Source organism: Cavia porcellus, unplaced genomic scaffold, assembly GCF_034190915.1.
Source record: "Cavia porcellus strain 051 isolate PalLab524CR breed Dunkin Hartley unplaced genomic scaffold, mCavPor4.1 scaffold_33, whole genome shotgun sequence".
Taxonomy (NCBI): Eukaryota; Metazoa; Chordata; class Mammalia; order Rodentia; family Caviidae; genus Cavia; species Cavia porcellus.
This window is the reverse complement of record NW_026947516.1, coordinates 15,229,333-15,301,421: the sequence shown is the minus strand read 5'-3', so window position 1 is coordinate 15,301,421 and position 72,089 is coordinate 15,229,333. Positions and strand designations below refer to the sequence as shown.

At 38.6% G+C, this 72,089-nt stretch overlaps 1 protein-coding gene across 1 annotated transcript; it reads left to right on the top strand.

Moving 5' to 3' along the window:
- The first annotated feature begins 43,115 nt into the window (after positions 1–43,115).
- On the top strand, positions 43,116–63,479 carry Gemin8 (gem nuclear organelle associated protein 8). The gene is made up of 4 exons (XM_003463024.5): positions 43,116–43,270; positions 50,929–50,973; positions 52,391–52,838; positions 63,138–63,479. The coding sequence occupies exons 1-4, from the start codon at positions 43,211–43,213 to the stop codon at positions 63,392–63,394; spliced, it is 810 nt and encodes a 269-aa protein (XP_003463072.1). The 5' UTR covers positions 43,116–43,210; the 3' UTR covers positions 63,395–63,479.
- The last annotated feature ends 8,610 nt before the right edge of the window (positions 63,480–72,089 follow it).

Here is a 72,089-nt window from a genome sequence, read left to right as displayed (position 1 = left end):
AACCTCAACAGAAACATAGAATATCTCTCCTCCACCTAAACTTACACATAGACAAAACCTGCCTTCGGAATCTCTCTAGGTAGTGTTCCCTCACTCCACTCTGGCACATGAGTACATAGGTAAAGGCAACCACTTCTTACCAGTTGGCGAAAAGCAGCTTAAAAGACCTTGTTCTAGATCAGATTGCCTTGGATAGTACCATTCATGGTTTTTTGTCAGTAAATTTGTAATAGTATCCATTTTACTCTTAAAGGTATCCTGGTTTCAAGGACTGGGATTGGGGAGACACTGGCCAAGGGGTGAAAAGTTTTGGGAAAAAAATTCTAAATATCTACTGATCTATATTATAGTATGGTGACTACAAATGATAATGCACTATATACTTGAAAATCATCAAAAAGATTCAAAATGTTCCCACCACAAAAATAAATAAGTAAGAATGTGAGATGATGGGTATGTAATTTAATTATTCCACAACATAGGTATTTATCAAAAAACCTACATTACACCCCAGATGTAAACACAATTTCAGAAAGTGGCTGAAATTTTTATGAAAAATTACTTGTTCCTATTGTACTTACATTAAAAGATGCTAACAGATATCTTCACTCTCCTCTGATATGATGTAATAAAGAGTTCTGAGTCACACTTATCATTCCTGAACATCTCCCAATTTACATTGGAAGTACTTCTCAGATGCATGGTAGACTTGTGAAATAGATCAGAGGAGAAAATGATGGATTTGGAAATAAGAGAAAGGGATAAAAGAAAAGAAAAAGAGTGGGAATCCTAATCATGAACTCATATATGATGCAATTCTTTAACCTTCTATTTTCAAACACTTGGTCTTCAAAAGAATTTTAGATAAATTATAGGAGTTTCTTGACAAGATACTTCCCTCTTTGCTTAAAATTTGAATGACAGTCTACTAGATAGAAGAAGGCACAGATGGATACAATGGTTTTATTCTAAAGACAAAGTATCATTTTAAAGCTGAGGCATCTTATGCTTAATATTTTTTAATGATAATAGGATGTTCTTCTTAAAGGCAATAGAGTTCATACAAGCAAACAACACTTTGGTTTCATCACAAATAATAAAACATTTACACTTTAAAAAATATCAGTGATAGATTAATAGGATCAAGTGACCTGCAAACATTCTAAAAGTCAATAACCTTAGCTTGTCTCAAATGTAATGGTATTTTATCTAGAGTTTACATACCTCAGGAAGATCCTTTTTATTATTAGTGCATGTTAATAATACAGAGTGGTGCAGCTCATTTTGGTGAACTGGTACATGCATTAACATATCTTGATCTTTTTCTATCCCACTACCTACTCCCATTCCTAACCCCTCCGTCTAATCCCCTTGCCCATGTCCAAAAGTCAGCCCTCAAAGGGATCTCTAAGTAATCATACATCAATACAAGAAAGTTTTGAAAGACTGACTAAAATAAGCAGCGGAGAATCAAGCCTTAGAGACACACTAGAAAATCATAAATTATCACCCCTCTTGAGTGTTATGGATATGCATCTTCTAGGCCTGCTGATTTTTCAAGTTACTTTGCATCTATACAAACTCTATAATTTGTTACAACTTTAAAATACCCTGTAGGCAATATACTAATGCACAGTAGAGTAGTAAGTACATCTGGGGGAAATGTGACCTTGTGCAGACATAAATTTGTAAATGGACAAATTATTTAAAAAGAGAAGTAGTTCAACAGTTCAAACAATGAGACAATTCATTTATTAAAAATAAATTTTAGTTACTCAAGAAATACATGTTCATTAGGGGAAAGACAAATATCTCAAATAAAAAAGCATTTAATTCCAACATGGTTAACACTTTCACTTGTGTTTTGGTGTATAATTGGATGAATTGTGATGTATGTAGACACCCATGTAAACTCAACCTGAATCCAAGAAGTATAAGATTTCCATCAACCCCAAATGGTTCCCTTTTGGCTTCTTTCAGTCAATCCCCAGCCTCATATAGATAACCACTATTCTTATTTTCTATCACTGTTGATCATTTTGCCTGTTTTTGAACTCCATAAAAGTTGATTTGCATAACATGATGTCATTTTTTATTATTTTACAGAGAATAAAAAAACAATAAAAATGATACAGAATTTCAAAACAAGATGATAGGGAATTAACAATAGTTATTATATTGCTTATTGTTGTCTTCAAATAGTTGCTCAGATTACCAGATATAGGCATGCAAAATTGATCAAACAATATAAGCATTAACTGTTCCCTTCAATGAACTAATAGAATGAGTAGTACCATTATATTAGCTAACTTGTGTGTGTGTGTGCGTGTGTATATATATACTTTTCCCCTTCCTTCTTTTCTCCTTTCTCCCATCCCAGTTGTTCTTTCCTTTGAGGAGTTTCTTTTCCTTCCACAATATCTATTTTACCTTTTGGATATTATTTTCTCAGCAGCTAAGGACAGCCTAGGCTTCCCTTACTCCACACCTGAAAGAACTCAGCAGCTGATGGGATAATCAGCCACCCTTCCCAAGCACCCAAACAACCTCAGCAGTGGAGAGGAGCCTTGGCTGCCCTTCCTCCATTCCTAAAAGACCTTACCAGCTGATGAGATCATCAACCACCCTTCCCCACCCCCAAAAAACCTCAGCAGCCCAGGGACTGTCAGCAACTACTTCCACACCTACAGTACCTTGGTGGGCTGGTGGGAATCTTGACAACATCTCCCCACACACAGAGGACTTCACCAGGCTGGCAACAGTGTGGTTAGTTCCCCCATCAAGTAAAGGACCTCAGTAGGTCAACGGGAGCCTCAGCAAACCCTCCTCATACCTGGAGCCTTGGAAAATGAGCAAGAGTGTGAGTGAATCTTTCTTCCATACAGAAGAACCCTGTGTTGGTTGGTGAGAGCACCTGCAAGGCCTCCACCAACTTGGAGGAACCTGAAATGGCCTACGAAACCCCCAGGGTCATAGTAAGGTCCCAGCTGGGGCACACACTCTACTCAGATGGGTATGGCATCTTGGAACAGCCTGAATCCTCAGTAACAACACAAACTAAGGATTGTCGTACATAAATACTCCTAGGCTAGTCAGCCTAGAAAAAATATAGGACTCATCCAACAAGCCCCACAGGAGTAACTGAGGTAAATGTTCCCTGCCCTACTTTGTTGGACCTACCAACTGGGCAAATGTCACCCACACAGAAGAATCCTAAGACACACACAACAGACAGTGGAGACCATCAGGATTAAAAATACCAAAATATTAAATCACAGAAATAAATAAATTGATAGAATCCTAAAGCAACATCACACTCAATGAAAAATCTGAGGAATCTGCTCCCTTCAAGATCAGGAGTAAAACAAGCGTTTTTTCTACTATAGCTATTTTTAACACTAATATAAAAGGTTGAAGATAAGGAGGAGGAAATCACAGCTATCAATATTTTGCTGATAAGAGAGGAAAAGAAAGTGCTCTAAAGGATATAACTGCTTGTATGTTTAAGTGTGTAGGATCAATAACCATATTACTAAATTTTTGCTAGATCCTTGAGCAGAACTGTTTGCAGTCGCACTGTTTGAATGTCCACTTTGTATGCTTTAATTTTATAACTTGAACAATTATTCTAAGATGACAGTAAGAAATTTAGCAACTGGTGATTTCTTAGTGGTTTTTTTTGAAATTCTGTATTATTTCTACCATTTTTGTTTTGCTTTTTTTCTCTTTAAATAAAAATTTTTAAAAATCAGAGGTGAAAATGACATAATGAAAAATCAAAATGCAATCTCAAATGCCCAGTCCATCAGGAACAACTACAGAAGGCATCAAAATAGAGGACATTGGAAGTCTTATACCTGAAATTTCTGAAAAGATAGCAAATGAAATAAACAAGTACATGAGGCTATCAAGGAAATCAAATTATAAATAATCTCTCAGGTAAACAAATAAATGACACCCTTAATTAGAGGGATGCTGAGTATAGTTAGAGAAGACATAGATGAAAAAAGTAAAAGAGCATGGCAAAATGATGGAAACCTTCAATGAACAATGTAGGAAAACAAAGAGTCTATGAAACAAATTTAAAGAGATATACAAGACATTTAAAATTCCATTGAAAGCTAGAAAAACTGAAGATAGACTTTCAGAACTTCAAGACAGGATCACACCTAGTAATCACAAAATAACTCTTAAAAATAACAAGGGATCGACTTCCAGGAGAACATGGCGGACAGATAACAGCAGCTACAGAGGTTCTCTGAGATTGCCTGCTTGGAATCTAGGAATGGTGTGGTGTGAGGAGTCCTAAGCAAGGGGAGATGTACCCTGCCGACCCAAGAATGAACTAAGCTGAGAGAAACCAACTGGAAATGCAATCTTGGTGCTATAACAGGAACAGATAAAATCTCAGCATGGAAGCTGGAAGCCGCGCCACTGGAAGTCGTGATTTGAATTTCCTGCCGCCGCTGCTGGGTCTGAATTGGCACAGCAAGGAGAGAGATGCGCAAAAGCTCTGAGATCGGGAAATTGGTGAACGGAGTTGAGAGCGTGACTGGTGGGGAGCCCTACATCAACCTGTGGTGAGGGAGAGGAACGGGGACCCATCCATAGAATAGGAGGCTCCAACGTAGGACATTCTGGGACCAGGCAGACTAGCCGGAACAGAATGCTGCAGTGACCTTTAGTTGCATATTCCTTTCTCAAGTGAGATTGGTGGGGATCGCTTGGCCTGGGTGACACCGTGGACTAAGATCAAGTAGGCTAGCCCAAACCAGGTGCCTGTGCCTGGCGGTGCACCCTAGCAGTGAAGCCTTCAGTAGGTTGATTGACCTGGAGGGGCAGGCCCAGCAGAGGCTGCCCAGGTCTGTGTCTCCCTAGCACACTGCAGTGGGTGGGAACACCTAGCCAGCGCAATTCAAGCAAAATGTAACCAACAAAGAAAAAAACTGGGCCTCCTATATATGCTTGTATGGAAGGAACAAAAAGTATGGGAAGAGGAAGCAACAAGAAAGGGTCCTCAGTTCCCAATCCTGAGAACACTGATCCAGGAAAGGTAAATGCAAAGGAGAATGAGGATAGAAAACATGCAATATCAGACATGGCAACAATAGACATAAAGGTATATCTCCAGAGCCTCATAGACGAGTTCAAAAGTGAACCACTTAATGAATTAAAGCAAGATATAAGTAGAATAGTTAGAGAAATGCTAAGCACCACCCAACAAAAAACAGATGGTGGAATGGAAGAACAGAAAAAAAAGGGGGAGAATTGTTTGATGGAGAAAATAGAGAAAACATAGAATACATCAAGCAGGTTCAAAGAGATTACCAGGAAACAAAAAAACTCTATTGAAAGCTGGCATAACAGCTTGGAAGAAACTAAGGATTAGATTATCTGAACTGGAGGACATATTTGGAAGGTGGGAGCATGAAATGAAAAACTTGTTAAAAATAACAACGAAACAAACAGCAATAATACAAAGGCTAGAGGATGATAAGAGGATCTATAACTTAAGAATTAAGAACATAAAAGAAGAAGTAGGGACACAAACAAATGAACTAAAAAAGCCATTCACAGAAATAATCCAGAAGAATTTCCCTAAAATAGCAAAAGGTAAAGATACTCAGATGTATGAGGCACACAGGACCCCAGCCACCTACAACCCAAACAGAACTATACCCAGACATATAATAGTCAAAATTCCAGAAGTCCAATATAAAAACAGAATTTTTTTATTTAAAGAGAGAAGAAAAAAAAAAGAAAGGACATAAAAAAAAACAATGCAGTAAAAGGGTACAAATAATACAGTATTTCTAGAAAAAAAATATACAGTATGAAATCACCAGTTAACAGGCTACACATTATCTTCCCAGAAACAGTTGTCCATATCACTAAATTAAAGCATATAAAGTGAACATTCATACAGTGGAATTGGAGACAATTCCGTTCAATGATCCAACAAGAGCTCAGTTATATGGTTTTCCATCCTACACTCTCGAACATACCTGCAGTTATATCCCTTAGTCCACCTTACTTTCCTCTCTTTTTTACAGTAACAATTAGACTTTTAGGGTTTTACTACTCTCATGGTGCTTATTACTTTTTTGAAGAGAATAAAAACAAATGTGACTAAGCAAAACAGTCGGAACAGAAGGGTGGGCATAGCATGTGATACAAAAATAGAATAGCAGGTGATCAAAAGTGGTTACCATTGTGCCTCTTGCTATTTTCAAATTGAGTTGTCTATATCATCAGGTATAATAGAATTGATCAAAACAATACGGAACAAAAGCAATAAAATCTACCCTTAGGACCTTACAGGACTTCAAGAAAAAAAAAAGGATGATATTCAATCCATATTGGGCATCATAGTATATCTTATTGCCTTCAAAGTGATTGCCTATACCCTCAAACTTGATACTATCAAACAAAATAGAATATATAATAATCAGACAGAACAAGATGGGGAGAGAAATATTGGGGCTCAAGTCAGGTTAATAGGACAACAAAAAAGTTACTATAATATGTCCCGTTAATTATAATTTAGATTTCCCTTAATTAAAAAAATGAGAGAAAATAGATTAATTCAAAAAAGGGGGGGAGATTGACATAAGAGAAGACATTGTAATACAACAACGCAGGGCAGAACCGTGCAATTCAAGCATCATTGTGTTTCACCGCCAGATAATCTAACATAATAGTAGTCACCATAGTGCCTCTTACCTTAAATTATTTGAGTGTAACTAAGCATGCTATAATATCAAGCATATCTAGACAGTGTGAAGCCTTTCAAGAGAATTCAAAAATTAAAGGGTATTTAGAACCTGCTAATAGAAAACAAACAATGGTTTCTATATAACTCTTTGCCTATAAAGAATTTTGTTTATACTATAGCATATAGTGAAATATAGTAAGATACAACATGTTAAAACCAGTGGAAACAGATGTACTACAGCTTGTTGGGCCTTCAAACAAGATGATATTAAATCTGGACAAGCTTCTATGTTGTGTTGCTTTCTTCAAAATAACTATTCGTGCTATATAGATACTAAAATCAAACAATCCAGGTTAAAACCATTGCGGATAATGAGTGAAAACATTACATGGCTTCAAACCAGTATGATTGGGAATCATGATTACCATATACTTCTATGTATTCTTATCATTTCTTACACTAGGGATACTATTCGGTATTTATACATGTGAGTTTGATTTATTTCACTTATGAGTATGGTCTCAAGCTGCATCCATTTATTTATAAATGTCTCAATGCGGTCATTTTTTATAGCTGAGTAGTACTCCATTGCATAAAAATGCCACAACTTTTTTATCCATTCTTCAGTCTATGGACACTTAGGTTGTTTCCAAGATCTATTACAAATTGTGCTGCTATAAACATGGGTGCACATATATCACTGTGGTATGATGTTTTCAGTTCTTCTGGGAATAGGCCTAGAAATGGTATAGCTGGGTCATATGGGGCTTCCAGTCCTAGTTTTCTGAGAAATCTCCAGACTGTCCTCCACAATGGTTGCACTAGACTACACTCCCACCAGCAGTGCAGGAGAGTTCCTTTTTCCCCAAAGCCTCTCCAGCATTTGTTGTTGTTGGTTTTCTTGATCTTGGCCATTCTTTCAGGAGCAAGATGAAATCTCAGGGTGGGTTTGATTTGCATTTCTCTAATGACCAATGATGATGAACATTTTTTCATGTATTTATTTGCCATCTGTATTTCTTCACTGAGAATTGTTTATTCATCTCAGATGCCCATTTTTGGATTGGGTCTTTGAATTTTGGTGGTCTGATTTTTTTTTAATTCTTTGTATGTTTTAGATAGAAATCCTTTATCTGAGGGGCAGTTCATTAAGATTTTTTTCCCAGTTTGTGGGTTTTCTTCTCACCACACTGGATACTTCTTTTGACGTGCAGAAACTTTTTAATAAGAGGTGATCCCAGTTATTGATTCTGGCAAGTATTTCCCATGCGGTTTGAGTCCTGTCCATGAATTCTCTACCTACTCCTATATCTTCAAGGTTTTTACCCAATTTGTCTTCCAATAGATTTAGTGTTTCTGTTTTAATATTTAGATCTTTGATCCATTTAGATTTTATTTTAGTACATGGTGATAGGCATGGTTCTAATTTTAGTTTTTGACATATGGAGAGCCAGTTTTTCCAGCACCACTTATTAAAGAGACTGTCCTCCCAATGAATATGTTTGGGCCCTTTATAGAAAACAAGGTGGTTGAGTGTGTTTGCAGTTGTGGTTGTATCTTCTAATCTATTCCACTGATCTTCAGCTCTGTTTTGGTTCCAGTACCATGTTGATTTTACTACGATTGCTTTGTAGTATAATTTCAAGTCAAGGATTGTGATACCTCCTGCCTTGCCTTTGCTGCTTAGAACTTTGCTATTCTAGGTCTCTTCTCACTCCAGATGAATTTTAGGAGTGATTTCTCGAGTTCTATGAGGTATGTTGATGGTATTTTAATCGGGATTGCATTGAATCTGTATAACAGTTTTGGGAGAATGGCCATTTTCACAATATTTATTCTTCCTATCCATGAGCAAGGGATGTTTTTAAATATTCTGAGATCATCTTCAATTTCATTTTTCAGTGTAATATAATTTTCCCTGTACAGGTCTTTCACTTCTTTCATGAGAGTAATTCTTATATATTTCATTTTTTTGGTTGCTAGTGTGAAGGGTGTGGTTTCTCTTATTTCTCTTTCTGTGACTTTGTTGTTAGTGTATAGGAATGCTATTGATTTTTGAGTATTGATTTTATATCCAGCTACATTACTAATTTATTTATTATATCTAGCAGTCATTCAATGGAGTTTTGGGGATCTTCTATATAGAGTATCATGTCATCTGCAAATAATGATAGCTTAACTTCTTCTTTTCCTATCTTTACGCCTTTAATTTCTCTCCCTTGTCTAATTGCTCTGGCTAGCATTTCCAGTATTATATTAAATAGGAGTGGTGAAAAAGGACATCCTTGTCTTGTGCCTGATTTTAAAGTAAAGGCCTTCAATTTTTGGCCATTTAGTATGACACTGGCTGTTGGTTTGTCATAGATGGCCTTTATTATATTGAGGTAAAGACCATCTATTCCAATTTTCTGCAGGGTTCTTATCATGAATGAATGTTGGACCTTATCAAAAGCTTTTTCTGCATCGATAGAAATGATCATGTGGTTCTTACTTTTGGCTCTATTGATATAGTGTATTACATTTATTGATTTACATATATTGAACCATCCCTGCATGCCTGGGATGAATCCCACTTGGTCATGATGTATGATCTTCTTGATGATTTGCTGCATCCTATTTGCCAATATTCTATTAAGGATTTTTGCATCTGTGTTCATTAGGGAGATTGGTCTGTAGTTCTCTTTTTTGGGTCTTTCTCAGGTTTTGGTACTAGAGTAATATTTCCTTCCAGGAATGACTTAGAAAGGATTGCTTCCCTTTCAATTTCATTGAAGAGTTTGAGGACTGTCGGCATTAGGTCTTCCTTGTATTTCCTGTAGAATTCTGCAGTGAATCCGTCTGGGCCTGGACTCTTCTTTGTAGGTAAGGATTTAATTACATTTTCGATTTCATTAATAAAATTGGGTTATTCAGTAGTTTTACATCTTCATGACCTAGCTTTGGTACTTTGTATGCTTCTAGGAATCTGTCCATTTCCTCTGTGTTATCAAACCTTTGACAGTAGAGGTTTTTGAAATAGGTGTTGATGATTTTCTGTATTTCTATAGGGTCTGTAGTGATTTCTCCTCTTTCATTCCTTATTACATGAATTTGAGCTTTTTCTTCCCTTTTTTTAATAAGGTTGACTAGGGGCTTATCAATTTTATTTATTCTTTCAAAGAACCAACTCTTTAATTCATTAATTTTTTGGATTTTTTTGTCTCTATTGTATTGATTTCTGCTCTGATCTTTATAATTTCTTCTCTTCTTTTGGCTTTGGGCTTGACTTGCTCTTCTTTTTCTAGATGTTTGAGGTGTAACATAAGGTTATTTATTTGTATTCGTTCTGTTTTCCTGACGTGTGCACTCGGTGCTATAAATTTTCCTCTGAGGGCATCTTTCATTGCATCCCACAGGTTACGGTAAGTTGTATTTGTTTTTTCATTTTCTTGTAGGTAGTGTTTAATTTCTTCTTTGATTTCCTCTGTGACCCACTGATTACTCAAGAGTGTGTTATTCAGTTTCCATGTCTCTGTTGGAATTTTGTAGTATCATTTATCATTAATTTCTAATTTCATAGCGCTATGGTCCGATAGCATGCAAGGGATGATTTCAACCCTTTTGCATTTATTTAGATGTGTTTTGTGAATTAATATATGGTCTATTTTAGAAAATGACCCATGCACTGCTGAGAATATTGTGTATTCTGTTGTTGTTGCGTGGAATACTCTGTATATGTCTATTAAGTCCATTTATTCACAAGTGCAATTCAGTTCTTTTATTTCTTTGCTGATTTTCTGTCTGGCTGATCTGTCCATTGGTGTCAATGGTGTGTTAAGATCCCCTGTTAGAATTGTGTTACTGCTGGTTTGGTTTTTCATTTCTGTTAGTACTTGTTTTATATAACTGGGTGCTCTGGAATTTGGTGCATATATATTGAAGATAGTTATCTCTTCCTCTTGGAGTTTTCCCCTAACCAGTATGTAGTGACCTTCTTTATCCCTTCTGATCATTATTGGCTTGAAGTTCACATTGTCTGCAAATGGAATAGCCACCCCTGCTTTTTTGGGGGGGGTTCCTGTTGCATGAAGTATTGTTTTCCATCCTTTGACTTTCAACCTGTGGGTATACTTTTGGGTTAGATGGGTTTCTTGTAGACAGCATATGGTTGGATTTTGTTTCTTGATCCATTCTGCCAGTCTGTTTCTTTTAATTGGTGCATTGAGACCATTTACATTAATGGTTATAACTGTTATACATTAGTTTATTGTTGACATGTTTCTGCTGTTGCATCTTTGTCTTTTGGTTCTGTTTAATTGTCTGCTTTGTTTAGTGTTTTTTTCCTAGATGCATCTAGACAGTCTTTCAGTATTCTTTGCAGGGTTGGCTTGGTGATCATGTAGTTTTTCAACTGTTCTTTGTCATGGAAGTATCTTATTTCTCCATCCATTTTGAAGGACAGTTTTGCAGGATACATCAGCCTAGGTTGGGAATCATTTTCCTTTAGGATCTGAAATACTTCACTCCATGCTCTTTTTGACTTTATTATTTGTCCTGAGAAGTCTGCTGTGATTTTGATAGGTTTTCCTTTATAGGTGATCTGTCTTTTCTCTCTTACAGCTTTTAATATTCTATTATCTTGTTTGATTTCTGGGATGACCATTACTATGTGTCTGGGTGTAGTTTTATTTTGGTTATGGCTATTTGGAGTTCTGTATGCTTCGCTGATCTTAATATCGGTTTCCAGTCTCATGTTTGGGAAATTTTTGGCTATTACTTCTCTAAATATCCTCTTGATATCCTTTATATTGTTCTCTTCTTTTTCATTTATCCCTATTATCCTTATGTTGTTCCTTTTTGTGTCATCTTGCAAGTGTTGAATTGTTATTTCCTGATTTCTTGTTATTTTTAAACGTCTTTCCTTTCCTCTTCACTGGCTGCAATCTTGTCTTCAAGGTCTGTAATTCTATCTTCACAGTCATTGAGGCGGGTTTTACTACTTTCGATGGAGTTTTTGATTTCCTGTATATCTCTTTGCATCTGCTTTATATATTCTGTTTATTTCTTATATTGGTCACCCAGGGATTCTATCTTTTTGTCTATCTCCTCAAGTTTTTTAACTGTGTCTTCTTTGGATATGTTCAGCATCTCCTTCATTTCTTTTATCATTTCTTCTTTTACCTGAGAGATTATTTCTAGTCTGATTTCCTTTAAGGCTTCCCAGAGTTGCTTCTTTATTTAGTTACTATTATTTCAGGTAATTTGGGTATGTGGCATATATTTTCTTCTATGCACATGGCTCCTAGGCTTTTTTGGGATGGGCTGGATGTTTGATACTGCATTTTGGTCTTTCATTTTGTCATTTTCCTATATTTTTGTGCTTCAAGTTTTGTTCCAAGTGAGGTAGAGAGGTCCGCCAGGCTGAGACAGAGGTTCCTGCTTCCTCCTTACTCACTGGTTTTGACAGGAAGCCAAATCCTGGGCCCCAGGCAAAGAAAACAGTTCAAAGGCCTTCGGTGGGATTCCCTTCCTCCACTGGTCTTGCAGGACCAATAGGGAGCCGGAGGAGGCCTGCCTGCAGGCGAGGAGGAGAGTTCCACACCTCTGCTGGACTTATGCAACCCACAGGCTAAAAACAGAATATTAAAACCCATCAGAGACAAGAAACATCACTTACAAGGGAACACCCATCAGAATTACCGCACACTTCTCCGCACAAACCATCAAATCACAAAGAGCATGGGGGGAAATAATTCAAGCTTTGAAAGATAATAACTTCCACCCAAGATTGATATATCCTGCAAAACTGCCCCTAGAAATTGATGGAAAAACCAGGTGCTTCCAGGATAAAGAGGAACTAGGGGAATTTACAACCACCAATTCAACTCTACAGAGAATACTGCAGGATATTCTAAAAAAGAAAAATACCAAGATTCCAGAAACAGTGGCAGAGAGGCCACAATGAATGGAGCAGAAAGTGAAATGAGGGAGAAAAACTGACAACTAATGACAGAAAAAGAGCTCAACAGAAATGAGGCAGAGAAGGTTGGATGGTAGGAACAGCTATTTTGGAGAAAACAAGACATCATAATAGCTAGTACTGATTTAATATTATCTTGTTTTGCAGTTCCATAAAGCTTTTGTTCTTCTGTCTCCATCAGTCTTAACATGTTGTATCTTATTGGTTTTATTATATGTGATAATATAAACAAAAACTTTTATAGACAAGGAGATTATACAGAAACCATTGTTTATTTTCTGTTAGTTGGTTCTAAATACCCTGTAATACTGTCATTCCCTTGAACAGTTTTACATTGTCTTGATATGTTTGATGCTACAGTATATGAAGTTATACTCAAAGACTTCAAGGAAAGAGACACCATGGTAACTACTTTTATGTCAGGATTATCTTGTGGTGAAACACTATTTTGCTTAAATGGTTATGTTTTGACCTGCGATGTTTTGTTGTTATGCCCTCATTTATCTCAATCTCCTTTTACATTATTTGTTTATTTATTTATTTTATCTTTTTAATTAAGGGAAAAATAAATAAAAAGTAGCAGGATATATTATAGTAACCCACTTTGATTTCCTATTAACTTGATTTGAAACCCTGTATTGCTCTCACCATCTTGTTTTGACTAATTTTCCTCTATTCTGTTTTGCTTGATAGTACCAAGTTCGAAAGTATAGGCAACAACTGTGAAGAGAATAAGATTCATTATGACACCCATTCTGGTTGACTATTATCTTCTTTTGAAGTCGTGTAATGTCTCCAGTGTTTTGGTTTTATTGGTTTTGTTCTTTACTGTTTTGTTCAATTTTATTATAACTGATGATATAGGCAATTCTTTTTAAGATAGCAAGAGGCATTATGGTAACCATTGTTGATCACCTTCTATTTTGTTTTTACATCATCTATTATGTCCATCCTTTTGATTTGACTGACGCTGTTCTGTTATGTCACATTTGGTTTTACTCTCTTAAAAAAAAGTAATAAGAACTATGGGAGTAATAAAACCCAAAATGTGTAATTGTCATTGTACAAAAGAGAGAAAAAGAAAGTGCTCTAAAGGACATAACTGCATGTATATTTAAGTGTAAAAGATAGATAACCATATTACTGAGTTTTGTTGGATCATTGAACAGAACTTTTTGCAGTCTCACTGTTTGAATGTCCACTTTATATGCTTTAATTTTGTAATGAACAACTATTTCTAAGATGACAATATGTAATCTGTTAACTAGTGATTTCCTACTGTTTATTTTTTCTGAAATTCTGTATAACTTGTACCCTTTTTGTTTTTTTTTTTCTTTTTCTCCTTAAATAGAATTTTTTAAAAAAGGGATCATGAAAAAACAATTCAACAGCTTCAAGATGATGCAGAGAAAAATAATATAAGTTTCTAGGTGACAATGAAAATTCAGGAATCAATGCAAATGACGTTAAAAACTATTCACAGTAGTAACAGCAGAAAATTCCCCAAGAACGAGAAAAGAATCTGATTCACAGATAAGGGGGGCATACATAACTCTAAACACTCATAACCAAAATCAGTCTACACCTAAATATATAGTAATCAAGATCCCAGAAATTCAGTGTAAAAACTGAGTGTGAAAAACTGTTAAAGACATGACTCATCTATTGAGGAAAGCCAATTAGAATCATGGCTGATTTCTCAACATAAACCCTCGCGTCAAGATGAGCTTGGAATGAAGTATTTCAAAACCTAAAAAACAACAACAAAAAAAAAAAAACAACTTTCAACCCAGATGAATGAACCCTGCAAAACTTTCTCTGAAAATTAATGGAGAAATAAAATACTTCCAAGACAAAGAACAACTAAAGTAATTCATGTCAACCAAACTGTTTGAAAGAGGAGTCAGAAACATACTGGATAGAGAGAAAAATGAACACAATTTCCAGAACCACAGAGCGAAACCATCAGGCAGGGCAAACAATTAAATGAAGAGCAAATGTAGGGAACCAACAAAAGGAAAATAACATGTCAAAGTAAATTCAGTACATATCAATTATGACCATCAATGTAAATGTCCTCAATTCACCAATTAAAAGAAAGAGGCTGACAGAATTGATCAAGAAAGAGGATTCAACAATGTGATGTATACAACAAACATCTAACTTGAAAGGAAACTCATAGAACAAAAGTTAAAGGATGGAAAACAATTTTCCTTCCAAGAGGAAAGAAAAAAAAAGCAATGGTACCTATTTTGTTTGTGCACAATAAAGAATATCACTACATACTTGGTAGAGGAGAAATTCAAGAGGAAAAGACAACCATCATAAATGTATATGCACCAAATACAGAAGCACTGAACTATATAACACACATACTAACAGACATGAAAAAATCAAATATGAATAACACAGTTGTAACAAGGGACCTTAATATCCTACTGTCACAAAGAGATGGATCAACTAGACAAAAAGTCAGCAAAGAAATAACAACTGAATCAAACCTGTGAACAAATGGACTCACTAAATGTTCACAGAGTGTTCTACCCAACGACATCAGAATACACATTTTTTTCAACTGGTAATGGAACATTCTCTAAAATAGACTATATATTATCTCATAGAACGTGTATAAGTAAATACAAAGGGATTGAAATTATCGTATGCATATTATCAGACCATCGTTCACTGAAATTGGAAATTAATTGCAAAAGAAACCTCAAAAACTACAAAAACAAATGGAAATTAAATAACACTCTCCTGAACAACCAATGTGTTATAGATGAAATCAAAGACAATTTTTTAAAAATCTACAACTCAATGAAAATGTACATACAACATACCAAAACCTGTGGGACACAATGAAAGCAGTCCTAAGATGGAAATATATAGGAATGAATTGCCACATTAGGAAAACAGAATGAGCACAAATAAACAACATAATACTATCCCTCGAGCTTGATTGGGAGTGTAGACTGGTGCAATCACTGTGGAAATCACAATGGAGATTCCTTAAAAACTAGTATTAGAGTTCTTATTTGACCTGGCTACTCCCCTTCTGGATATTTTTGCAGAATTAAAAACATCATACCACAGCAATATATGTGTACCCATGTTTATAGCAGCACAGTTTTTTATTTTAAAAGCAAAAACAATGACAAGAACAAAAACAAAAACAAAGGATAGAACTAGATTTAGTGTTTGTGCTTCAATATTTAGATCTTTGATCCATATTGACTTTAGTTTAGTGCACGGTGATAGACCTGGGTCTTTGGCCACTGTAAGGCCAGTGAATATGTTTGATACCTTTGTCAAAGATGAGGTGGTTGAATGTCTTTGTATTTGTGTCTGCATCTTCTATTCATCTGTTCTGTTCCATTGATCATCAGATCTGTTTTTTTTTTTTGTCTGTATCATGCTGATTTTATCACTGCAGCTTTGTAGCATAATTTTTACTATGTTGGTTCTTCCTATCTATGAACAAGGGATATCTTTCCATTTGCTGAGATCCTCTTTGATTTCCTTTTTCACAGTACTGTAGTTTTCAATGTATGGATCTTTCACTTTCTCAGTTAGTTTTTCCTAAGTATTTCAATTTTTGTACATTATTGTGAAGTGTGTGGTTTCCCAAATTTCTCTCTCAGTAAGTTTGCTGTTTGTGTATAGAAATACTATTGATTTTTGAGTGCTGAATTTGTATCCAGGTATGCTGCTGAATTTCACAATTAAATCAAGAAGTCTTTTATTGGAGTTTTGGGGTCTTCTATGTAGATTATCTTATCATCTGTGAACAATTTTTACTTCTTCCTTTCCTATCCTTATTCTTTTTATTTCTTTCTTTTGTCTAATTGCTCTAATATTTCCACAACTATACTGAATAAGAATGGTGATAGTAAACATCCTTGTCTTGCTCCTGATTTTAGGTAAAAAGCTTTCAGGTTTTGTCCATTAGTATGATGTTAGCTGTTGGTTTGTCATACATAGCTTTTATCAGATTGAGATAAAGATAATCTATTCCAATTTTCTGTGGTTTTTTTATCATGAATGAGTGTTGTACTTTATCAAAAAAATTTCTGTATCTATTGAAATAATCATGTACTTTTTATCTTTCACTCTGTTAATATGTCGTGTTACATTTATTGATTTGCATATGTTCAAACATCCCTGCATTATTGGGATGAATCACACTTGATCATGGTGTATTATCTTCATGATTTGCTGTATTCTGTTTTCTAGTATTTTACGGGGAATTTTTTCTTTAGACAGATTTATTTGTACAAATCCTGTTTGGTGGCTCTTTCTCTAGTTTTGATATCAGGTTAATACTTGCCTCTAGGTATGAGTTAAGTATTGCTTACCTTTCAACTTTACTAGAGTTTTAAGAGTATTAGCATTAAATCTTCTCTAAATTTCTTGTTGAATTCATCCATGAATACTTCAGCAGCTGGACTTTTCTTTGTTGGTAAGTTTTTAATTGTTTTCTTTAACTCATACTGGTTTATGCAAAATTTTTATGTCTTCTTTACTCACTTTTGGCAGTTTACACATTTCCAGGAATTTCTGCATTTCTTCCGTGTTTTTTATCCTATGAAAATTGTCTTCATTATTTTTCTCTCATTAGTAGGACAAAATACCAAACATCCAAAATGAAGGAAAAAAGGTTTACTAGCTCACTGTTTGTGGAAGTTTTAATCCATAATCAGCTGGCTCCAAGGTAGGGTGGCACATGGCACATGGACAATATTTCAAGACAGCAGTCAGCAAAAGCAGCCAGAACAAAAGAGGGGAAGACAAAGCCTCTTCTCCTCCCTTATGTAAGCAGGTTATCCCCCACCACAGGTGATCCTGGCCCCCTGCTGAGTCTTTTCGTTAAATTTCTAAACTTCTCAAAGTGACACAATGTATCAAACAGACCTGAAGATCAATGGAATAGAAGATACCCCACAACTACAAACACATTCAGTCACCTTATCTTTGAAAAGTGTTCAAACATGTTCCCTGTAAAAAATAGCCTCTTTAATAAGTGGTGCTGGAAAAACTGGTTTTCCACAAGCCAAAAACTAAAACTATACCCGTGCCTATCACCATGCACTAAAGTCAAAATGGATCAAAGATATAAATATTAAAGCAGAAACACTCAATCTGCTAGAAGACAAAGTAGGTAGAAATCTTGAAGACATAGGGGTAAGCAGACCATTCAGGAAAAAAAAATCAAACTGCATGGAAATATTTCCCAGAATCAATAACTGGGCATTTTATTTATTTAAAGTTTTTTGCATGTCAAAAGAAATCTCCAACATAATGAAAAGAAATCCCACAAATTGGGAAAAAAATCTTAGTCAATTGTCCTTCAGACAAAGGACTGCTATCTAGAACATGCAAAAAATTCTAAAAAATCAAACCCCTGAAATTCAAAGACCCAATCCAAAAGTGGGCATCTGAGATGAGTACACACTTCTCAGATGAAGAAATACAAATGGCAAATAAATACATGAAAAAATGTTCGGCATCATTGGTGAATATAGAAATGCATCTGGATGTTCCTCAAAAATCTGAGATTGGAAGTCCCATTTGACCCAGCTATTCCACTTCTGGGTATATTCCCAGAAGAATTGAAAACATCATATCACAGTGATATATGTGCACCCATATTTATAGCAGCACAATTTGTAATAACCAGATCTTGGAAACAACCTAAGTGTCCATCAACTGAGGAATGGATAAAAAAGTTGTGGTATTTTTATACAATGGAGTACTACTCAGCTAAAAAGAAGGATCACATTGAGACTTCTATAGGTAAGTGGATGTAACTTGTGACCATACTCTTAAGTGAAGTAAATGAAATTCACACATGTAAATACCATATTGTCTCCCTAGTGTAAGAAACTGAAAAAGTAAATAAGATGCAAAATCATCCATAAATACTTGAAAGGGTAACAAAGGGAAAAAATAACTCAGGGAAAAGGAAAAAGAAGGAAGAGAAAAAAGATATAAATTTGTATATGCACACTTCAGATAGTTAAGATGATTGTGCTACTAATTCTATTAGTTCTTGGAACAAAACCATTAACATTCATAGGATTAGATAATTTTGCATGTTTATATCTGGTAATCTGAGCAACCCTTTTGAAAATAACTATTCAAAACAACAACCTCAGTTATGTCCTTACCACCTTGTTTTGAAAACCTGTATTGTTATTGTTTTGGGCTGTTTATTGTTGTTATTTATTTGTCTCTTTTCTTTCTTATTTTTCTTGTAATTTGTTTTGTTTTGTATTGTTTTTCCCTCTAATACTGAAAGGATAGATACATGTACAAGCTTATACATGCCTAGAACTTCTCCTAAAGAGTTTATAAGTAGTGATTTTATTAGATGTGATGGAATGAATAGCTACTTTGAAGAAAACAAGACTTTATGGTAGCCATTGCTGATTTCTTATCATCGTGTTGTGAAGTCCACTATTGGTTTTATTCTTTGTTTTGATTGGTGTTAGTCTGTTTTCTATTATTTAAATTTCAATATGTGTGAAGGTATGGACAGCTATTTTGAAGAGAACAAGAGACATTATGGTAGCCATTGTTGATTTTCCAGTTGTCTGGGTTTAAAGACCTATAATGCTTTCATTCTTTTGTTTTGATCAGTTTTATACTAGTTTGTCTTGTTTGAATTCTTTGTGTGTAAAGATATGGACAACTATTTGGAAGAAAACAAGAGACATTATGGTAGCCACTATTGATTTTCTTTTGTCTTGTTTTGAAATCCTGTGTTGTTTGCATTGTTTTGTTCTGATCTGATCTGCTTTGCTCTGTTTTGTTTTGTCTTGTTTTGTTATTTTCCCTTTAAAAAATTTTCAAAAATAAAGCAGCATAGCAAATCATGGAAACTTTGAACACTACAGAATGCATGAAACAGATTCAGAGATATACAGGAAATTAAAATCCATTGAAAGCTGGCAAAACTAGTAGGTTGAATGAAACTGAAGATTAGAAAAGAGACTAAAGATATGTTTCCAGATCTTGAAGACAAGATTGTAGCTAGTGATAACAAAAGGAATGATTTCTTTAAAATAACAAGGGAACTAGGAGACAAAAAATCAACAGCTGCAAGATCATGCAAAGAAAAACAATATAAGATTGATAAATGTCATTGAAAAAGCAGGAATCAACACAAATAACATCAAAAGACTATTTGCAGAATAGCAGAAAATTTCCAAGTATGGGGAAGGATCTCGCATACAGATAAATGAAGCATACATAACTCCAATTAGTCATAACCAAAATAAATCTACACCCAGACCTGTAATAATCAAGATCCTAGAAACTCATCACAAGAACAGAATAGTAAAAGCTATTAGAGAAAGAAACAGATCACCTATTTAAATAAACATCAGAATCATGGCAGAGATCTTGGCACAAACAATCAAGTCAACATGAGGTTCTTGAAATCTGCTTGTGTTGTTGCATATCATTCATTTTTATTACCAAATCATTTTCCACCATATGACTACAGTAGTATGTGGCTATACCACACTTTTTGGCTCCATCTCCTATGTATAACCAAGATTGATTAGTATCTAGAGTGGGTAGTAGAGGAGGAAGCTGGTATCAGTTGTAGCCACAAGAACAGCTGCAAAGTTTAGTGCTGCAGTATTCGCTCACATTTATTTTAAAAGTTTTTGCAGGAGGGTTGGGAATTTGTCTCAGTGGCATAAGCACCTGTCTGGCAAGTGTGTGGTCGTCAGTTCAATTCCCAGTACAAAAAAAAGAGGTGTTGCAGGAAAAACTTTCTGCAGATTCTAGAATTGTTCTCAGAATTTAGAACACAGGGATATTTAAGTGGTAGAAAGGGTAGATGGATAGTGAATGCACTGGGGCCCTAACCAGATCCCATTTAAGGACTAAAGAAGTAATTTCTCCAACCGCTGAACATGCTGATGACTGATAGCTCTCATTTTTAAAATGTTGGCTTACACGAGGTCCTAGAAACTTCCTGGAGGAAGCTATCAATTAATGAGTGATTTTATTTAAGGTATAAAATCCAGGACTACTGTGCTAACCTCAATGAAGGGCAACTCTGAAGGGCTATATTGATTGTAGTAGTGCCTGAGCAATGAACTGGAGCATGTATGTATGTCCTTCACATCCAGTTACTCCCTCACATAATCATGCACCTTTACCCCTCACAAGTGTTGGTCCTGAGAGCAGTCTCTAGTCAAGCTGTTGCCATAGTCCCAGAGACTTTTCCTCATGGAATTTGTTTAGTTTGGGGGTTTGGGGGGTAAGAGTTGTTTATTTATTTATTTATGGTCTGTTTTTACTAGGTTGTTTGCAGTACTAAAAATCAAACCTTGTACCTCATGCATGCTGGACAAGTTCTGTACCATTGAGCAACATCCCTAGCCCTTTTAAAATGTTTTTCGGAAACAGTCTTGCTAAATTGTCCAGGCTGGCCTTGGACTTGCCATCTTCTAGCCACGGTCTCCTTAGTTGTTGACATTATAGGTATGGACCCACACACCCAGTAACCTTTTTGCTGTTTCACCATGGTTTTGATACTTCTAGAACTTTTACATTAACATGTACATTTCAAAATCAGCTTGTCCATTTAGATCAAGAACCTGGTTGAGTTTCGGATTGGAATCATCTGATCTGGAGGTCAATATGGGGTTGAGGTTAACATGTTTCCATATGTATATCCTGATGTTCTGGGACCATTTGTTTAAAAGACTATGTTTTATCCTACTAGACTGCTTTGGCACAATCATGTCACTTGCAAATAAAGGTAATATTTTCCTTACTTTATTGCACAATGTAAAACACTTAGTATAATGTTGAACAAAAGTCGTGAGAGAAGACATTGCTTTCTTTCAAATCTTTGGGAAAAGTTGTCTTTCACCAATGAATAGGTTAACACTAGATCCCCACTACCACGCAGTAGATTTCAACATCCAAGTTGAAATACCATCTTTATTAAATTCCAAATGCCAAATTCCCCCATGTATGTGACCCTATCTGCATTGATCTGTCTTAGCCTAAACCAATACCACAATATTTTAATCACTATAGTTTTATAGGTTGTCCTTATATCCAGGAGAAAGAGTTAAACATTTTATCATTTGTTTATATTCCATTTGTTTTTGCTCCTACAAAAGGAAAAGGACTACAAGTTTGAGAACAGCCTGGATTAGAGACTCTGTCTCAAAATATAAAATAAAAAGGGCTCTCAGTGGTAAAACACTTGCCTGGCATGTGTGAGGCTTTGGTTCTCAGCAGTGTGGTACGTGCTTACATGGCATTTTTACCTTGTTTTTCCTACTTGGTATTCAATGAATTTCTTTGATTTATAAATTTGTGATCTCCACCACTGAGAATTTTGCAGCCTTTGTTTCTTCAAATCCATTTTTCTTCTGCTCCTTTCTCACCGATGTTCTTCAAACATCAGTTACACACATGTAAGATCACTTGATATTGGCTCAAGGACAGCCATTCATTTTTTTCAGCCTTCTTTCCTCCTTATTCTTTAATTTGAATAATTTATATTGATTTGTCTTTAAAATGCATTGATCCTTTCTGCTGCCAGTTTCAAGCTGCTGTTAAGCCCATTCAGTGAATTTTTAATTTGTGTTACGGTATTTTACAGTTTTAGAATTTCATTTGGTTCTTTTTTATAGTCTTTATTTCTCTGGTCAGTTCCCCCATCTGTTTACTAGTTATAGTTTTTTCATTTAAATGCTTACATATGATTATAATAGCACCTTCAAATTTTCTGTCTTTAACTTGGGTCAGTTTCTATTCAGTACTTTCTTTCCTGACCTTAGGTCATATATTTCTGCCTTTATTTTCTCCTATCTCACAAAATTTTGTTGTATATTGGACATTGTGAGTAGTATGCTTTAGAACGTCTAGATTCTCTCTATGAAACAGTAATTGGTTTTTGTCTCCGCAGGTAGTTAAATTACGGGCTGATAACCTTAAATTTGTGGAGGCTTGGTTTTGTACTTCATCAGGTGGATCTGTTTTATTCTGTCTTATGGTTAATCTTAGTTTAATGATAGGTTCAATGCCCTTGGAGTTGTCTTTATGGTGTTCTAAAAGAAATTCTAGAGTATTTACCAAGCCCACATCATGGGTGTTGAGTGTCACATCTCAGCAAAAAGAAAATTGACTAAGACAATTATGAACTCTGTTTCCCTTGTGGCCAGGTGCCTAAATCCCTGTTCACACTTTTCAGCCTTCCACTGTTGCCTTCCATTAATTTCCTTGGATTTTGCTTGGTACAAGTTCGATTCAGGGATCAGCCTGGGACTTAAGGGGAGATTATATGCAGATTTGTATGCATATATGACATATATACATAGGATTTAGTGGAGATTATATGCACCCATCCCTAAAACATCTTCCTTACCATTTAAATTCCAGCCACTCTTGATTCTCCTAAGCTGATCCTCTGACATCTCTAGCCAGTATGACATTAGCTTTTTGCTTGAGTTTTTGCCTTTACTGGAGAATGCCTTCAGGGTAAAGCTCTATAAACTTAGATTTTTCCATTGCAGTGCCCTCTTTCAAGAGTCAAATCCAATTTATGCCTTCTTTTTATCATTCTCTTTTGCCTTCAAATGGCTATTTGTTAATATTATGTCAAGCATTTACAATTTATGTATGTAGGAAGATTAGTCCAATCCAAGATACTCTATCCTAAATCTGGATTTCCTCGGCACATATAATTTGTTTTGTCCATGTTGCAACTTAACTTGAATATTTTCCTATGGAATTAGGATTCTTTTCTATAAATTTTCAGCCTCGATCATAACTTATCCAACAAAATTCTCATTACATTTGTATCTGAGTCATTGAAACTGCTAAAACAGCTAATTTCAGTTGGCTTAGAAGATTATGATGACAGTCTACTTTGTAGCATCATAGATGTGGCGAGAAAATATTAAGTGACCTTTTTGAAAACTCAGAGTGTTCCACTGAAAGAAATGTGTGATTTCTATCTTCTGGCTATACTTTAACTGATTATACCAACCTTAAGGACATGCAAAAAAATGTGAGTCATGTTCTAAAGGTAGCCTGCCTCAAAAAATGAGAAGCTCTTCTGTACCTTTCAGATAATTTCCCATTCCTCAGCAGGTGTTCCTTTTACACACCAGTATTTTCCTTGTGAGGACTCTAGGTAAAGGTTTAGGAAGAAAAATGACGGTAATGGCAACTCTTCACCACACATCAGTACTCATCATTACTTTATATTTCAAACACACTCTGTGATTTATAAACACAGTAAAACAAGAGAGCTTGACAGGATGCACTAAGTCTGTGGGGGAATGCTTTGTATATAATATCGACTGATAAACTATTTATTCTGAGACAAACTGAGGTGCTTTTCCTAAAACATTCTTTGGTAATGCTCACTACTTAGAGTAGATAAAGATTTTAAGCATTAGTTATCAGGCCTGACAAGATCTATAGTCAGGTTTTTTTTTTTTAATTATAGGGTTTTCTGGGCAATTCTGTCTTCTGGAAGAAGTAATATCTCTTTACAGTTTATGCCTGTGTTTATGATTCACCATGAAGAGTCAACAGCCAAAATGAAATGATTACAAAAATGAAGCTTCTGTTTAGTCACCAGAATGTGAGATACAGCATTTCCTGAATTATCATTCCATTATTGGAGCTTCTAAAGTGGAGCATCAGTTGTCTTTGCTGAGGACACCTGAGCCCCACATTAAAAAGCTAAGCATAGTGAGAAATACAGGAATCCCCAGGCCTCAAACTACTAAATACTCAGTACCAGAATCCAAAGGATCCCACTGCATTTCTCCATCACTCAAATAGAAGTGCTGCCTAAAAATACAAGTAACAAATCTGATGAATTATGCTATGTCATTTACCCCCAACTCATTTAATAAGAAGTATATGTTGTGAGGGGTAGAAGGCATGTTTATCTTTATTTCAATAAACATATTTTCAATTACTCACACATACTGAGTAGTTAACACCATTACCAACGCCACCTAGAGGCAAAGTAACAGAATTGAAAGCGCGATGGTAATGTTTTATTTTGTATTATTTAGGGATTAATAAAACACTTTTCATTTGAATCATCAAATTTTAAGTTATTGTTATCCATGAGGAGACTCAGACATCTGCCTAATGACCACTAGAGTAGCTTTTATCCTGAATATTTCAGTAGGTGTAATTCTACAAATTTTCCCATCTCAAGAACGCTTGATTTTTATGTATAAGATTGACATACAGGTACTCAGCAATGAGAAGAAGACTATAATAAATAAGAGAGATGAAAAAAGTGCAAGTAACATATTTCAGCCAAAAGAAGAATATACTCTGGATAAATCACGGCGCTTGAAAAGCAGGAATAATAAAAGCAACTGGAAATGAATGCTACTATGGTAGAAGCAAAGACAACTGAATGGGTAAACAAGACCCTCATATCACAAAAAAAGATAACAGCTGAGCTCCTTAGTGAAAGGCAGTCAACCGGCATAAGCCGCAAGACAGAGAAAAAATTATGTGATGATTGTGAATAAAGATGGAAGACAGGCCTAGACATTAGATAACAGCTTAAAATAAGCACACTACTGCCAGAAAAATAGCTAGAAATAGTTCACTGTTCCTAAAAATATTTACCCATATGTAATAGAGAAGAGAGGCAGAAGGAAAGATCTTATATGTCTCTAGGAGTTTCTAAGGTCTGCCTGGGTCTACCATGTAAAATAATATCTCTATCAAACAGAGCCTGGAAGAAGATTCCCTCTCAACAAAAGAAGTGTATCATTTAAGGAATGCTTACTGTTAGCCGGGAGTTTTACACATTACTTCACTTAATCTTGCAAAGATTAAGGGTATTATATTCATTTTAAAAATATGAAACCAAAGCTCAACTGTCATGTATTAAACCCTTACTATGTGCAAGCATTGTCTCATTTTATCTCTGCAACAACCCTTCAAGTATGTACTAGATCCAGTTTTCATATAATACAAATATCAGTTGTAATAGCCCTTTTCTCCAAGAACTATATAAGCCTGGGACACACTCCCATTTTGTAAAAAATCAGTGCTGACTAAAATTAGAAGCTTACTCTCTCAGTTTCCTCTGCCTCTGGCATCTTCTTTCACTGAGATAATTTAGCTTATTAACTGTCAGATCTTTCCACGTTTTCGTTTTTCCATTCAATTCTACCCTAAACATTGGCCATATTCCCTTTACTAAATTCACACACACACACACACACACACACACACACACACACACACACACGATTAATTTACATTTATAGCAAATTTACCAAAATTTGGGAAGACAGGGTATGTTCGTAACACAGTAAAGAAAGCTGTAAATATCAGCTCTCTCTATCCCTGAGTACTTTGAACACCTCAGCATCCTATGTGGCCCCCAAATTCTCATACTGACTCCTCTTTCCCTTCTTCTATTACTCCTCACTCAGGGCCCACATTAGGGGAATAAGTTTCTCCGTGCTTTTATAGAAAAGGATGGTGCTTCCATTTCCTTTCCAGACCCTTTGCTAAGCCCTATAGTTTGATGACTGAACTATCCATCAATGTATTCTCCCAAAGAAATGTAGCTCTGTGCTGAACAGGAATTCTAGTACCAGCACATAAGAAGTAACAGACAAGAGAACCAAGGGTTAGAGAAGCCTAGAAACTTGCCACCTTGAGACCATAATGTTAAGTGACATAAATCAGACACACACTTAAATATCATAGGGCTTCTCTTACATGAGGAATCCAAAATATAAACAGGGAGCAAAATAAAAGGCAGATAATAGGGTATAGGGGGACAGATCTTTTGCAAATGGGAGGGGATCAAGAGATGAAGCAGGGAAGAGGGATGTAAAATGAATTAAGATGTTACATAAGTGTACCAATTCCCCATAAGAAACATAATAATTATGCACTGTGAACATGTACTAATAAAAACATGAAAAATAAAGAAACTTGTCCCATAAGTGATAGAGTCTAGGTTTCTTAAGAGCTGCACCACCCAATATAGAAGCCACTAGCCTCATGTGGCTTCTCAACCTCATTTTACTGTGGCTCATTAAAACTGAAACTATACTGTGACTTCTTCACTCTCACTGGCCACATTTCCAGTGCTCAAGAGCTCATGTGGCCAATGGACATTGTACCACATAACACAGATGTAGAACAATTCCATCATCCCAGAGGTCCTTTTGGACAGAGGGGCTTCTGCAGATCCTACACAGTTCCTAGACCCTGCTGTCTCTCGCCTGTGTGTCACCATTGGCAATGCGAAATGTTCATCTCATTCTTCTGATGTTGGACTGCCATCTGCTGTGCCATTACAAATTAGAAGAAACACGGAGCGGAGGTACAAGTGTGGCATCTCAGAACAAAGCACCAAGCGTCGGTGCTGTCCGAATGAAGGCTGTTTCTAGCTCAGCACAAGAGTTCTGCGTCCAGGTAAAAGAACTGTCAGACACTGCTCTGCATGTTTGTGCCTGCCACCGAGGCCTGGTGAAGCAGCTTATCCTCCAAACACACAGGCTTCATTTCACAAGCAAGCACTGGCTACTTTCTGAACCTCAGGGAAGCAGCAGGTCTTTTAAGAGTGCTTGTTGTTCCTGCTCCTCACCTTTAAATGATAAAAGCACGACTGTCTCCAAGAGCAAGTGCTCCTATTGGCCTTGCACTGATAATGACTCTTCTATCTCCTCGTCTGTGATAGTCCTCTCTCAGTCTTTCTTCAGTTCTCTCCATGCTCAGATTCAGTAATTCAAACTGCCACCATGTCTTCGCTTTAAGCTTTGAGAGCAGGACTGGAGACTAAGGCCAGTTGTTCTCAGTGTACCTGCACATTACACTCTCCTGGAGATCCTGGAAATGGATGATCATCAGCTCTCCCCAAAGAAAACCCAAGTAACAGACCCTCTGAAGGCGGTAGCACTCCCTGGGTGTGCATTGTGGATGTTCCTGAACCCGGCTGTGCATAAGCATTGCTTGAAAAAGCTTTGCAAAACTACAAATTCCCTGGTCCCTGACCACCAGCTAAGTCACATTCTCTGGGCTGGGGAGCCAGATATAGGCAGTTTTCTAAAGAGGTACAGGAGATTCCCAAGGGAAGACAGCTTTGGAGACACCTGCTGGGGGCACTTGTCACCCTTCAGGGACCAAAGCCCTCCTGCCTCCATCATGTTTGGATTTTATCACTACTTTCCAAAAAAGAAATTGAGATAAAGCAGAGGTCTAGAAAATCTTCAACTTAAGAATCCTTATGCAAGGAATCTCTTTCTTGTCTCAAGATTAGCCTTCTTTCCTCTGAGCACACAATTTGTCTTATAACTGGGTCCACAGTCCCAGTACATGTAGTAGGTGCCCAATAGATGTTTGAATGTAAGGGCACACAAGTAAGCCTCTAGTCATATTTTCATATTCATATATTTTTAAAGCCCTTTTTAAACTAAAAAAGAAGCTCCTTTTGTGACAACCAAATTACTTCAGTGATACATTTTGCATGCAAAAGAGGTAAAGTAAAATTAGCAAAAGATGCACCCTGCAAGCTGTTGAATTAATGCATTAGAAATTACTGTCACTCCAGTTTTAAATCAGTTTTCTGAAGTAAATGGAAGAGCCCACTGAAGTTGTTTCCTCATATTTGTATAAATTTTACTCTTAAATTCATTTAAGCAGAAATTAAAAGTGCTGGCTGAGCATGGGGCCACACACCTGTAATCTCGCCTACTCAGGAGGCGGAGGCAGGAGGATGGAAAGTTTGAGGTCAGTATGGGCAACTTAGTGAGACCCTGTCTCAAAATAGAAAATGAAAAGGTCTTTAGATGTAGCTCAACATTCCTTGGATTAAATCCCCAGTACCTCAAAAAAAGTGCTAATTTTCTCCAAGGGATCCCCTCCGAGAAACCCCAGTAGTTCCAGAACTTGTGGGCATGGACAACAATGGCTTTAGGTGGTTTTCCTCACTGTCAGCCATCAGAGCTGGTTCAGACTGACCTCTGACCTGAAGACGCTTATTTAGGGATGGCAATGACCACTTGGAATGCAGAAGGTGGGTTTTCTTTTTCTTGTATTTCTCGTTGTTATACTCCAAAAATATTCTACCTAACTATGTGTTTAAGTGTGCTCGCTGGGTAGTGAAATTTTGGACACACCCATGTTCAGTTTCTAAGTGAAGGTTAGAGAGCTTTTTATTTCTGTTCAAAGATGGGATCAGGTAGCCAAAGTAGTGTTTGCTACTTGTGTATAATCTTTATTTCCAGCTTTTTGCCTATTTAAACCTTTGCTAATGTCAATCCATTAAAATTTCTCTATCACTCAAAATTTTCCAGCTGTGTATTCCTTTCTGCATTCTTTGTGGATTATAAAAAGGGCCACAAATGGATATTAATATAGTTTAAGAAAGTAATTCAAGCCACTATAAATCTACATGGAAGAAAATTTGCTTAAAATTGTAAAAATTTGGAAACAAAATAAATGTCCCCAGACAGAAAGAAGATTTAGCAAATTATAGTAGAGTCATTTGAAAAAATATTTCAAAGCAGTTTAAGTATAGGTTATGAAGGAAAGATAGTAACCTACAAATTGCATACCAAACAACATCTTTTTAAAATGATATACAGTTAAGGCCACAGTAATATGCCACGTCAAACCAAATAAGATAGTTCAAATACAAAAGTCAGAAAAATAACAATTAGTAATAAAGATGCAGAGAAATTTCAATACTCATACCTTTCCTGTGGGAATGTAAAATGGTAAAGTTGTCATTTCTTTGAAAAATTAGACATAAAGTTACCATATAGTCCCACAATTCCACTACTAGATATATATCCCAAAGAATGAAAAAGAGGTTGTCAAAAAAAATTGTTCAAAAATACTCATAGTATCACTCTTCAAAATAGCCAAAAATGTAGCAGTCATTCAAGTGTCCATTAAGTAATGAAAAGATAAGCTGAATGTGCTATATCTGTGCAATGAAATATTATTCAGGAGTAAAAAAGATATAAACAGTATGAACACAGATGCACCTTAAAAATACTATGCTAAATTGAAAGAAGAAAACAGATCACATTTTGTGTGAATCTATTTATGCAAAATGTCCAAAATAAATTAAATCTATGGAGTCAGAAAATCTCTAATGCCAGGATAGGTCTGCTAATAGGTCTGGAATTTCATTGGGAGATGATGAAAATTTTCCAAAATTGATTGTGCTAATGGTTGTATAGCAGTCTGACTGTAATAAAAACCACTGAATTTTATATTTTACATGAGTTAGTTATACAGTATATAAATTACACCTCAATAAAGTAATTGTTGGATACACCGTTTTATGTGCACCATGGCTAAAGAAAAATCCATATAGAAAAGAATGCAAATTTTATAATGTGATTATATAATTATGACAAATATTTTAAATGAATCTGATGAATGATAAGCAATCAGTGCAGAGATTTTCTTCCTATTTTTGTGAGCATTCCATTTTTCTTTCAGTAGAGATTCATTTTATTTTCAATACAGACTTAGCACACTTGGGGATAAGGATGGAGAGAGCAGGAAATGACCCTCTCTAACAGCCACACATAGTATAATAGATCAAATGGTGGCTGGCAAGTGTACAGTAGGTGTGCAATGACAATTAGCTGAGCATTTTCTCGGGCTAAAAGCTAAGCCCCATTTTCTCTTTACAAACTCCTTTGCAATTCCATTTTCTCCCATAACAGTAATGCAGTAATGACTCCCAAATCTCTATTACCAGCCCAGTGCTCTTTTCTGAATTTGAAACTCCTGAAGCTATCTGCCTCTTGTTACTAATAAAGTTATTAACAAACTGTTTTCATTGCCATTGAGCCCTCTTCTCTTAGAATCAGCACTTGCAAGCATATCTTTGATTATTTATCTGCTTGTTTATTATAACCCTGTTTATTTGAACACTCTGCCTCAACGCAAGTATCCAGCTAGTGGTAGGGTAGGGGAGGAACATGAAAGATAGAAGGGATTTAGTAGTTTTTTGTGAGACTGGCTCCTCTAAATTCTCATTTGGAATTCAAAGTAGGGGCAAATTCAAAGACAACACCACCCCCCAACTCCTTTCCCACTTCTACCACTGAATCATAAAATAATAGTTCTGAGATTATCAAGAGAAAGGTCAAACAAATTATTTCAAGGACAATGACAGAATGCCATTGTGCTCCTCAGCTCTTCATTGCTGCGACAAAATACCTGCAGTAACGATTTAAAGAAATAATGGTTTATTTGGGCTCCTACTTTCAGAAGTATCAGTCCATAGTTGGCTGGCTCCATTTCTTTGAGGCTTATGGTGAAGCAGAAACATCATGGCCCATGTGTGTGGCAGAGCCAAGCTTTCATCTGACAACAGCCAGAAAAAGAGACAGGGAAAGAGCCTGGGAGGAAGAGATCAGGAGGCAGACATAGTCCCCATGACCCATTCCCTTCAATTAGGCCCCACCTCCTATCTCCACTATTTCCCCAAAAGGCCAGTAAATTATGATTTCATTAACAGATTAATCCACTTGCAGAAATTAGAGCCGTCGTGATCCGATCACTTCTCAGAAAAATCCACCAGCCCGAAGCCAAGCCAAGCACCCAACTTTGGTAACACATTTCAAATCCAAACCATTAACAACCATACATGTCCCAAGTAGGAGACAAATTTGAATGATAATTAGAACTGTGTTGATTCCCCACGTGAAACAGCCCATTCAAGCCACACATCAGCTCCAAGGTGGATGTTAATGCTAACTGCATTTTCAGGTAGGACTCGGGCAAGTAGTAAGTTCTCAGTGTTACACAATGAAAGAATATTTCAGATGCAAATAGACTCCAGAGTCTTACTCTGTAAATCAAGGTTCCTTTACCCCAGCACCTTGAAATTTGCAGCCAGATAATTCTTTGTTCTGGGGGCTGTGTTGTGCATTGCTAGACAGTTGTATCCCTAATCTCTACTAGACTTCAAAAGAAACTCCACAGTGGTAACAAGCAAAAATATTTCCAATGTTACAAATGTCTCCTAGTGGGCCAAATTGCTTCCAACTGAGAGCCACTGCTATTGAGGGTTAGGGGTTTGGCCTAGACATTAAATAAACTTGCCAATGTATGGCAACTAGTAAATATTCCAATCTGTATTCAAACCTAGAATGTCCTGACACCATATGCTAGTATGCTATTTGGACCAATATGGTAGGGAAAAAATACAGAAACAGAATTTTAAAAACATGATTATTCTTTCATAATAATTTGCTTCTATTTAAAGCTAAAGAAAACAGAAATGATCCCTAAAGACTGTTAAAGAAAAGGTCTGTTAAATATTACTAAAGAAACAGTCTCTAAAACATTAAGTTTAACTAATAAACAGGAATGCTCTATAAAGCAATGTTTCTAAAACTCAGCTACCCCTAATGAGCTTTTAAAATACTGGTATCTGGGTATTGCCCCCAAGAGATGCTCGTTTAATTAGTCTGGGATGTGACCTGGGCTTGGAGTTTTTAAAGACTTACCAAGTGTTTCTAATATGAAACCAAAGCTAAGAAGCACAGTTCAAAGGATTAAATTAGTATTTTATCTTTATGAGTCTTATTAACTGTGTATGCAAAATTGATTGTACATTTAGCTTAATAAAAAGATGATACCTAATAAATAGTACATCCATTGTTCTCAACACTCATTGAGGTACTGATTATCAAATTTGTAGATGGTCATAGCATCCATCCTACCTATAGAAGGCAAAGTATTCTCTAATTCCTAACTGTTGGGCTATTTTGTCTCCCACAATTATTTCTAACAGAAAATGAGCAAAAAAGAGAATATATTATTTCATAATTTTTCACCACACTGTAAAAGTATGAAGAGAGAATTTTCAAATTATTATATAAAATATGATTTGGAATGATTTCAGGGTTCTCAACACATTATTTTGGATTAAGCCAGTATGTTCAATTAGATAATTCTCCTAAAAGTTAACCTTATTCCTACCACTATGAATAATCTAGAATTCAAAGCTTGCATCACTTTCTGATACGTAATTTATTCAAGTAGCAACAGAACATTTTTGGTTTTCAAACTATGAAGTTTACCATTTGCTCAAGTAGCTTTCTATCACACTATCTAGAAAATCTGGCCTAATTTACACATGGTACTTCAAGTATACTCCTTATCATTCCCTGGACACTCCATACAGTATTGATAAAACATGATTGAGCTATCATTCCCTGGACATTGCATACAGTAATCGATAAAACATTTTTGACATTCAGACCATTTCTTCAGTGTTCACAATCATTTCTAGCCACACTGAACAAAAACTTGTCCAGCAATATGCATTGATGGTCACACCTCATACTAAATTGCCAGAGCTCAGAACATGAACACCAAACATGAGAAAACAACAGATCAGGAAGGTTGTTCTGAACTTTTGTTTCTACTCTCCTCTGGAGCAGGCCATCAAACCTAAAATGTCACTGAGCTTTTCCCAAGTTTCTTCCAAAGGCCCTCATGTGATAGGTGTCGCACCCTGTCCACAGAAGGAAGAAATGTCCCACAGAAAGGCCAAGAAGAAAAGCCGAGAAGAATCACACCTTTTGTCCTCCAATTGGCCATTAGAATACAGAGTTTTCCCTGGGTCTTTAGGTTTTCATTCCTGAAGTCTCCTATGCTTCATAAAAAATCATACTAGTAAATTCGTTGTCGTTTTATCTGGTTAATCTGTTTTTATAATAGGGTTATCAGTAATGAATCTTATGATGGGTGGGAAAGGAAATACTGTGCCCCCTATAAAAGATAGCTCATTTTTTACCTATTTCTCTGTAGAATCTGTAAGCATTTTGAAAAATAAGGAACAGAAACTAAAAATGAGGTTCCATTACAAGTTTTCTTTTAACCATTACTCTGAAGATTAGGGAGTGGATTTGCTTATTTTGTCTTGTTGTTATGGCCAATTTTGTTGGGTATTTTTTGGAAGAGAAGTGTTTTTCCAGTCCCTAGAAATACATAAACCCTTCAAGAGTAGGTAGAAACTTTTTTCAAAAGAGAGCCTCCTCATTCATTAGGCTGTGGTTGCACTGGAGTTTTAATTTAGATAACGGAACTAAAGGAAAATACCACTGACCCTGGGTAGCAGAAACATCTGAATTTACATAATACATATATTAATAGTTACATATAATTACATTTTAATTGTAGGAATGATCCACTCCAGTCCTGCAGCAAACTATTTTGCAAAAAGAAAACTATGAGGTTAGGGAGTAGGGAGTAGGGGGCAGGGAGGTTAGGGAGTGCTTCTTTTAAATATCAAGATCTAGCAACCTACTTTATATGTTCAAAAACTATATGCCATATATTTAAAATGTGTTATTCATTTTGGCTAAAAGAAAAGATGCTTATATGGCATAAATTATTATTCTCAAATTTCTTTTGTATACTTTCTGCTTTTCCTCATTCTGTTCTTCCTCAATTGAAAGCAAATTAGGAGCAGTATAATCTGTGAATGGAAAAAGATGAAGTGATGCAGAAAGAAAGGGTGGTGATGCAAACGTGAGGGTTTGTATAACTATTGACCGCTGGACTCTCCTTTTCATTTCCATTGATTTGTTGATGTTGACTGGATTTACTATTGCTACACTCGCTTTCAGGGGGCCAGTATTCTGTTTTTCTTGCAGCAATGTGTCCCTTGTGCACAGGCCACTTCCCAAAAACCTCTTCATATCCAGGAAACAGCCAAGTTCTGAGAAGTGAGCAAAAGGACTTCAGAGCAACCCAAACAACCCCTGTCACAACTGTCGTAAGGCCAAACACCCTGTGGAGCCCTCTGAGCATAATTCTAGTAAACTCAGTTGTGTGATTTTTCTAACATGGTATGGTAGAAGCAGCAAATTTGTTGGTAGGAAAGAATGGTTGCCTGAAGATTATACCGAAAGGACTGAAAAAGAAAAAAGAGCCAAACAACAAAACACAGAAACCTGTCAAAATAAGAAATGAACAATCACAATTCAGAGGAAAATAGAACACACCATGAAGAGGCAGATAACCCGGTACTTGAACAGCATATAAGGACATCACTGAGACCCAGTCTGAGGGAAAAACTGTCATTCATTATGGTAAGCATGAGCTACAAAGAAAAGAATGAGTCCAGGCAGGAAAGTAAAGAATACACTTTTAAAAAGAAGTCTAATCTAAAATATTTCCTTGTTGCTTTTGTGTTTAGGGGAATAAGCGTCAGTAAATGAGAAAAAAACAGATTCACACATCATTTAAACATGCCATTTCTTCCCTAACATACTGGATAAATAAGGCATTACTGGATTTATAACTAAGTATGAAAATCTCTTTATAAGTGTTGTTCTGCAAATATCACTATAATAGTAACGTGATTTAGAAAGGGGCTGGAGAGAGGGATCCCCAACATGACATGTTAAGGATCCTTACAATTCCATCTCTTCTGCCATTTTTTCCCAACCACATATGCTCTCAATTTCTATATAATTATTAATGCAACATATATTTTGCTTTCATTTACCTATCATGCATCACTTACTTTCCACTCATCTATATAATATTCATGATTTTCATTTTGATGGCAGGATAATAGTTCATATGTCAAAACTGCTTCTCACTTTACTGTCCATTAAAAATACAATAATAAATATCTTTGTGTATATAGCTATTCTTTCCTATTATAGTTTTGAATTATTATCAAAGATAAGTTCTCTTAAAGTGGAATGAGAAATAAATCTAAACCAAAGTAAGAAATATATTTGAAGAGTTACTTGCTTTACAAGGTTTAGTGACAATAATCAAAATCTCCTCACTGTTTTGTTGTTGTTTGGGGTTTTGTTTTTTCTTGTTTTCTTGAAATTGGCTCATTATGCAATCCAGGCTGGCCTCGAACTCATTATGGAAAACAGGCTGGCCTTGAATTCATGGCAATCCTACTACCTCAGCCTCCCAAATTCTGGGATTACAGGCATGTGCGATCATATGGAGTTTAAGACAATCTTCCCTGGGTTAATAGTAATCTAACTTCTAACTTGGATATGGCTTTCTCCTGGGACCCTAAACTATCCAAGAACTCCGAGAGCAACTCAGTTAAACACTTGACAAAGGGAAATCTAAAGAATCTGACTACCATTCAACTCATACTTTGCAATCGCTGCTTTGCTTCAGTTATTCCTGAGCTGTGGCACAGATGATGGACCATGCATGTGACGAGCGGATACCCATGGCTCTTATATTATAAACTCACAATAGCCATCTGTAAAGAGGGTCCAGTGACCATCACTATTTCTCCATGGACAGACAAAGGGGGAGGAGGGAGCCTAAGAAATAGTGACACAAAGGGACAGATCTAGAATGGGTTTCATCCCTTTCATCACACAAGCTCATTGTGCACAATATACACAATGGAGAAAGGTCTGACAGTGGAAGGGAGCACTATCAACCTGATTTTTGCTCACCTCTATGGCTGATATTGCACATTGTATATGCAGATGTGCTTTACTTCTGTCTCATGACCCCTAAAATAAAAATGTACCATATGTGAAATTATGCTGTAAAAAATCATCACACATTGTTAGCCTCAAACAACATAGCCAGTAGAAATGAACAGTATTAATCAGAAACTAATTTTAACCTAATTTCTAATGCATTGGAAATGTAAGAAGTTAAACAATGTGAAAGAATAGAGTTGGAAATGCAGTAATAAAATATCATCTAGAAATAATACATCGCTGAACTTTAGATGTATAGTGAGCCTCATTTACATGTAACATACATTACTACAGTGTCTGGGAAATTAATGTGCTTCCTGTCAACTTTTAAACATAAATTTCTCCATCAATAACCGTGTATCCTTGTGCCCTCTGCTGGATGAATCAGGGTACTATTTTGTGAGGCTATATTTAATGCTTAAATTCTTAGTAATAGTTCAGAAAGTAGGTTCTATCCCACATCAATCTTCTAATGCACTTTTTAAATTACTAATAAAAATCTTATCTACAGAACATTCAAGGCATTGCTAAAGATTAGCTCAATTTAGAGTTGAATATTATTAGCCAAGTATCTCTTGTTACTTCTCAAAATGGAACTCATACTGGGCATGGGGGTACCTGCCTGTATTCCCACCACTCAGGAAGCTGAGGCAGGAGGATTTACACAAGTTCAAGTCCAGCCTGAACTATATAATGAGACCCTGTCTCCAAAAAAAAGAAAAAATGAATTCATACTTTAAAAGAAATATATAAATATGGATTAATTCTTTGAGTTTCCAATGTTAATAAAATGCATAATGAACTTCTGACTACAATATTTAATTTAGCAAATATCCAAATAACCACAAGTATTTTCCCACTTCATTTCACTATTTCATTTAACCAGTATTTATTCCCAGGTAATGTACTGAATTTTGGTGATACACAACCCAAAAAGCCATGACCCCATAATCAGGAATGTTTCCTTTGACAGGAAGATCATTTGAGACCCTTTCCGTGGTGCCAGCTATCAGAGACCCCTGCAGTGAGTCCCCCATCTCCTACCAAGTGTTATGCACAGAGGAAAAAAAGAGCAAGAGACAAAATAGGGGTGCAACAGGGCTCTGGGATGACCAGTAGTTCTTAGGAAACCAAAGGCCACTAGGCACTCAGAAACTTGGTATTTATTCATTATATCTGAGCCAAGGACAATGAGTGAAGGGCAGCAGGTGTTTCTGGGAACAGTAATAGCAAATATACTGGGATAGTAAGAAGAACAAAGCATTCTTGCAAGGACAAGGACGAGACATGGGGGCCAATGAGGAAACAAGTTTCCCCAGTGCCCTATCATCTCCAGCTGGTCTTATATTGCCAGGTGAGCCACAGCAGTCACTGGCCCTAGGGTTTCCAGCTGTGACCAGAAAAGAACAGGGAGTTTCTGCATTCCAATCTGGCTCAAAGAACAGGACAAGGACAAAGTTGGATGTCCCCTAGACTCATGCATTCCAATCTGGCTCAAAGAACAGGACAAGGACAAAGTTGGATGTCCCCTAGACTCAATTTGTAATTCATAGTCCCCAGAAGACAGTAAGAAGTAAATTAACAACTGTAGAGTATCACATTATGAACAGTGGGATGTCCTAGGTCCTACTTCATGAGGGCTTTGCTGCTCCAGTGGCACAAAATCATTTCAATCAACATTGTACCCTTCTCCAGGGGTGGGTGCATGTCCAGTGAGTGATACATATCTGAGAATAACAGCCTTATCCTTTCAGCCATACTTCCTACAACTCTAATGGGCCATTCTAGCTCCTGTGTCTCTCATGGGGTCCACCAAGGCTGTTAAGATCATGTACAATCGCTGGGGATTTAGCTCAGTGGTATAAGTGCCTGCCTGGCAAGCACAAGGTCGTGAGTTCAATCCCCAGCACCCCCTCCCCCCCAAAAAAAGATCATGTACAATCTTGGTTCTTCTCTGAGGGCAATTTGCTGCCCATCCTTAGGGTAATACCAATGTTGGGGAATTGGGTCCCACTGACATTTAAAAGGTAGTAGCCAAGGGTGATGTTAAACGTCTCACAGTACACAGGACAGCCCTCACCACAAAGGGTCATCTGGTCCCAATGTCAATACACTTCACTTAAGAAAGTGTTCTACCCAATTCTGTTTCTTCTTTTCCCTTCCAGAGGTGTTGGTCCCAAGGTAATTCTTTTCTAGCCATTTTATACCCTAAACTCCATTACACAGTTGGTTTTCTAGGGAACAATTATACAACAGTGCCTTCAACAAGAAACCATGGTTTCACATGTATGTAGGAGACAAATCACTACATACTTGCATGAGTTTACCATATAGAACAAAATTGGGAGGACAAACACCAGACATAAGGAGTGGTTATTTTAAAGCAATGATGTGGAGACTGATTTTTATTGCTTTTCTTCGTGCTTAAATTGCCTGGGTTTTCCAAGATTTGAGTGTGTTTATTATTTTTATTTTTGCATTAAGCACATGCTACTTATGCAGTTGGGGAGGGACGTTATAAGTGCAAAGAAGGAGAGCATATGGTATCAAATATTGCAGAGAGGCCAAAAATAGTAGATCTGATAAAATAGTGGACACTAGATTGAATGTCACAATGACATGGGGAGAAAGTTGTATGGAAATGAGTGTGCAGGAAAGGAAGCTTTAATGGGATGAGAAAAAGGAAGGGGAGAATTAAGGTAGTCCACTTTTTACAAAAATATAACCAAAAAGAGAAACAGAACAATAAGGAGAGGGGGATGAAAGATCAACCCAAGCTTTCTTAAGGTCAGAGAACCTGAATCAGTTGCATGGGGAAGGACCCAAAAAGACAGAGGTGATGATAGGGGACATGCATAATTGAGAACGAGATGCCCGTGAGGGTGGGGGATAAGACCCAGGGAATAACACGATCAGATTGGCCTCGGCAGAAGCAAAGCTACCTCCTTCACTGAAATGAAAGGTACATTGAGTGCAGAGTTAAAACAGTGGCACATTCCCAAATGATGAAATGTGTGCCTGGTCTTCCTAGTCAGTAAGAGGTGAGATCTCCTGAAAGACTGGCTGGTGGGGCAGGGGCTTGAGCATGTCAGATCAAACAGAAATAACAGGAGAGGACTTGAAAAGGGGCCTGAAGCCAGTGCCTGCTGAACAGTGGTCCTATAAAATTGCCCTTTTCTGTACTCAGCTTTGAAGTAAGTACTCAGGACTGTTTGCAGGCAGTTTGAGGTCACTTATTTAACCCAGGCAAAGGAAATACCTCCCAACCACAATATTCAGGTGGCAGATCAGTCACAGGCAGGGTTGAGGATAGATCCAAAAAGCTTTTGAGATTAGCTATGGCTTCCCATACCTGCAGGATTGTCCCCTCTGTACATTCTTGAGGGGAAACTTAGGTAAAAAAAATCTGGAATATTCTGTGCTCCTTCCTGTATTGGGTACCAGCCTCTGTAGATTTCCTTAGTATATGAGATTTCACTGCCTTTCAGAATCCTCTAAAATTTATCTCCTATTATTTGGGATGAGCAAGAACAGAGTTCTGCGAAGTGTAAAAAGAAGACATGTCCTGCTGCATCTGTGCCTTTGTTTTCTCCCAAGCACTGTCACCCCATTCTTCTCCATTACACATCACTTCCAAGAAGCTAATGAGACTACTATGACATACTTTACTATCCTAGCAGACCAAGGGATTTTAGATGCTTTGCTGAAAGGAGTGATTCTAAACCCAGGACAATTTGGTTCTCCGTGGGGGTCATTAGGCACTCATCTGATTGCCACAAATTGGGGAGCAGTGACTGGAAGACATAGGTGATTCTAAATATCCAACAATGCACACTGCCACCTCCACCGCGAAGAACTATCCAGCCCCAAATACCAGGAGCGTCCAAGATGAGAATGTCTCACTTAAAGAATTTAAATTTAAAGAATCCCTCTTTTGAAAGGACCTTTTAAAGTTTCACTATACTCCATCTAAGGCTTATTTATAAATTCAGTGTGTAAGCATGGGACAAGTAAAAGAAATATCATACACAAGTGAGGAATAACAGCATTTATAAATTCCCAGCAGGTGGTGCTAAAACACAAGTAACAATCCAACATCTTTCAGCCTCCATTTCAGAATCCAGTTGCTCTACTTTGCTATCCTCTGGTAAAATAATAAGCAGAATTTTTCAACAGGGGTCTCACCTTTTGGCGCTTAGTGCTCCCCACCATCAGAATTTTTATGCAATAAGTTAAAATGAATAATGACTAAGACAATCTGGAAGATAAAAGGAATAGAGCCAACTCCTCAGTCAGCAACAGATTTGACATTTTCTGTAGCAACAAAGGTGTGGGGGAGTCTTCTAGCATCTTACCTTCCTTACCCAACTTTGGCTGGACACCTGGTCATAAAGTACAAAGTTCGGTTCCTTTATCCTTAGGATGGCCAAGCAATGACATTCAGACCATTAGTAAGATATAAGCAGAAGTATCGGCAAATCCTAAGGCAATGTTTCTTAACTGGGGGATGACTGACTTCAGGTGGCATTTGTCAACACACAGGGACATTTTTAGTTGTCAGAACTGGGACATGCTACTGGCATCTAATGAGTAGAGGCCAGGGATTCTACTAAATATCTTACAGTGATAGGACAACCTTCAGAACACACAGTTATCCAGTCCCAAATGTGAACAGTGCCATGGTAAAGAAACTCTAACTTAGAGGAAAAGACAACACTACCGTTTCTCCTTCACTCCCTCCCACTGGTTGGAAGAAAGGAACAGTGGTGTGCCATCTTGAACCATGTGAGCCAAGACAAGAAACCAGGCAAGGTAAAACAAGATAAGTAGAATTTAAGTCTCTTTTCCCATGGAACTGCCATGCTACTCTGGATTTCTTACACACAGATTACCAGAAGAGATGGGAATACACTTCTCAAGGGTTTGAGCCACTCTTCTTCTGAGTCTAGAAATATGTTAGGTAACACTATAATATGCAAGAGATGGATGGAGGAGGGAGGGGAAGAGAGGAGAGGAAGAAGTAAAAAGAATTAAAATGTGTTATGTATATGTACCAACTCCCCACAAAGAATGTAATACTTATGAACTGCAAACTTGTACTAATAAAAATAAAATCTTAAAATACATATATAGTATATACAATGATACATATACTTTTTGCATATGTACATGTGGATTTTTTTCATAGTATTCCAAAATACCTATTTGAATCTTGTCTTGTTCATTTTTTATGGGCCCCTCGTCTCTTTCTCCCTTTTATCAGATCCCTTTCTCCTTCCTCCCTCTTATAATATTGGTTTCCTCCTTGAGGCCAACTGGCTTACCAGCTCAGTACACACCTAACTTTTCCAGAAGACACACACTCCTGCATTCCTTTTCTATACAGAGATAACTGATACCCTTTCTGAACAGTGAAGGGACAGTTGAATCTAGAATTAACCATTCTGTGGTAGGAAACAGGGAGATAGACTTTGTGGAAATGGGAAAAGGATCTAAAGATGGGGAGAGATGGCAGGGAGGTACTGAGAAGGGGATCAAAATGTGGAATGTACCTGTACCTATATACCACAGTGAGTATATTCATTGTGCATCACAGATATATGCTATTAAGTTTTTTTTTTTGTTTTATAACAATACAAAACAAAATACAATAATCCCCCTCAGTATATACAGTTTCAGGCCCTTATTTGACTATATTTTCTTCATATAACATAAAATTGTACTATTTCACTCATTATCTCTGTTCTAGCCAACAACCTTATCTATAAAGTTCACCACTGTATATCTAGTAAATACTACTCCCAAATAGAATCAGAACGATGCCACACATATAACTTTAAACGTCTGAATGTCCACAGTAATAAAGTAAAAATATAATAATGAAACTAATAGTACTAGTTTACCCTAAGCAGTCCTTTCCTAAAGTGTTATCGCTACAGTTGAAAATTTGAGATATTTTATATTTTTCATACTATTTCATTATCCAGTGTGTAATTCATCTTGACAGCGCATGTCATTTCTCACAGACACTTCTTGCTAGTATCCATCACAATGCAAAGTGGAGATATAAAATAGTACTTGGCACACAGTGTCTAGTATATATTTGTTAAAAAATATTCTTCTGTACTATTTTGATGTTTCTGTAGTATAGGAATAATATGGTAATAATGTCTCACCATTGATACTAATTGTCTTATTTTCTCTTGTTGAGCATTGTTTCCAGTTTTTACTTTGTAGAATAATTCTGTAATTAACATCCAGTTCATGCCTATTTTTCCTTAAATTCCCACAAAATATACCGCCTCTTTAAAGCTCACCATGTTTTGCCAAGTTATTCTCGCCCCAAAAAATGTTCCACTTAAACTTCTAGTGATTTATGTTTGGTTATTAAGGACTCTCCTGAGATATTAACAGACAGAGACTGCTAATGACTATTATAACAAAATATTAATAGGTACTACTTTTGTCTGCTAAAATGCACACTATATATTAGATTATAGATGTCTCAGGGATGAAAAACACCAGGCTGAGGAAGTTAAACAAGCTAAACACTGATATTACACTCAAACTCATTACTGGGTCAATCTATTAAAAGCCACGGGAATTCTGCGCTTTCGGCTCTTGTTAACAAAACAAAGTAGCAAGGAAGAAATCAACTAAAGAAAGACACGGGAACAGTGGACAGCAAAGTAAAAAATGAACAGCAAATCCGACCCTCGAATTCCCACCCATGGGTGTGGATTCTCCAGTCTAAAGTCCACCAGTTCCAGTCCTAGCCTTAGAGCCCAGCCAGTTCCTAGCAGTCAGCTCCCGGAACTGGGTCACACTCCGCCCCACACTCCGCCCGCGGAGCGGATTCCCAGCCCCAGTCCCTCCTCCAGCGTTGCGTAGCCCTGGACGCGAAACTGACGTCCATTACGCAGCAGGACTTCCGGCGCGCAGCGGTCACGTGGGTCCATGCCGGAAGCACGCCCCTAGTTTGCCAAGCAACGGCAGGCCCCTCCTCCTCCCTACAGTCCCTGTCTCCCTATGGAAAAGTTGGCCCCTGCTCGCCCACCGCCTGAGATCAGAAAGCTGCGTGCCCGTGAGGTGACTTCGGGGGCGGCTGGGTTTCTTTTCGGGAATAAGGAAGGAGCCAGCAGCCTGAGGCCTGGCTTCTTCTGAGGCAGGGAGAGCGGATGTCTTAGTAGTGGTCACGTTGTTGTAATTAATCACCATCAACCCGCGGCCAGAAGTGGGGCCTCAGGCTCAGGAGATTCCGAGTCTTTGCAAGTTAATTGTTAAACTAGTCCTAAAGGCGCTCAACTCTGTTGTGCTTCAGAATCACTTCATGGTTGTAACAAATTCCGCTGCTTGGGCCCTTATCCCTGACCAGTTGAGTCCGTATTTCTAGTCAATATGGAAAAAATTTTAAAGGATCCCCAGGTGATTGTACCATGCGGAGAATCACCTTATTAAGCTAGTTCGTTAAGAGAACTCGGATTTCGCCCGTTTGACCAATATCTAAATGGAAAATCACCCAGGACACATCCGTAGAAGGATGTTTATGATATTGCCCAGTCTGCTAAAAAGGAAGGGTTCACTTTCTTTCCCTTGCATTTTGACCTCCGTGAAAGGTCAGTTTTTAGTGGAAATTCTGAGAACATTTGACGGCACCCCTCACACATTAAAGGTGGAGAAAGCCATTGCCCAGTTTCCTTGGGAACCAGTGGTCAATGAAGTGCCTCGTAGCTCTGAAATCCTGTGAGTCCCTTAATACAGTTTAGATGGTCCTAACTAGTTTTATTTTTTCAGAAATGGTTAAGTTTCTTTTACAGGCTAGGCTCAGTATTCAGGTATTTTTTCACATTAAGTCATAATGTTTGAAAGAACTGAAGATTAATAACACAAACAACAGGTTATTCTCACCACTCACATAACTTATGGAATTAGAGATACCCTTTGAAAATTCAGTTTTTACTGATATGAGTTATCAGAGTAACAGTCCCTTTGGGATAGCAGTGTGAGCAGAAACTATGTATTTCATAAGATTCCCAATACTGTTATAAGCGTAAGTGAAGTCAAGTTCACAGTGAGAGCATAAATCCCTTCTTTATGTGCGCTGCCTTCCTGGGAAAGTATGCAAACTAAAGTTCCAGAGAGACATTTTCATTATAAAACTATCTGGACAGTGAAGGATTATTTTGTTTCTTAGGACCCAACATTTCAGATAGGTTGAGATGAGTTTGGGAGAAAATTGAATAACTAAAGCTAAAATGTAGGTTGGAGAGCTTACAGAGTAGTTATAGAACTCTTAAACTACTTCCTTACAATAGGAAATCCATAGAATAGTTTGAGAAGTGAGTACACAATGAAACTATAGTTGGTTCAAAGGCAGGTGAGTTGAAAATATCTTGGAAACATGCTAATGTATTTAAACGATTGCTTTCTGAAAAGATTTTACGTGTTATAGAGTAGAAACAGAGAAAGGTATTAAGATACAGTATACATTCTCAAAAACAACTTCAATGGGATCTAAAAAGGAAAAAATTAGCTTTTTGTTTTCCTTGGAGGAAAATGGGATATTTAAAAGGAATGAAATGTAGAATCTATGCTTACAAGTAACTAAGTGCCCAAATGTGTGAGGTGTGGTGAATGCTGCATCAATTCAGAAAAGAGAAACAAACATTAACATGGAATTACTATGATAATGTTTATAGAAGAAATTTTTGAAATAAAACTCTAGAAGCATAAAAGTGGCTTTAACCATTTCAGCTAGTCAAGGTTTTTGCTAGGAATACCCTTAATTTGTAGTACTACCTGCTTATTGAAGCCTCTTTGCTTATGGTCATATTAAGTTTTGCTGTATTTTGAAGCTATGTCTGCAGTGAAATGAACACATCTGTTTCTTCTTTGAACTGTGTCATCATTGTTACAGTTACCCCAATTTTCAGTTCTCTCATTGCCTTTTGTATTCGCGACCTAGAGGATATTTTTGCTCTGCCGTGGCCTCATATTCACTTCTGACTGGATACTAGTCACATGGTGACTCAGTGAACTTGCAAATAAATCCATTCAGAAGTCCATCACCCTTGCTGACAAGTTAAACAATGCCCTGCTGTGGGTGGAATGTCATTTGTATGGGGAAAAAGAGAATTGTTAACTGTATCCTTTCAATCTTCTTCCCTATGTTGTGTCTTCTTTATGGCAATACTTATTGGCACATCCTAAAGAGGTTAAATTGGGGCTGGCCAGTAAAAGAATGAAAAGAAGTCAAACTCATTGTTTGGCACCCCTCAGCTTTAAAGTAGCTATTAAAGGCTTTCTGATCTCAGTAGCAGGCCTGTGTCCAGCAGAAAGATAAAGCTTGCACTTCTGTGGGTTGAAGAAGACCCTTCAGATTGTGTCATCTTAGATATCCAAATAACTAAGCAAGCACCGTGCAGAGCCACAGAGCTCATGAGGGACCAGAATTCCCCAGTCTTAGCAGCCAGCTAGGGCCAGGGGCAAGGCTGCCTTAAGAGATGGGGCAGCAAGCAGTGCTCTCCAAAACTTCCCTTTTGTTATTTATAAGGTTGATGTTCCTATCAATCTGTGTATTTTTTAAAGTTTTATTAGTACATGTATGCAGTACATAATGGTTGTAGTCATCATGGGAAGTTAGTCCATGTACAAAGCATCTTTATTCTTTTTTCATCCCCTTTCCCCCTCTTGGTCTCCTTCCCCTCTGCAAAAGGCATCCTCTCCAGTGTGATTAGCCTTGCATGTACAGAGAGATTTCTTAGAAGGTATGACTCAATTTATGTTACTTAGATTTCTTACCATACGTTCATTTCTTTTGTAGTAGTCTCTAGAAACTACCTTCCTTCTGCATAGAAACAGTGCATACTGAGAGTCTTGAATACCAAACTATCCAATTGGCTCCAAGAGCCAAGTCAAAGGGAACCTTTAGCTAAAGTCACTGATTTAATGAGTGAGTTTTCATTTTTTAATTCTCAGAATTCTATTGAGAAAAGAAGATAGGAAAATCTACTTACAGAGTACACATAGTTTTGGGAGGAATTGTGTTTCTGTTTTATTTATCTGGTGTGCATGATACATCCTAGATCCTCTATTCATAAGAATAGAAATGTGCACTAAAAAGATGTATGTGACACTTCCTTTTGACAGTACCATATTGCTTAAATGTAGAATTGTTTTAGTACACTTGATAGAAAAAGTCACATTTTATCCATCGAAAACTATAGTACTCTTAACTGTTGTCTTCATGTCTGTTTATGCATTTAAAATATATCTTTCAGATTCACTGCAGAATAAATGCACGTTTTAGAGCGCCTATATGGGAAAAAACATCATTCAAGATTGGAAGGCTCAGCCTTGCCTGTAGGCCTCAACAGTGTTTAGTGAATGACCTCAGCCCTGTTTTTTTCCCTTCCTGCTTTGGTGGTTGAGGACAGACAATGAACGGTCTCTGTACTCACCCTTGCTTGGCAGGGTGGTGGCGATTAGGCCATTGTGCTCACTGGGGGGTGGGGTTGAGGGGTGGGGGGTTGCTGCCCGGTCTGTGTGGATCCTGGCCTTCCCTGTCATTGCTAGTCTCTTTTCTTTTAGTTCCACCAGCCACTAGGAGAAAAGTTACTGTTCAGACCAAAGGGGCCTGTGCTGTAAAAGAGGATACTCTTCCTGGGAGGTGGGAGATTAAACATAATACTGAGACCACTGGCAGGGCATCCCGTCTGCTGCGACCATCAGCTCTTTTCCTGGAGAGGTGGTAGTTTCTGAAAGTGTTTCTATAATGCTTAGAATTATTTTAATGTTGGCTTTTCAGAAACCCAAGCGTTCTTATTAGATCCTTACACTCACCAAGTGCAGAAAATAACCGGCTTTTAAATGGGAAAGGAGAACAGGGGAAGTAAAAAGAATCCACATATGAGGAACATGTACCAACTCCCCACGAGAAATATAATCATTATGCACTGCAAACAGGTACTAATAAAAATGAAAAATAATAGTGTAAAGAAACAAAGTTAACAGGATTCATTTGCAGAGAGGGTTCTCTTCTTCCCTTGGGAGCTGACAGGAACTGATTAACTGACCACTTAGCAGGAAGAACATGTATTCCTTATGAAGCGTAAATGCTCAGAACTCTGCCCTACATGGTGTCCTTGTTGTGTCCCTATCTAGCATTGACAGCTGGGTCCCTGTCAGAAATCATGATAGGCACAGCCCATGCTTTCTAAACCCAGTCCATTATACTGTGTTGCAGTTTGGTTTGGTTTTGAGATTAAGCTTTAAATGTCTATATAGACCTTGGAGAAGTAGCATGATTACCTTGTTTTAGTCATGAAAGCTTTTCTTTTAATGCCAAATACTAAGAACTGGTTGCCAAAATTGATGTTGTTCATAATCTGTTTTCTTGTTTCTACTGTCTTTCTCTGAACCTAATCATTTATAAAATGTGTGAGAATCACACCATTCCCCCACTGAAATTGCAGGCAGAAAGCAAGTAGTAGTTCGGGTGCTCAGTGTATCGAGGGCAGAATATACAACTTAGTAATATGTATCCATAGAATGGGTAGGCAAAAGATAGCTCATAGGGAGGTAGAAAGTGTTCTTACATACTTTAAAGTGTAATTTAGTGTGTTTTTATAAAAACAAAAAATATGAATACTAAATGAAAAAGATCACATGTGGCCTATAAGCCTAAAATTTTTACTGTCAGGACCTTTACTGAAAAAAAAATTGCTACCATAAAATAATAAGCTTAATACTGAAAACACTGAGCTAATAATAATTATAGAACTCTGTGAAAGTTGCTATTCCTTTAGACGTGTCTTTCTGTACTTTTATATCATTGAGTGTTTGAGAGATTGACTTGTATATTCAAATCAGTGATTCAAAGTAATTAAAATATATGGTGGAGGTTTAAATTAAAAATATTACATAAAAAGGCATCCCACCATTAATTCCCTTCCCTTTGAGCACTTTCTGAAGCAGTTCTGGAAGTCTCCTTTTGTGTGTGTCTTTACAAAGTGTAATCATAAATACAGTGAATGCTGCTGCCCTTGTATCTTATTGATAGTGAACACCCTGGGCTGCATCTGACCTGCTTTGGGTTGGAATGCTGGAAATGGCTTTCTTCAGTCATCTCTGCTGGTTTCCCTGGCTTCTTGTGCTGTAGTAGTGTATCAAGGCAGTCTTTGTACCAAAGTATTTGTTGAACCAAAGTCATAAGCAGCCTCTCTTTAAATTGGTGGTTGTTCCCTCTTTTTAATCACAACTACTAACATTTGAGCAGCCAGGAAAACATCATAAATTATTCTTGGACACTTTCAATGGGCGCCTAACCCTCTGGCTTTGCCAAAGCAGCTTCTCTCAGCTACCTTATGGATTTTCAGAATGTTGGTGCTACTTTAACGCTAGCCTGGATTTTCCCACCTATAGTAGTAGTAGTATTTGGTCCACTGCAGTGTTCCATCACAGTGGTGTTTATTACAGATGTGAACCTATCAGACTTCCCAGTTGGAGATGATTGGCCTCGTTCTAACTAGGCATAGTGACTTATAAGGCACAGCGAGAACTCTGGATTCCAAACTCTTTAATTTCCAGAAGCCACACAGATGTCTTGTAGACTTTCTAATTTAATTCATATGCTACTTGTTAATCTATAAAAAATTTGATTAGGAAACACATGGAGTTCGCTTTAATGTCATTATGTACAGCAGGCTCTCTGAAAGCTATTCAGATTTTAGTGGCAGAAATATGAAACCTTGCTGCAGTGAATTAGCCACTTAAAGGCAGCACCTTCCAGTTTAGCACTCAAGTGTGTACTGATTCTTGCCATTATTTCTTGTGTTTGCTGTATTTATTTGGGTGAAAAGACACCTAAATATTGACTATTTTATATTCAGTAGCCTGTAAAGCACATAACAGTTAGCTAGGTATTCAGGTAGGTGTTCATGTTTTAAACATTTAAGTTGTAGATCAAACTTGAACTGAATTTATAACTTTCACCATGTTTGATAACTTTTTCTGTTTATATTCACTGCAAGTGTGCATATCCTAAATTTAGGACAGGAAGTGGGAGGTATTGACTGTGTTTAAGAGAAATTTTGAGGTTGTATCTACCTCCTTAGAAATACCCTGTTTGAAAGCTTGTCATATTAAAGGGTGTGTGAATGGGTCTCTTCAGGCTAATTTTTCTAATTCTATTTACATGTTTATCTTCGTTTTTGTTTTTTGAGAGAGGATCTTACAACTTACTGTGTAGTCAGGCTGGCCTCGAACTCATGACAATCCTCCTGCCTCAGCCTCCTGAGTGCTGGGATTATAGCATGAGCCACTACACCCAGCATTTTTAGGCTGTATTTTAAAAGATGAAGTGCTCAGTTTAACATCTCAGTTTTTAACATGATCATGTGAAAACCACCTGATAGAAATTTCAAAATGTCAAGTTTGTTTCTTAAAGGTTAGAGATTTTTTAATTCTACTCTACAAAGGAAAGTAAGAAATACAGGAGGTCTTCAGTATATGATTTCCAAGGCTTCAAAACCTAAGTAACTGTTTGTTTGGCATTTCATTATCAGTAGCTGTGTCTCGTAGAAGCTTAAATATGCATGCTTTTTAGAATATTATTTTTGTTTACCTGTTGTTTAACTACATTATGGTATGGGCTGGCATTTAGCTGCTCCAAACCTCTGAACAGGGGGAGAATTAAGTCTATTTAAATAGGTTATAAAAGGTATGGAGCTGCAGATTAAAACTTTAGAGATTACATTCAGTGAATCAGTTAATCATGACAGGTAAGTAGGTAGGTGGTGGGAAAAGAGTAAATCCCAGCAGAGCAATGCTGTTTGGAGGGACAGTCTGTGTCATGCCTCAGGAAAGTTTGCAATAGAATAGTTTCTTCTACACAGAGACAGGAAAGACTGTTGGGCCAGGTGACTGTGGTGCCACTCACTATCTGAAATCGAAACTAAGTCCATCAAAACCAAAACAAGGACCTTTGGGGAACTTAAAGCCCCAAGCCCACCTGAGCCTGAAAAGATGTTTTTGTTTAAAGAGGCTTCTGCAAAGCCAAGTGTGGTGGCACACATCTGTAATCTCAGCTACTCAGGAGGCTGAGGCAAGAGAATTACATGTTCAAACCCAGCTAGGCAACTTAGCTAGACCTTGTTTCAACATTAAAAAAGGACAGGAGGTATATACATCAGTGTGAAGGCCCTGTGTTTAATCCCCATTACCAGGACTACAATGATGGGGGCTGTGGATGTAGCTAAATCATAGGACACTTACCTAGGGTGCATGAGACTTTTGAGTTCCATCCCCAGTACTGCAAAACAACAATGGTTTCTGCAAATCCCAAATATAAGGTAAGACCCAATAAGTTTCCAGAATTAAGTAACCATTGACATGTTAAGGACTAGCAAATAAAGTAATAGCTGTAAAAATGTAGTTCATGTTCTGTATATTGTACAGAACATGAACTTTTGTATAAACATCCTGTCAAATATTTATGTGGTTATAATCATAGGCTTGTAGTAGGAAATCAAGTAAAGCGTAAGAGTCCTTTGTTTGAGTTACTCAGTCATGTGGTCCTTTTCAGACCGTGTGGTCATAAGCCAGGTGCCAGGGTCTCGTAAAGTGTTGCATGAAGAATGAGCATGGTTCTAGAAAGAGGCCACCGCTTACAAACTGCTTTGCAAATTGTAAAATAGCCACAACTATCCCCCAGCCATACTGATCACACTGTGGTTCTTCTTTCCTAGTGTGAGAGCCCATCTGGACTTTCACCACCAGAGATGGCCTCAAAGGTAAGATTACCTTTTTGTCTTACATGAGTTCAAAAAATTTAGTCATTAACTTCTTGATATTCTCATCCCATGATGAAGAAGATCAAACAAATGCAGGTTGAGCATCAGAAATCCAAATACTCAAAATGATCCAAAATCTGAAACTTTTTGAGCTCTTAAATGACTTTCAAAAGGTTTCAAATTTTGGAACATTTCACATTTTAGATTTTCAAATTAGGAATGCTCAATGATAGTATATGAAAACATTCCAAAATCTACACGATAACTGAAATTTCAAATTATGGTGCATTAATTAATACTGGTCAGCTTAGGACATACAGCTGAACTGAGTATGCGAGGTTCTTGGGTATAGATGTCTCACCTGTGGACTCTTGCAAGTGGCATAAAAGGAGAACTGAAGGAAAAGATGGTGCGCTGTTGATTCTCCTGGAGAAGGTTGTCACACTGGCTTTCCTGATATGAATACAGTTATTCTTGTCATCCAAGGAACTCGGGTCCTTGCCGTCACTGAGGATGGCTGCAGCTCGCTTCAGTGGAACTCGGGTCTCTACCTTGAGTGTTGCCTGCTGGCACAGATCCTTCATCCTACTGGCAAAGACATTCTAGCTTTCACCACTGACCTTTGGGCTTTTGCAGTGCAGATTCTTGATACAGAATTATAGGAAGGACATTGTCATGGGTTCTAGGTCTTCAGCTGGACTCCTCCAGGAGCCCATGGGTCCAGGCCCTCAGCTAGATTTTTTGGGGTCTCTAGTATGTGGACAGATCTCCCTCACTCCTCTGCATTTGACTTTTTTTGGTGAATATTATAAAATAATCCTATAAATTATGTGTCCTGTATTAAATCTATTCCCTTGCAAACCCTCACTGCAACAGAAATGCTTCTGTCCCAGGCATTTTGGACAAGGCACGTTCAGCATACGCATCAGAAAACTAAAAAAGCATTAAGTGTATTACTAAACATCTCTCATCCCAGACATCGAAGAGTGGACTTGGACAAGTCAGTTTAGGGAGCAGAACAGGAGAAACCAAAGGCTATCACAGTCTTTTAGAACTGACAGTCCATTTCTAACTTAGAACTAGTAAAGATAACCAAGATGATAAATGTGGAATCTTTTATCTCCCTCTTCATCTTTTCTAAAAACAATCATTATTAGTGTCTGTCCTCATTATAAGTCTCTAGCCTTAACAAATTGTGTGTGTGTGACTGATGTACCCATATAGAGTGCATATATTTGGTTTCTTTATTGTGGGTACAGGGCTGTCTTCTACGTTTTTTTACCCCACTGGCATTCTCAGTAGAATAGAGATTTAGTAGATTCACAGTAAATAGCTGTTGGTTAGTTGATGAAACATTGAAACATCTCTCGAGGATCAACTGTTTGGTGACTGACCTATGCTTCCCTTTATTTTGTAGGCGTCAACATCAGACACTGCTGTGTCTTGGTATTCTCATCCAATATATGCAAGATACTGGCAACATTATCATCATGCAATGACTTGGATGCGAAAGCACCAGATGGCTTACAGGAAGGCCATGGGAGCCTACTATGGTTTCCCATGGTACTTGGAAAATACACACCAAAGCTCTTACAATAACAATGCTGGGTATCCTTGGTCCTATTATGACCATCACAGGACCTGGATGAACTACAGTAGCTATTCCCATTACAAAAGGTCTGGGCAGCCTGTACCTGACAGTGGTAGGATCCAGCCCCCAACAAGAGAAGACCAAGCTTTGTTGGAAGAGGAGGAGGTTGAGGTAGAATCGGATGACGAGATAGAATATGACCTGAGCAATATGGAAATCACCGACGAGCTCCGCCAGTACTTTGCAGAGACAGAGAGGCACAGGGAAGAACGACGTAAGTTCCAGCATTTCCTTATGTTGGCTTTCCTTGCACTGATTTTACATCTTTTTTCTGCCTGACATATAGTGAGGAAAATGAACCTTATGAAGGTTGATCACTCCACTAGTGTGTTAAGAGTCAACGCACAGCTGCCTGACTCCACTTCCTGTGTGCCAGGACTTATCCCTGAGTTGGCTTGGTTCCTAAAACATCCTGCTTGTGCCACTTCTCAGGGATGTACCCCAAAGACATTCCTAATACTGCACAGATTCTGGATCTTAAATTGCTCCCTGCAGCAGCGTGAACCTAAACAAAGTGACAAAGTGTGCAGTTCCTCTGTTGGAGAATTGCAGTAAAGGCCTAGTATCTCAGTCAGTCAGAAAGCTACAGTTGGGTTTTTAAGTATCTTAGTACCTTGCTGCAAAGAATTCTCAAGATTCAGCAGACCATATGTATTTTAGTATTGGTAACATATACAAATACTTTTCTCTCTAATGTAACCATTATTCAGTCTCACTATTGTTTTTTAGTGGGGTCTAATGGTTTGAAGTTTTATATAGAACTTTCTAATAAGGAGAAACATAGGTGCTGAGAAATGGGCAAGTTTCATTTCCATCTTACACTGTGTTCCTACCAATGGGCTAGGGTTTACCCATCTTTCTTGGATGCCAAGAACTGAGCAGCAGCCTTTCCATGAAATGTCATGTCCCGTAGTATCTGTGCCTGTGATTCTGTCACAGACTACTCAGTAATTTTTCACTTTCTTTTGACTGAACTATTGACTTCTTTGGTTCATATTACAAACTATATCCAAATGAATATTTTAAAAACAGTTTTTAAACAGAGTGTTTCTATAGTGCATAGAGTGTATTTCTTCCCTTGATCTCCAGAAATAAGGTGTACCATTTATCAAACTTCATGCCAAGCAACCATCAGTCTAATTTAAGTGAGGGGGAATAGGCTTTGGAGCATGTGTACATTTGTTTGGAATGCTATTTGTTATAGCTTTCAAAAAGGAAAATGTGAAAGAGCTAGGGTTTATGACTGTAGTACACATACTATAAAGTGGAATAACATGGTTTTCCCATCAGAAATTGACACTTTTACGATGGACATTGCAATTAAGGGTGGAAGCAAACCTTGAGCATCCTAAACGTCATTCCGAATTATCTGCTGATTTAAAATAACCCTTCAAATAGTTAGTATAAAAAAGACAGATGTAAAAAAAATGAAATAATATCTTTACAACCAAATTTGAAAATGTAAACAGTTATGGATATGATTAATAACCATTTCTGTTCTTCCATATTGCCTTTGTCAGGTAGAATTCCCAGCAGGTAAACAAAGCCATGAAAATTACCCGCTAAGTAATGAGAAGCAATGGCACACTCACTGTTATTTGGAATGAAGAAATGATGTCTTTCAGTATTAATTATAAACTTTCAGCGATTATGGCTCTTGTCCCATAGAGTGCTGTACATGCTACAATTCTGTGAGCTGTTTTACCAAATCTTTTTAAATTTGCTGAACTTCATGTCTTCTTAATTGACTGTTGTTTCCAAATCTGCTTATTTTATTCCAAAACTTCAGATTTACTATTTTCATCATTGTTCTGTGTTGACTTGTATTCCCTCAGAAAGATGAACTGGTGTCTTTCTATTCCCCAGTGCCTCAGAATGGGATCTTATTTAGAAATAGGATCTTTGCAGAGGTACCAGAAGTAAAATGAAGTCATGAGGGGGCCCTAATGTTAAGTGACTTGTGCTTTATAAAAAGATGAAAATGTGGACTTAGAGAGAGACATGCATAGAAGGAAAAGATGGAGTGAAAGTTGGCATTATACTGCCACAATCCAAGGGCTATGCAAAGGCTGGGAGAGCCAACTGGGGTGTAGCTCAGAGGTAGGGCACTTGCCTAGCATTCACAAGGTCCTGGGTTCGGTCCTCAGCACCACACACAAACACACAGACACACACACACAAACAAGCTGGGAAGAGAGGTCTGGAACACATCCTTTCCTAACACCTTCAGGGAAAGTATGTCCCTGCTCGCACACTTTGACTTCCGATTTTTGAGCTCCAGAACCCAGAAAGAGTTAAGTTTCTGTTCTTTTGGGCCACATGGTTTATAAGCACTTTGTTATGGCAGCCTTGAGAAACTAATGCAGTCATTCTGTGAGAGTTTTCTTTGCTGCCAAATGCAGTCCATGACTGGGACTGCAAGTAAACCACACATACAGCTTTGGCCCTCTTGGTGAAGAGAATGTGTTACATGTGTGTTTAAAAATAATTGACTAACAAACCATCAGAAAAAAGGAATTTTATGAAACGCCTGGCCACCTCCATCTTTAACCTAACTCCAGGATACAGAGACCACTGTGGCAATGTGGCTCAGATCCCAGGGTTCCGGCCTGCTTCCCCACCTGCTTATTGTCTTGTGGGACCCCTGTCTTCACTGTCGCCACTTTCTCTTCTGTGAAATGGGGATCCTAGTTAATGGGTGATAAGTGCAAAGAAGAAATGAGTTCATACAAGAAGGATCGTAGAATGGTGCTTGGTACAAAGGTCGTGCTCAGTAAATACTGGTAAGGTTAATTGCTAGTAACCCATCCTTTAACCTAGTGTATTGACCATATATGGATTTTGCCTTCATCAGTTTGTCTCGATTAGTGTTTGATTGAAATTCTTTTTTGCTGAGGGGGACCCGGAATCGAACACACAACCTCACGCTTGCCAGGCAGGCACTATGCCATTCAGGTATGTCTCCAACTGTTTAATTGAACTTCTGCCTACAGTGTTTGTAATAAGATATTTTGTGGCTTCAGAAAGCTCGTACGTTTCTGCTCTTGGTAAATCCTTTCAAACTTTTAAAATAATTTAGAACATTGAAAACATGAAAGAATTAAAATTGTGGTAAATGTCAAATTTAGTTACTGACATAGTTTTTAGTTCATTCGAGGACTGTCTTGCTTCCTAAAATGTAATATGGTAATAAGAAAAGAAAATGATATTCCCATGTTACTAATAACACTAAACACAACAGACTTTGGGTTCTTTGTGCCTTTAAAACGCATAGTTGGGGCTGGGAATATAGCTCAGTGGGAGATAGCTTGTCTCTCATGTGCAAGGCTCTCTGTTCAGTCCCCAGCAGCACAAAAGAATAAAAATAAATGTGTAGTTAGTACACAGTTCAGAACTATTTGTCCTAGAGTCCCTGCAGTTGCTTTAATGTCCAGTGGCCTTCCCTGAAAGCATTATCAAGTCCCTGGCAGATGAGAATTGTCTGGTGAGGTGAGAACTTGGTATGATACAAGTTCTGAAGATTTGGTATATGTTAGGAAAAGCTGCCAGGGCCTGATTCTGCTCCAGTAAGAAAATAACAGGCGGCTGGTCACTAACATTATTGTTGTCACAGCCGTTTTGGGGGGTACAGGATGACCATATTCCCTTTAGCAGGAAAAAAGGATAAAATTCATGTGGAAGTAATTTGAATGCCCATGGCGCTTTCCAATCCATTGCCTTCACTAGACATTTTCATGGAAGTTTAGTTAACATACACAGTTGGGAAAAGCTTTAAGAGATAAGGACCCTGGGTAGTGTGAATAATTGGGTGAGGGTTCTTTTGTTTTGTACTGCTCTCTGAACCACTAGAAACTACTTGTTCAAAAAGGTCAAATTCAACTTGAAACATGAATCATTTAGAGAACACAGGATTTTATAAAATATTACTAGCAAGGGAAGACATGGCTGAATTTTAAAAATTTACCTTTTTGGTATTCACTTCTACAGAAACATCTCAGTTATATAATTTGTCATCGTTTGAGTCTTGTTTAATACTTTCTTAGGATAATATACTTCAGACTAGGCAGGATGTTCTTGTTTCTGATTACTACCCTTCCAGATGATCTCTAATTTAACCTCTTTCAATAACAAAAACACAAAAGAACTAAGAATTCCTTTTGTGCAATGGGAGCATATGTGCTTTTGTTTCTGTTACACGTCATCATTTCCTAACACAGTATTTCCATTACTTAAAACATTTAGTGGTAACATTGCTTATGAGAAAGTAGGCAATTGAGAATTTTTAAAGGCCAGCTGTGTTTTCAATTGTTAGGAAAAAATGCTTATCATTAAGTTAAGCAAAACATTCTCTAACCATAAGTGGCCATCACTGGAGACTGCAAGGAATTACTTAAGAGGGAACTTGAAAGTTACTATCTCTCATAGGGAATAAGGCCCTTGAAATAAACACTCACCCTGTTGTCTTGGGACTGTGCTACTCAGATGCTTATTGCCTGTGTTTTGGGGCTAGACACTGGGTCCAAACAGGGACGTGTGTTCAAAGAATATGATAGGCTTTAGCCCAGTTGGGAAGAGGAGACAAAAATCAGATTTGAAATGAAGCATAGGAGAGTGTCTGTGGTGACTGACTGGGAAAGGAAGAGCTTTATGGTGTAGGTGTGGAGTGAAGGAATGCACTATAGGCTCTGAGGGATGGCATCTGTTTCAAATGTAAAAAAGGAGTAAGTCTGCTCCCTGTTTCGACACATGCTGGTCTTTCCAGAGGACCCAGGTGTGGTGTTTATACCTGTGATGTGAGCCATCCGCTTCATTGTGTTCTGCCTCCCTGAGTCAAGATGTGGACTCAAGTCATCATAGTCGAGCCTTCAGTCGGCCAGAGACTCACCTGTTTCTGCTTCAGCTGCCCTCTGTGGAAAGCTCGGCATCTATAGTGAAACTGATGGCCCAGTGTTCCAGGAGCTGTTATGGTTTAGACAGTGCAACTAAAGTATGAAATCAGGGACTGGGGGTTTAGCTCAGTGGCATAAGTGCCTGCCTAGCAAGCTTGAGGTTGTGAGTTCGATCCCCAGGACCAAAAAATAATTAATTTTTTTTAAAAAGTATGAAATTGCACTGAGCACAAGTCTATCCTATGTGTGTGTTTCATCTAATCCAGCTGTTCAGAAGTACATAAAGCCGATTGTTGAAATGATAGATGTGGAAGGTCACAAAAAAGTGGAAAAAAGAGATACAAATGCACTTTTATTGTAAAAATGAGAAGTGGTTGTCCACTAATTTCAGGATTACATTTGTCATGAAGCAAGGAACAGGATGAGACACTCATCAGAAATGACCCCCGTTGTGCTAACAAGCATGTGTGTTCTGTGAATATTGCCCTTGACTCAAAAAAGAAGCATTCTTGATCTAATCACGTTTGTGTTTTCCCTCAGTTGTGCTAACATGATTAACTTTGGCAACATAAAAAAAAATCTCATCAGAAACACACGCTAGCTGGGCACAGTGGCTCATACCTGGAATCATAGCCCATCAAGAGACTGAGGCAGAGGATTGAAGGTTCAAGGCCAGCTGGGGCAACTTAGTAAGACCCTATGTCAAAATAAAAAATAAAAAGGACTAGAGCTGTAGCCTAGTGCAAAGGCCTGGGTTCAGCTCCCGGCACACACTTTGAGTGGAGGATAGTCCAAGAAAAATGAGGGGAAACGAAATTCTTTAACTCCTTAATATTTATTATCTTAGTAATTTGTCCTTCAAAATGGTCTGCTTTGGGGCTAACTACTGTATCCTCTGAATATTGAATGGTTTCCTGCTATGTAAAATTCTATAAACTTGAAGTAATTTCCTATAATTTTTTCCTTTATAGACTGTAAAGGAAATTGGTAACATCATGTAGAAACATCGGTTAAGACAAATATATCAACATTAGATACCCTAAACCCAGAGAAAGTCCAGTAAAGTTCTTCCTAAATAATATCTTGCTGTTTTTCTTGTTTTAACCCTGTCTGCCTGTTAATCCTCTTATTTGTTTCCTTGGGCTGCTATAACAAATTAGCATAAATTTGGTGGCTTAAATCAACACAGTTCTAAAAATTCAAAATCAGGATGTCAGTGCAGACACTGCTTCATTTCTGGTGACCTTTGCATTCCTTGGCTTGTTCAGCATTGCTCCAGTTTCCACCCCCCTGTCATCATGTGGCTTTCCTACTATGTCTCTGTGTCATCCTCTCTGTCATCTAAGGAAGAACACACATTGTATTTAATGGGCACAAGTGAGGGAAAACACAAGCATAATTAGATCAAGAACGCCTCATCTCTGTTGTATCAGCAATGCCCTTGTCCAATATGATCTCATCTTTACTGTTAATTACATCTGCAAAGATCCTATTTCCAAATGAGGTCATCCCCTGGGGTTCTGGATGGGCATGAAGTTATGAAGACACTACTCAACCTGTTGCAAACCCATTTTAAAGCTGGAATGGGATTCAAAGGTATTTCTGATGTGTGGCAAAGCAAATTCTCTTGGCCAGATGCCCTACAAGAGAAAAAATGTAACAATGAATTCTGTGGTTGTTTCCAATAAAGCTGACCCACCTGTCCATGACGAGGCACCTATACCTCTCAGCTTTGGCTGGAAGGGTCTCTGTCCAGTTGGCTCTCACCTTAACTTGATCTAGGAAATTCTGTGAGAGATTGAGAACTCTTTCTGTCCCTGCTAGGGAGTAAGGAGGCAATTAATAGGAACCAGAATAAACAGGGGCCTCCAAACAGGGTGGTTCATTCCACTCAAGATTTACTGAGTGTATTGCTTTCTTTGTTGTTGTTGTTTTGTTGTTGTTATCTTTTAGGGACAAGCCCTGCACCATGGAGCCTCTGAGGAACCCAAGGCGGGGAGCCTTGCCCAGGGTCCTGTGAGATTGGAGCATCTGTTTCTCTCACTGGGTTGTCTTCATTTTTCTTTGACAGCATATAGAAGTGTTACTGACAAAGATAATGTGTACCCTTTGAGATGGTGATTGGATGGTGATTTCCTGAACACCTGCTTTGTGTCAGGTGTAGTGGCCTCCTAGGCTGGGGATACAGCAGTGAGCAAAGGAGACAGTGCCCTTCCACATAGATGGCCCTCTGAGCTTGGCATATGTGCCAGTACAACTGTCAGAGTCTGTGGTCTGTTAGACTTTTCATGCGCTGGGTCAATGTCTTAGAGCAACTCTTGAGAGGCAGGGAGTGACAATATTGGGTCTTCAGTTCTCAAGAGGGAGCCTGCATGAGAAGGAAATACAGGTAGAGAGTCAAGAACACAGAGTTAGGCATTAATTCTTTGACTCTTAACCCTGTATCTTACATGGTGTGGTTTTGTTTGGCACTTCTGATGTACCACCGAATCTGTCTGTGAATGAATTGTTTGGTTTTGTTTTGATTTTTGCTGGCACTAGAAATTGAACCCAGGGCTATATACCCAGCCCTATTGTATTTATTGTGAGACAGGCTCTCACTAAGTTGTTGCCTGGGCTGGGCTCAAACTTTGAACCCTCTTGCTTGGCCTGTCAGAGTGCTCAGATTATCAGCCTGCAGCACTGGGCCAGTTTACACTGTGTGACCTTCTTTAAGAAGTGAGATCCTGTGATAGTAACCAGTGAGCAAATGCTGCATATAAACTTGGAACATGGCATGAACTTCCTTGCCTGCCCCGTGTGCTTGCATGGTGTTCACACCGTGTTTCGTGGGAAGACATCAATGTGAACAGAAAACATGCCTCCCCATATACTCCTTATACCTAGTAAGGTGGGTATATCTGTAAGGTGGGTTTTTTTTTTGCCAGAAGAGTAACAAAAAGGAACATAATTTTAAACATTTTAAATCTTAAAAGAAGACATAAAAGGGCTAAGTTCACATATCCTGATGGCCAAGAACAGCACTATGAAGAGACCTAAGACCCTGGTGTTTGTTAAAACTCCTAAACTTGGGGATCAGATTTAGAAAAGAAGTTTAACATCTGATGTGCCACTGAATCTGTCTGTGAATGAATTGTCTTGGGGCAAGTTTGAATAAGGGACCCAACAGTCACATTCCACCTTTAATGGAAAGTCCAGGGCTCAGCCAGCAGCTTCACACCCTGAATGGCCAGGGCTTTCCAGAAGTGCTATTCCTAGGTCTTTTGCAAGGCCTGAATGCAAAAGGCCTGCACATGCATTTAGAAGCCAGACTCAACTTACCAATCTGAAAGTGCACATCTGTATCCTAGGCCACCTTTCCACTCCCTCCTGAGGTCCACTAGAAGAACAGGGTTGGAATTGGTTGGGCACAGGGCACAGAAGCTGGATGCCACCTAGACTTCCACCAACTTCCATACCAGGAGCACAAAGGGGTCTTATGGAAATAAGCAGATGCTGCAGCCACCGAGAGCTTTTCTCTGACCTCAAATTTAATATTTTTTCTCTCCTTGATCATTAACTAGGAGTCAGAAAAATGTCTGGAAATGGCTATTTTCTCTGACCAGTTAGGATCCAGTTCATCTATTCGCACACTGCTGCAACAGAGCTCAGTTTAGAGCAACAAAGAATTTTTTTTTCCTAAGACAAGTTCTCATTATGTAGTCCAGGTCTTAAACTCATTGTGTAGCCCAGACTGGCCTCAAACTTGCCGTGATCCTCCTGCCTCAGCCTTCCAAGTACTGAGGTTATAGACACACACCACCATCCCTGGGAGGACATAGAATTAAACAACTGTGATAACCTAACAGATTACTGATACTTCAAACCTGGGAGAAAAACCAAACTTGAAAACAAATGCTTACTGGCCTCCAACAGCTTTGCATATTAACATGTTCATGATGGGGCCATAAATTGTATGCCTTGCTGCCATGTGGCTCAGAACCACTATTGGTACATATATAACTGTCTCATCTGATGGTAGAATCGGATAGGACAGTCATGCATGTGCCACTGGTGGTTTAAGCCAGCAGGAATGAGTTAATCTAATATTTGGCTTTGTTCTTCATTTTACAGTAAATCAACCATGTCTGTTTTCCATGGGTAAGATAGCAGTTTGGGGATACTTTGTCTGACAGTCATTTGGCTTATTATATATTACATCCATATGATCCATATGCAAAATTAAATTGCAAGTGCTCTCGGGGAGCAGGGGCCACACACATTTGGCTGTGTCCATTTTTAAGAATATATCTTGCGTTTTGAAAACTCCTTTCTTCTGTCTCCAAGGTGATATTTAGAAAGAACAGAATTTATGAGAGTGACTACACATAGCCATATAAATATCTTTCCCTTCACACTTGATTAGTGCACTACTGTGTTCCCTGCCAGATACTAGTGGAGAGGGAACCAGCAGGGAAAGAATGATTTATGTCATTGTTTTATTCCCCTACAGCCATCTTTACTCCTTATCTAGTGGCATTTCTCTTGGTAGCAATAGTGGCTACAGATAATGTACCCTCTGCTATCAATTTCTCTCTTGACAGTCACTTACAGAATCCATGTGAGTTAGCTAAATTTTACCTGATGCAACATTGTTTTGTTGACACTTTTATGTTGTGATTTACATAAAATTATGATATTGGGACTTGCTATAGTTAAAAAAATAGAGAAAATAAATTCAGTGACTATTTCTTACTTTGTGGGAGGCCCTGGGTTTACCAGCACTAGGGGATTAAACTTGGGGCCTCCTGCATGCTAGGCAAGTGCTCTAGTCCTGAGCTATATCTGCAGCCAAGAATCCATTGAAATTCATGGAACTAACATATTCCCCCTGGCTTATACCACCAGTGGTACATGCATGGTCATCAAGCAGCATGAGAAAATTGTATCAGATGGTACAAGCCCACACAGCAGCAAAACATACAAATTATGGCCTCATTGTACACATGTTATAAGTATTTAACGGATGTGTGAAACTTGCAGTATCCCCTAGGCTAACCTATAAAGTGGCAAATTCAGTCCCCACAGTGAGGAAACCAACCCTCTAGTGCAGGCAGCTCACAAGTCAGAATCCTCCATTGCATTAGGTCATTTCTTTGCCCTTGTCCCTCTAGCAAGTGTTTAATCACGTAAACTGCTGTTGTTGCCTGCTATGATTTGTGTCTTCTGAAGGGATCATCAGTGATTGTTGCAATCTATACTTACTAGTGCTTATTTTCTAGTTTACCTAGTACCTGTTTCACAGAGGTGATTTTTTTTCTCCACCACCACGTTTGTGATGTGAAGTATTTCTTGTACCTCTAGACTTTGCAGGAAGCCTATCATTCCTGTGCTGGCCTAGACCTCACTGTTGGCCTTCTGTGGCTGTGCAGGTTGGGGGCAGCTAGACAGATGAGAGAAACTCAAGTAGCTTCATTTTTCTCCTGTATTTCTAGGGCATATGACAGAAGTTTGGTGGCTTGAAGGCCCTGGTTCCTCATTAGGTCATGCCTCAGGGTCCCTCTCTACTGACCCAGGTGGCTCCAGTGGAAAGCCAAGGGACCTCTTGTGTGTGTACACAAGCTCATGTTCCTGTCTGTTCCCAGGGCGGCAGCAGCAGCTGGAGGCAGAGCGCCTGAATGAATATGTGAATGCTGACCATGACCTGTACTACAACAACCGCCGGACCATAGAGCCCCCAACCGAGAGGCCAGATGAGCGGCGCCAAGCCGAGATGAAGCGCCTGTATGGGAACAGTGCTGCCAAGATCCTGGCCATGGAGACTGCAGTACAGCTGAGCTTTGACAAGCACTGTGACAGAAAGCATCCCAAATACTGGCCTGTTATCCCTCTGAAATTCTGAGTCCTGGGAACAGGGCTCTGAGGGAATGCCTCTGAACAGTCCCCAGCCTCACCTCTTCCTTTTTGAATAAACTCTGTTCATCTCTCCTGTGTGTTTCTCTGGCAGTGAAGCCTTCATGCTGAGATACAAGTGTGTTCACCACAGGCCCAGTGGGCCTCCCTGGAGCTGTGTATTCTATTAGCTTTCCTGTCACTAAAACAAAATACCTGACACCTGCAATCTGTTTTCATTCACGGTTTAGGAGAGGTCAGTCTAAGGCAGAAGAAGCATGGTGGAAAGACATGATGGAAGAAAACCACTCACCTCATGGCAGCCAGGAGGAGGAGAGAGGAGAAGGGGACCCTCATAAGTCATGCCCCCAGCAACCCATCCATTCAACCAGTCCTCACCCCATAATAGCATAGGAACTCATCAGTGGGGCACTATACTCATCAATGGAGTGTACTCTGTAGTGCCCCTACAATCCAGTCACCTTCCAAAAGCCCCATCTCACCTCTGAACACACAACACTTTGGCGGGATATTTTAGAGGTAAAGTGTAATAGGATGGAAGTCATGTCAGCCACTTGGAAGTCGGCAGTATGTCTACCATTGCTAACATGAGAAACTTTGTCTTGACAAAATGAAATGTTTTGTCTTTGTATATTTTCTTTAACCCACCTCAACTTCACAAATGTCTTAAGCCAGATGTTCTCTCTGACTGACTCCTTCAGGCACCACTGAAAAGGAGTCACTGAAGCATGCAGTGAGACAAGTACCACTTCTTTCTAGTGCCTAGTGCAGAGCTCGGCCTGCATACTTGGTAAAGTGCCTGATAGTACTTTTGATTTTGCAGGCCAAAAGTTCTGTGCTGCAAATGCCCTTTTGGTGTGAAAGCAGTCATAGATGGTAACAAACTGTATTCCAATAAAACTTTATTTAGAGAAGCAGGCTGGGAGTGTAGAGCACCCCTGGGTCCAACTCACAGTGCAAAGCGAGCGAAAAGCAACAGCCTACAGGTTGGGGATGGTAGAGCACCCCTGGGTCCAACTTACACTGCAAAGGAAGCAAAAGCCATGGTCTGCAGATACTGCTGCTCTAACAATGAAAATCACCTATCTGACATTATTGTTATCTTATTTGCTCTACAGAGCATTAATGTCATGCCAAATTGAAAGAAAAGAATAGGGGTTGGGGATTTAGCTCAGTGGCATAAGCGCCTGCCTTGCAAGCAGGCAGTCATGAGTTCGATCCCTAGTACTGATTAAAAAAAGAAAAGAATAATTCCCGAGCCCAGTCACTTCAGTCTCCGTTACAGAAAAGGCACAATTGAGCTGGGGCTCCATATGGCAAATATTGTTTTGATAAAGGAATCCATTTCTGAGAAAACCTAAAAATTGATGGAATAGTCCATTTATAAAAAGCAGCTGCCTCTTAAATAACTTACTACAGCGCATTGCCAGGGTGAGCTGTGTTGACCCCAGAAGATTAGCACATCCATCAAAGATTGGAGAAAAGATTTAGTCTTGACGTGTCTCTCCCTCAAAACACTTAGCTTCACGTTCAGCCCCTGCCCTGAGACAAATGCATTACTTTCATCAGCCCCAGGTGTTTAGTTTTCCAAGCTCTCATTATTACTGGAGTTTCAATTTGTGCTTAGGTTGTTGCAGACAAAGTCAGAATTCACTTGCCCCTGAAGTGACATGACTAGAATTTCAAATACTATTTCTCCCTTTTTAATGGGAACTCACACACCTAGGTGTAAAATAAATGTGAGGCCAGCACATTGAAAGCAAAGCCGTCCTTGCAGCAGGAGCTTAGCTCTTTGGGAGTATTTCTGTTGGCTGAAGACTCATGCCTTCTCCCAAAGAAAGCACCATGTGATGCCACCCCTTGCTGACGTTGTCATCTGGGCACGAGTTACTTTTACCTCTAGGTTGTCTTCCCTTCCTTACAGTTAAAACAACTACCCACCATGGGGTCCTGATGAGGAACACATTGAGTAGTGCCTGTGAAACACAGTGCTGACTACACAGTCAGTAATCAATATTGGGTATTTATTCTCTGTCTTTAAAAAGCTCCAGAGGATACTAGGGTTTAACACTCAAATAGAACCTTTCCCCTGTCAGCTCTCAAATTGATGTCGCCTTCTAGACGACTTGTCCTCCTTCCTTGTTTTTCTTCCCAGGTGTCCCTTAGGGCACCAATGACTTTATTTGTTCAGCAAATATTTAAGTCCCCTTCATCTATTTGGCTACAGCATTGTCTCTGCCCTCGGGGATTGCACCGTGGACTGGAGGGAGGCAGCCAAACCTCTGTGACAGCAATTGCACCTGTACATTGGTACAGGCAGCTGCAAGAAGCCAATCAGGGCTTCTCAGCCTCCACTCAGCTGATGTCTTGGGCCAGAGCATTCACTGTTCGGGAGCAGAGGAGCTGCCTGTATGTTGTAAGGTGGTTAGCAACATCACTGGCTTCTACCCACAGGATGCCAATAGCACCCCCACCAACACCATCATGACAACCAAGCATGCCTTAGGACATTGACACACACCAAGGAGGGAGAGGAAATCTGCAGATGGGAAATCCCCAGAGGTTTGGAGACACACAGGCAGTTTCTTTTTCAGTGCTGGATACAGAGAACACAACATGCAGGTACTGCTCAGACAACAGTGCGTGCTTCCCAGTGTGCTCAAAGGAAGCTGAAAGAACTCTGATGGCAATAGTGCGGCTCCACCAAAGAAAGAGTTAGGCGCAGAAGGAAGGACGCTGTCCAGTGTGACCCAGAATCAGCCTATCGAGCCAATTCAGCTAAGCCCTCAACGTTCTCCAGAGAAGCCACACACAGCTAGAGCCTCTTCCTTTGATGACAGGAACCGAATTCACAAGTTCAGACCATCCAGTGAACCTGAAAAGTGTTAAAATGAGACTTACATCTCAATGTTCTCCAGTCTAGATTTTTTTTTCTCTTCCTCTCCTAAATCCCATTTTTATTTCTGTTAGTGAGCAACAGTCTGGTGGCCTGTATCCTCAGTATGAGCAAATATCCACATACCTAGCACAAATTAATTGTCTACAGTTCTGGGCAGTTGTAGAAGAATCTGTAGATGGCTCAGTTGATGCGAGAAACACAGATTGAAAGTGCCTATGTCTGCTGGGGAAAAAAAAAAGCTTTTTTTCTCTCTACCTTTAAATTCAGTACAACACACAGCACTGACACCAGCTGTGTGCTCCCCACCACCACCACTGCCCAACACACGAAGCAGTTTCTCCAGTAGGTGCTAGCTGGGTATCCTCTGACACCATCTGGAATTAGCATCAGATCCCACCAGTTAAGGACTGGGTGCCACAAGAGACTGCCCCTGCTTCCGATGCCACTCACAAATAGATTGTCAGCCCTACTTCTGACCATCTGGTTATAAATTAGGGTTCCCACAGTCTTCTGAGATTCGATTAATTTTCTAGAACAATTCACAGAATTCAGGGAAATACTTGCATTTACTTGTTTATTGTAAAGAACAAAACAAGTCATGTGTGGTGACACACACCTGTAATCCCTGCGTTCTGGAAAGCTGAGATAGGAACATCAAAAGTTCAAGTCCAGCCTGGGCAATTTAATGATGTAGCAAGACTCTATCTCAAAATTCAGCATTTTTTTAAAAGGTTGGGGATGTAACCCAGTGATCTTGTAGTCCTCCTGCCTCTGCCTCCCGAAGTCCTGGGATTACAGGTGCGCACTGCAACACCTGGATAAGAGGAACTTTTTAGGACAAAAATGAGCATCACATCACATATTTTGAAATAATAGTCCTTTGCCACGTGATTAATAGCGACAAAGGTCCAAGTGACATTGGTTTAAGCTTGAACAGAGTTGCAGAGCAGAAGTACTTGTGGTATAAAGTTGCAGTGGCCTTTGTATAAGGTTGTGGTCCTGGCAGACTCTTTTGTGTTATTCACTGTCAGACAATCATGCATAAGAACTCTTTCTCTGTAATTGCCATTCTATTTCTTTATCTATTTATTTTTGTTGAGGCTGACACAAGGAACTCCATGTTGATTTTGACACTTTCACACCTTTTCAGATGTTCAGTTCCCCTGGCAAACAGCTCCTGTTCTGAGACCTTTCAGGATAACAAGAGCTGCTTCATACAAACAAAAGATGCTTCTATCACACAAGAAATTACAAAGGATTTAGGAGCTGTGTCAGGAGCCTGAGTCAAAGGCCAAATATTAGAAGAAAATATTCTTCTAGGGCCACCTTTTTCAAGTGGCTGTCAGAAGCCAGGGGCAGAGAACAAATATGTGTTTCTTATTCTGTCACAATATCTTACAATGCAGGAAGGCAGACCATTGGCAGCCATAAAGAAAAGATCTCAATTTCACTGATAATCAGAGAACTGCTAATTAAAATGAGTGATATTTCACACCCTTCAAATAGACAAATGCTTAAAAACTCACCTTGAGGTAGGAGAATAAGTCCTGATTGGATTGCATGGCCTTCTAGAGAGGCCACCTTTGCTGCTGAGGGGAACAAGATTGGAAGACTCAGAAGAGCTTAGTGGTATTTTCCTATAAAGTTAGAACACACACATATAATGGTTTATAACTAGATGTACCCTAAGAACCTCATGCATTGTCATAGGTAAGGATTCTGGAAGATGATTGGATTATAGGGGCTTATATCTGGCTTACTGATGGGAGGTAGGGTCTGGTCAGAAGAGGGGGAGTCATTGGGGGTGTGGCCTGGAAGGGTTTATCTCCCTCTCCAGTGCCTCATTTTTCTCTCTGCTTCAGCCACTATACCATGTGCATCTTTCTTCAGCCACCCCCAGTGCATGCTGCTTCTGCCCTGCAGCAAATGATGAACCAAAGTAAACTTCTCCTCTATGAAGTTGCAAGTATCAGATACTGTGTTTCAGCGATGAGGAAAATGACTAGGACAACACTTGACCCCACAGTTCTCTTCCCTAGTATATGCCCACGAGATGCTCTAGCATATGGGCACAGGGAGATACCTGCAAGAATAATTACTGCAACACAGTAAGCAGTAGACAATAGGTACCAAATTAAGTGGTCACCTATGGGACCTAATTAAGTAAACTGCAAATGTTCACAGAGTGGTGATACCGCAATGAGTCATTAAGGAAACTGAGCTACGCTACATGTGATAATTGTAGCTGTGAGTTTTGTCAAAAGGAAGTTGTATGGGTATAATACATTATACAAAGCCGTTAAGGCTTACTATAGATGCATATGTGGACTGAAATCTGGAAACATGGTTGGAAGTGATTCATACATATATCTACTTCACAGTGGTGATTGATTCTGAGCAGGAAGAAGGTCAGAACATCATTCAACTAGGCTTCTCCTGTCTCCCTACTGCTTATTTTCTGCACAACAGAAAAACCATGGTAACAACTCCACATTAATAGAAGCACCCATGTTCATCAAACTCTTTTTTGACACATAGTAGTTTATCTTCTACTTCATTTCTAGTGTCAAATGTTACATGAAATATTTATCAAATACTTTACTTTCATGGAGTGTACTTACATAGAGGCCACCACTCTTCTGATTGCTTAATGAATACTAATTTTTTTATAAATAAGTATGGTGAATTCAGGCATTGCTATAACAGGTGTACAACCTGGTTTGCACGACCTTTAGATCCGACATGTTTCAGAATTCAGACATTGTTTTACTTTTGAAAAGCAAAATGGCATATTACAGAACTAACTATAACTCCCTTCCTAAGGGAGTTAGGAACTAAGTATCCTGAGGCGGAGGGCGGCAGTTTGCCATCAAGACAGCTGTACTGTCAAATGGAAGGTTATTCTAATTAAAAATGAAGAACAGCCATAAAGATCTTCAGTTCTGCTCAGGTTAGATTTGGTCACCAAGTTGTCAAGGTCAAAGTTTTACTAACAAACAATCTTTAAAAAGAGAGAAAAAAAAGAATAAAAAGAACAAAAGAAAGCCTTTCAGAAGTTTGGGAACTTGAGAAATGTGAAGGGTTATTATCTCCATTTTTCAGACAAGGAAACTGGGGCACCGAGAAACTAAGCAATGTAACCAAGCTCACTTCAAGTGATAGAGGTGGGCTTCAAACCCAGAATTCTGACTCAACTCCCTACTTCTAGGTGCCTCGTGGAGCTGAGCTCTGCCCCTGCAACTGTGAACATGAGAAGCCAGATGTGTGTAATCTCAACAGTCTGAAGGCTGAAGCAGGATTGCTGCAAGTTCAAAGCCAGCCTGAACTCCGTAATCGAGATCCTGACTCATAAAAACAGAGCAAACAAACAAAACCTCAAGAACAGGATGTGCAAAGCCCTAGGGAGGATCTGGAGCTGCTTCCCGCCCTTAGCATATGTCATGCTGGAGACCAGGGTGAGATCCTAAGCCTAGTTGGCTTGAGTACATGTGTCTCTGGGGAACACGTTTGCATTCTTGCTCTGGATTGCAAACTGAGGCTAGTGTGGTGATAACAAGAGAAGACACATTCCAGAAGTCCCAGGGACTAGACCTTCCTTTCCTTAGCTCGATGATTTAGGGCAGGGGCTAAAGCAGTCTAGGATGACTTGAGTTTCTGTCTTGGATGGTGCTTCTATTCATGGAGGTAAGGAAAGCAGTGAGATTTTTGAGCCCTCAGCCTTAGGAAGGGAGAAAGGGAATGATATTTAGATTAAGAATGGACCCTGGAAACAACTTTGGGACAAGGGTAAAGTGCTGTCTGTGATGGGAGCTGGAAAGAAATGGCAAAAACAAAAAAAGAGGAAATCCAGGAAATAGTGGTGTCTCAAAATAGAACTGTGGCCAAGTGTGGTGGTGTCCTTGTGTAATCCCAGCTATGGGGAGGCTGACGCAGGAGGATCATGAGTTTGAAACCAGTCAGGGCTGCATAGTGTGTTCCAGGCCTGCCTGAACTATACAGCAAGACTCTTTGAAAAAACGAAGCAAAACAAAGCAAAAAGTAGTACCAAGAGCTATTGTATTTGGTTTCCTCATCAATGTACACTTGAATGAGTTTTGTTGTTTTGCTGTTTGTCTTTCAGTGCCTGAGACGGAACCCAGAGCCTCTTTCTTCCTGAGCTACACTCCCACCTGCTAGATATTTTGAACATTTTTTAAACACTATTACTCAAGATGAACCCCACATTGTTTGTTTGCCTATACTGAGGTAGAAACAGCACACAGATATCCACAGAACACCCTTGTACATTTTGCTCTTTATGTTTTATATGGTCATTATCATACATGTGATGTGTATATCAGTTATCTCATATGATATTGCATATACATATGATATCTATAGTTATATTCCTATACTTATCTGTATGGACTTTACACAGATCATTGTGGTCTACAGCACTAGCAAGAAGTAAAGTTGCCCAAGCAGGTCCTGGTTTACACCTAAACACTGTACGTTTTGGCCTCCCTCTGGTTCTTCACAGCCAAATCATTTGTCAGCACTGAGAAGAATCAGTGGTTTAGGGCCTGGGACAGACATCCAAGTGCTCCTGCAAAAATGCAGGATTTGGAGGATTTTATTTCAAGTGAATTAAGGTCCAAAACGCTAGAAGCAGTGAGGAATTTTGAGCTCTGTCATGGATAAAGGACAAAAGATAGTGATATGGGAATGGGGGTTGGGGAGCTGGGGCTGGAAGGGATGAACCCTGGACACAGAAGTGAGAATCCAAGACATTGGTGACAAGCATTGCCTATTTACTAAACAGGTAAGATCTGCAAATCTCTCTTACACATTTGCAACTGCATTTAACTGAGCTTTGCTTCAACCTTAAACAGAACAGGAAATTACCAAAAACTGAGGAGGGAAAGCATGCTGTGGACCTGGGTTTTAGAGAAGGGGTGTCAACCCTCCTGCCATGTGTCCACGTCCTCGTTCACAGAGCTTCAGGCTGTGTTCCTTCCACCTGGCAAAAGGAGATTTTGCAGGTGTGGTGAAATTAAGGATTCTAGGTTGGGCATGGTGACCCACGCCTGTAATCCCAGCACTTAGGAGGCTGAGGCAGGAGGATCACTGTGAATTCACTATGAGTTCGAGCCTGGGCTACATAGCAAGTTCAAGCCCAGCCTGGGCTACATAGGGAGACCCTGTCTCAAAAAAAAAAAATAGGGAGATGAATTCAGATTTCCCAAGTGGGCACAATGCCATCAGAAGCATCTTTATAAGAGGGAGGCAAGTGGGCAGAGTTAAACAAGGGACTTGACAAGCAGAGGATGAGCTGTGTGTAATGGAACACGGGAAGCTTTGAGAAATTGGAAGCATCAGGCAAATAGATTCCACCCTGCCAATTCCAGAAGAAAGTCAGCCCCATCAATGGCTTGATTTTTACCCTGTAAGATTCAGTTCAGACTTCCACCCTTCAGAACTGTAAGACAATGTGTCTGTATCACTTTAAGCTGCTGAGTTTGGGGTAATTCAGCATAGCAGCAACAGAATACTCTCAGAGGCCAGAAATGTGTGATTGACTGGTGATGAGTACTATGCAAACTTGCTGCGTGCTGAGCCCTTCACAGGCACTATCTTATTTGATCCCAGCACAGCACCTGCAGGTCAGCTTCTCATTGAAGATATGGAAATGAACTTGGAGTAAATAAGTGGCTAAAAGCCAGCAAGCCGTCAGTGTCAGCAGTTTTGAGTCTCTCTGAGCCCTTGCCCTTGTGATGCGCTTACTACCATAAGATGGAGGACAGAT

Bases quoted from the DNA above. Each gene is read 5' to 3' on its own strand.
- Gemin8 (XM_003463024.5), top strand. From the start codon at position 43,211: ATGGAAAAGTTGGCCCCTGCTCGCCCACCGCCTGAGATCAGAAAGCTG. The intron at 50,974-52,390 runs GTAAGATTACCT...TTTATTTTGTAG, and splicing joins CACCAGAGATGGCCTCAAAG to GCGTCAACATCAGACACTGC. The intron at 52,839-63,137 runs GTAAGTTCCAGC...GTCTGTTCCCAG, and splicing joins GAGGCACAGGGAAGAACGAC to GGCGGCAGCAGCAGCTGGAG.